Consider the following 71,335-nt stretch of genomic DNA (forward strand, 5'->3'; position numbering starts at 1 on the left):
AACACTGAACAATGCACCATATTTTTATTTTTTTACAGCTAGGTTGTACCGTGGAGCCCCTTGAAATAAGTTTTCTTGAAGCTATCGTAGATCATCATCAAACTCCGTAAAGTCTAAGGGATGTTTTGATGAACGAGTAAGCTAATGCACCGGTGAAAATGTAACTATCAACCCTGTCCAATATCCCACCTGCACCATGGACAGAGAGATTTATTAAGAGGAGCTGTGAATGATCTATGTATTGATTAGTATGTTAGTGTGGGAGATTTTTACCATGTCCAGGGATAAGTGAACCAGAGTCTTTGACCCCGGCATCACGTTTGATCATTGATTCAGTAAGATCACCAAAGACTGACCCAAAGAAGTTAATAAACCCAAAAGCAATAGAGCTGAGGATACAAATCAAAGAAAGTAATTTACAAAACGTGCAAATGATAAGAAAGAAACTGAGTTTAGATAGAGAGATAAAACTAAGTAACCTGAACAGAGACTGAGGCCAAGACAGAGACTTAGAGAGTAGAAGGGTAATGACTATACAACCAACAAGTCCAGCAAAAGTCCCTTCCCATGTCTTTTTGGGACTAATACTAGTCAGAGGTGTCCTACCAAACGCCTGCAACTTCTCTATTGTTAAACTCAGCTTGAGGGCGGTTATCACTAGTTAAAAAAAAAAAAAGCTTTATTGTTAACCTTGCCACCGAGAAAAGCAAATGTGTCTGTGGCAATTACACCACTGAATGAGATCAACGTTGCCACAAGTCCAACTGTCCACTGAGGTGGACCACCAAGAAAAATTGGCCAAGTCCTTGCAATACCTAATAAAAGGAGGAGAAAGTCTCAAGAGATTTTATGTTTTTGAGATATAAAAGGAGGTGAGAGAGAGCTTGCCAGTGTTGAGCGCAGGAGCAGCTAAACCACAACGAAGCTTAACCCAAAAACAAGGGAGATAGCCACAGTAAAACAAGCCAAACATTGTACTACTAAGCTGAGAAAAACGCGGGTTTCCTCTCTGTACTAACAAAGCCATTGCAACAACAAAGGCTGCGCATGTCACCCATATATCAATGTTACCAAAGTACCTGAACAAGATTAACTCCATAAACTCAGTCTCAAGGAGGCATTCAACAACAACAACAAGAAAAAAGTCTTGGATTGGAATTGGAGATAATGAACTTACAGTGTAAGGATGGGCATAAGAGCGCATATAACAGAGCAAAAACGAGATACATATCTAGGAGGAGGAGTCATTCCTTTAGCTATGCCTCTACTTCTAACGAGCTCGAAATATTCACGAGAACCAATGAAAACAGAAGCTGCTAAGGCTAATGTGAAAACCCATCCTCCAGCTAACACAACACCTCCAACAGGTAACCCAATGGCGACGCCAAAGATGACTCTTTTCTTAAGCTGGCTTGCTTTCTTCTGCTTATCTTCTTCCACATTCTGCAAATCGTGGATTTGAAATCAGACAAAGTGAGACTACTACCCTTAATTTAACAATTAAGCTAAAAACTGAATCTTTACTAGTATATGAAGTTATTATTACCTTTGAATTGCCATCACCAAGATGGTCTGATTCAGCTCGACTAACGGCCGTGAGGAAACGGCGTTTAACAGGAATCCGACCAAGGAGGGAACGAAGCAAAGGGTTGGTTTTGGCATCACGGACCAGACGTAGGCTCGTATACTCGGCGAAAGGTGGGAGATTTAGGGTTTTCCTAATGGATACACGGCATGGGCATATAGAGAGAGAAGTCGATAAAACCGGTGGTACCGGTTTGTTGTACCTACAGACTTCAACAAAAGACGCCATTGCCTTTCTGAATTTGTGACGCGAGAAAATTAAGACACCGAACAAGGGAAGTGTTCTGTTTGAAACTCATCACATCATCATGTCGGAATCTCTGTGTATGTCTGTGATTAGCTGAATTACTCGGCGAGTTTTGTATTTTAGCAGAAGTGCGAGATAGAATTAGCGGTTGGCCTAAACCCTCTGGCTCAGCTAGAGTTTTATCATCCTCAAACTATTGTTCAGTGATAATGTTTTATTTTATTTCTAACAAGTACAGAAAACGGAGACGAGAAGAAGTTAAGAGGAGGAGAGAACACACAGAAACAAAATTATGTCTTTTGGATTACAAATGTTGGAAAAAAAAGTCTTATGAAAACCGTAACACAATCAATACTCTAAGGCAACTAGGTTTGAGATTCAACCAAAGGTGAAATGAAAGAGGATAAAGACAAAGACTGAATGTCATTCTGACACAGTTTTGAATTTTCTTTTCCATGTCTTTTGGTTTTTGGTTTTTTTTTGCGGAAGCCACTTTTGATGTGGGTGTGGTAGTATAGTTTTACCAACGTGATCATGTCCTCTTCATAATGTATCCCAAGATTAGGCCTATTAGTCCTACCAAAAGAACGTACATGAACGGGATTCCACCACCACTCTGGCTTCTATTGCTTCCACGCTTCAACTGCTCCTGCAAATCATTAAACAAACAAAAGAAAATGGCTTCATCATTAAGACCAGGGAAGCTAGCTATGAAAGTGCTTGACCAATTTGCAGGTAGTGGTTGGTATACAACACGGACCAGGTGAAAGTTCCTTACCAATTCTTGTTGAAGTCTATTGTTCAGTTGAACCGCAGAGTTCTTTTCCTCGGTGAGCCTTGTGATGAGCGCTCTCGCCTGAAATCATACAGTTCGATAGGGATTCAATGTTTACATGTATCAGGAATCACCATACTTAGTAGCTAGTAAGTTTGTTGCAGATGCATAAACCGATTTGTGGAAAGCTAAAACCACAGCAAAAGAAACCATACTCCTCTAGACCATAGTATTAACGTACTTAACTCTACACAGCTAAAACAATTGATGAAAACTACAAACAAGGTAAAAATTCTTAAAGGTGATAAACTCAAAGGTTAAGGCTCTTGGTCTAATAAGCTCCACTTCAGAACTAAAGTGCACAGTTAGCGAGCCACAAAGTTTGCTAATAAGCGAAATGAGCTGGATAGGAAAGAAAAAAAAACAGCTCCAAAAACATAAAAGATAATCCCGTAAACATATAATACTGATACACTATTATCTTGAAAGCATTACATAAAAGATCAGAAAGTTGATTAAAAGTACCTCAGATGGGTTATCCTGAGGTTCAAGCCTGTCCACGCTAAATCTTGGAGCCTAAATAACAAACAAGACGATTATTACAAAAGGAAACTCCTAGCCATAGTACTAAAAAGAGATTCTATTTCCTTGGCTATTTGAAGCTGAGGTCTAAACTTACAGCAGTAAAGTCAGAAGCGTTGTTGTTGTTCCCATTGTCAGAGACAGAAGCTCTTGGGGAAGAGCCCTCTTCTGATCCTTCATGAACCGGTGAAGGTGGTTGCGGTGGATCAACATAGACAACTCTCAGTTTCGTCTCCTCAACTCGATTCCCCGCCTCTTTGCTAAACTGCAGAAACCGATAAGTCTCAGCAAGTAAGGAGATAAAGCAAGGTTTTATTAGAAACGAACATCAAAAATACCATCTCGGGAGTAACATCCTTGGGAGTGACACCGGGAGTAGCCACAACACATTGAAGCAAGAACTTGTCCTTGCACTGCATATCAGCAGGAGCTTCCTTCTGCGCTTGCATCGTCACTAAGTTTTCCAAAAAGACAACAACAAATCTCAGCTTTTGGAATTTGCAATTTAATTGGAGAAAAAAAAAAACAAACCAAGAACTTCAGAAGAGGATCTGGGAAGAACAACGCCAGTGTTAGGCCTCACACAGTACTTCTTTGGATTCGTCGTTTTAACCTAAAGCAAATCAAACATCGAAGAATCTCAACGATAATCTTCAAAAAAATTTGAGAAGGATTATTATTCTTAATGAATTATTATCCACCTTGAAGGCTACATAACTGTCGGTCTTGTTAGTCAAATAGAGAGAGCAAGAGATCTGTTTCTTCAATTCAACTAACACACATAAAATCACAAATCAAACGATTATTCGTTAGGCAGAGATCTAGAGTGCGGGAATCATTTGGGATATTATGTATAAGCTTACAAGGGAATTGAAGGTCGATAGGATCGATTTCGAGAAGCGCGTTACTCATTCTGATAAGATCGCCGGAGGTTCAATCGTTTTCCGGTAGAGAGTGGTGGTCGTCGTCGTCGAGAGAGAGAGAGAGAGAGTTTTGGCGTCAATTTTGAAGGCTGGAGACGATATATGCCCTTCTTCTGATTCAAAGTGCGTCGTTAATCTTGGGGGTATAATTGTCATTCGATCCAATGCGTTTTTTTTTTAAAAGGGTTGACCAGGGAAAGCGAGGTGGCAAACCACGACCCCCTTTTGATCCCTTCTCTAATCTCTTTTTAATTAGTGTGTACCTAATTGATTGTCTATAAGGTTTTTTTTTTCTGGGTCAAATAAGTCATCTCACAAGTAATTAATTACGGAAGAACGAGCAAAATTAATTGAATAAACTCAACTGAGAAAAATGTTTATTGGGAATAAAAAGATGATATTTTTCGAACTGTTGAGTTTGCATCTTTTTTCTATTCCAAATAAACATTTGACTTTTATCATTTTTTATATTACAAACTAGAGTCGGCCGCCCTACACACGGAATATAATATGTTTGATGTAGATATAATATATGTAATTGTACTCTTTTATTGAAGTTACTAAATTTTGTTTATAATAGTTTATTTAGACAATGTGGAAAGAATAGTCTAATTAGCTTAACCATATTATCTAAATAAACGTCTACAATTTTCTAAAGAAATGTTTTTGATTATTTTTGGAATATGTTTTTAATATCATTTCTTTACATATAGTATATATTCTAAAATTGACTATAATGAAATTAATAAACAATCACAAAATAATACGGAATTTACGAAATTCAACTTGGAATTCACAAATGTTTCTGTTTCGAATGGTATGTTTAATGGGTTCATGCCATACAACTCTTCTGAAGAAGTTTTGCTGCTGTTCAAGAGTATGAGAAGCATGGACGTGGTGCCAACTGCTTTACTTTCCCGGTGTTTTTTTGTTGTTGTTCAACCTCTCTAGATGGTCTTATAAGCTTGTGTGATGGTAAAGATTTAAGACAGTTGGCAGCTTTCTGAAGGGTTGCATTCTATAAAATAGCTTAACAAACATAACCATTCCCACTAGCGTTGGAGAAAAACAATTTGTGCAGGCAGCCGTTGAATCCACTTCCCACTAGCGTTGTGTTCCTTGTGTTCTAGTTTCTCGGGTCTCTCCTTTGTACCTGTCTCGGCTCAACCTTCCATCAGGTTATCACAAGTTTGTATCGATACTTGATGTCCTGTTCGCTCCAAAGCAGAACGGTTTCAAGTTCGATTGATTTTGCTTCCATGTTTTTTACCTTTTTTGCCATGGAAGTGAGTTTTAGAGTTCTTATAGTTTGTCATCACATCTTGTAAGACTCATCAGTTCATTGCAGAAATGATATTTACCATTTAGCAAAAAAACATAACCATTCCTTTCGTTTTTCACTAATAACAAATCGTAGAATATTTTTCTACCGAAAACTCAATTTATTTGTAACTATAATCAAATCTACAATTAATAATTTAATTTTCAGATATTGGTGTTTCTCTTGAACCATTCTAAATCTTTTCTATCAATAACTCAGTTTCCTTGTAAAGTTGATCTTTTTAAGAATGCGTAATTTTTTTAGCTTTTTTAAATAATCGAACTTAAACACATCACTGGCAGATCTTTTTAAGAATGCGTTAGCAAATCTCTTCTATCAATAACTCAGTGTACATTATTTGATTGCCAAAGAGTTTTAGTGTTGAGAGAAAAGAAAAACACAAAATCAAAACCCAAATGAGCCACCAAAACAACAATGAGATTTACTTCTTCCTTCATCTCTTCCTGGGGTCTCCGTCCCTCGTCTCGCTCCATTATCTTCCTCCTTCCTTGGAAATAAAGTCTTCAAACCAACAACAGTCACTCAGCGGCAATTGTTCCTGCAACTAAAAGCAGCTGCGTGGTGGGAGACAGCCAACAACATTGCGTCCTAAACACCACATCTGCGTTTGAACTCTGAAGCTGTCTCCAGCTTCTACGCTGCCATTCACGTCCACAGATTGGCCTCCGTGTCAGACCTCATCGCTCAAAACTGCATCTACAAGGATCTCGTCCTCTCATCATTCTAGTTTAACCTCAATGAACTGATAATGAACTGTCTAGCGAATGAAAGCTTAAACCTGGTAAAAATCTCATTTGTTTCTTCTCCCTCAGCATACAGACTACTATCTTCCATCTCCAATCTCCGAAACCCATATCTCCTTTCCACCAAAGACTACCTTTCCAACTCCTTTTAACCCTTTTCACTTCTTCGATGATCAAACAAACTCAAGCCTCCGTACACTCCAAACAACCAGAATCCTACAAAGGCACTTGCTCAGACGATACCTCTTGCCGTTCTATGCTCACTGATGGAGGCCCTGTTCGTTTCGTGATCTGGACGCTGTGAGGGATTAAACTCACACCTAGATTTAGATCAGGTTTTATGTTTAGGAAAGGTTAGGGAAAGATTATCGCGGGCTGAATCCCGTAAGAACTTGATGAATGAACTTCGATTTGTATTGATATAATAGAAAATGGGATGGTTACAAGAAGATGTATCTCACGAGGAATATAAAGATTACACGAGTATTATCCTAAGAATGTTTTGGTGAATGTTGAGTGAAAATATGAGTTGGATCGGATCTCTCTTCTTTCTTGACTTGCTTTCTCTTTAAATAGCCTTAGGTCCCGTCGGTTGCTACCAACAGGTTCCCGAGATCCTCTCCGTGATTTGAGGGATTTGTAACAGCTTCCCTTTGACCGGGTCCTGCGCCTATTTACTTGTCCACGAGCTACCTCTTTGACCGGGTCCTGCGCCTGTTTACTTGTCAACGAGCTGCCTCTTTTCCTTGACCTCTCTGATGAACATCTCCAGCTCACAGCCTCCGGATCTGACTTAGCTGTTTTTGAAGATTGAATTCATGATGGGCCTTTCACGGCCTGTTATCATTTCTTATTGTCTATCACTAGCTAGGGGGTCATATTTGGGCCCAACAGTTGCCCCCAGCTTTCGAGATAAGATTTCTTATCTCGGAAGCTAGACCTAGCCGGCGAGCATCAATCTTTTTGTTGAGATCTCGAGCAACAGTTATCTTTATTGAAGATTTCTTTTGCTTAATCTGATGGCTACGATTACGTATGAAAAGGCGCAAGTATCCGACTTCTCGGCCAGCAAGCTTCCCATTCCTCAATTCTCAGAGAGTTCAGGTACTTTCGAGATTAACATGTTTAATCTATCCTTTTACGGAGAGTATGGTTCTAACTTAGGTTTGGTGGGTCCTGATTCAGCTCCAGTCGAGACGTCCCAGATGGGCGATGACAAGGAGGCAGATGAGGGAGATCCAGCCAAAGAAAGTGATCCAGTCAAGGGAGACAAGGATGTCGGGATGAGCTCCCGTGATAATGATGGCTAAGAGCTGCGGCTCTTTTTGAATTGTAATGTTGCTTTTCATGACTTTTGCCTAATGGGCTTTGTTTACGTTTCAGACTTATAGCCTGAGGAGGCTTTTAAACCTTAGGGTCTTCTGAACCCTCGTTAGCCTAAGAGGCTTTTAAACCCTTTTATTCAAATTTCGGTTTTGTTTTTCGTATTAAGTCATTTGACTTGGTTTGATCGTTTCTTGGATGAGATTGACTTTTGTCAAGTGGAAGTTTTGGTTTGGACATGTATCGTGATTATTAAATACAATGTCCAATGACTTATCAGGTCTCGAAGATTTCGAGTACATTCGATTACGAGGATCCTTAGAAGGAATTCCTGAAACATTGAGATTAGCTCAGGGTTTTTAGGAACCTGAGCTACTCTGAAGACCTTAGGAGGGGGTTCATGGGAACCTGAACTTGTTTGTGGGATTTTAAGACCCGTTGAGACTTGCTTAGGATTTTAAGACCTTTGTGATTTGATGAGGATTTTAAGACCTCGGAGATTTGATAAGGATTTTAAGACCTTGGAGAATTGACAAGGATTTTAAGACCTTGGAGATTTGGTAAGGATTTTAAGACCTTAGAGATTTGGTAAGGATTTTAAGACCTTGGAGAATTGACAAGGATTTTAAGACCTTGGAGATTTGGTAAGGATTTTAAGACGTTGGAGATTTGGTAAGGATTTTAAGACCTTGGGTCCAGGTTCGTCGAGACCTGATATTGCTTGAAGGATTTTAAGACCTTCGAGGTTACTAAGGATTTTAAGACCTTAGGTCCAGGTTCGTGGAGACCTGAGTTTGTTGGAAGGATTTTAAGACCTTCGAGATTAATGAGGATTTTAGGTTCAGGTTGACGGAGACCTGAATTTGTTCGAAGGGTTTTAAGACCTTAGGTTCAGGTTCACGGAGACCTGAATTTGTTCGAAGGGTTTTAAGACCTTAGGTTCAGGTTCACGGAGACCTGAATATATTCGAAGGGTTTTAAGACCTTAGGTTCAGGTTCACGGAGACCTGAATTTATTCGAAGGGTTTTAAGACCTTAGGTTCAGGTTCATTGAGACCTGAATTTGTTCGAAGGGTTTTAAGACCTTAGGTTCAGGTTCACGGAGACCTGAATTTGTTCGAAGGGTTTTAAGACCTTAGGTTCAGGTTCACGGAGACCTGAATATATTCGAAGGGTTTTAAGACCTTAGGTTCAGGTTCACGGAGACCTGAATTTATTCGAAGGGTTTTAAGACCTTAGGTTCAGGTTCATTGAGACCTGAATTTGTTCGAAGGGTTTTAAGACCTTAGGTTCAGGTTCACGGAGACCTGAATTTGTTCGAAGGGTTTTAAGACCTTAGGTTCAGGTTCATTGAGACCTGAATTTGTTCGAAGGGTTTTAAGACCTTAGGTTCAGGTTCACGGAGACCTGAATTTATTCGAAGGGTTTTAAGACCTTAGGTTCAGGTTCACGGAGACCTGAATTTATTCGAAGGGTTTTAAGACCTTAGGTTCAGGTTCATTGAGACCTGAATTTGTTAAAAAGTCAAGGTATCGAAGATAATTGCTTTATTGATAATAGGATACATGGTATCACAATAATCATACAATCGATGTTTGGGCTATATGTTCTCAAACATATGCCCCCTTTCGCCATGGTGGAAAGAGTGTTAAAATGAGATTGGGGTTACACTCATGACACAACTACCTACGTACCCAGTCAAGGGGTCAAGCCTAACGTAATTCGAGGAATTTAAGTACCTAATGATAGTATTTCTTCAGATTTGTGGCATTCCACGATCTGATTTCAGGTACCTCGGTTCGTACCTTCAGGAGCTTTTAGACGCCAGGTCGTACCACGTAGACAATCCGGTAAGGACCTTCCCAATTGGTCCTTAGTTTCCCAGCATCTGGTTCTTTGGTTCCTTCGAAAACTTTCCTAAGTACTAGGTCACATACAACGAATTGTTGGGGCCTGACTTTGGAATTGTAATGTCGGGCCATTGCTTGCTGATAGTTTTGAATCCGAAGCAAAACTTGGTCTTGTCGTTCCTCGATTAAATCGAAGCTGTCTGATAAGAGCTGGTCGTTAGCTTCGGGATCAGACGTACAGAGCTTTCGACGGAGGCTCCCAGTGGAGGTTTCCGCCGGAACGACAGCTTCCTTTTCGTAGGATAAAGAGAAAGGGGTTTCCTCAGTAGCCTTTCTAGGGGTGGTTCGTCATGCCCAAAGTACTTCAGGTATCTTTTCAGACCAGGTTTTCTTTTTGGTTCCGAGGCATTTCTTGAGGTTTGCTAATATTGACTTATTAGCAGCCTCTGCCTGACCGTTGCCTTGAGGTCGTCGAGGTGTTTGAGAAGGTAGGGCGGATATTCCACTTGTCGCAAAATGCTTTGAAGTCGCGAGAAATGAAATGTCCTCCATTGTCGGTTACGATCTCATACGGGACGCCGTGGCGGTAGACAATGTCTTTCCACACAAATCCTTCGACTTCGAATCTAGTTATCTGTTGGAAAGTTTCAGCTTCTATCCACTTCGTGAAGTAGTCTGTCTAGACCAAGAGGAAGCGTAGCTTCTGCCTTCCTCTTCCTGACGTTATGAGTGGTTCTACGATGTCCATGGACCACCTCATGAACGGGTACTGAGCGGGTATTGAGGATAATTTTTCCGCAGGCTGATGTATAATCGGTGCATGCCTTTGGCATTTATCACATGAAGAGGAGTAAACCTCGCAGTCAGCTATAATGGTGGGCCAGAAATAACCCTGTCTTTTGATTCGGATAGCTAGAGCTCTGCCCCCAGAGTGGTTTCCTCTGGAGCATGCATGCATTTCTTTCATAAGATTGATAGCATCGAGGCCATGGACGCATTTTAGGTAAGGTCCGGACATGCTTCGTTTGAGGAGGACAGATTCCGTTACGCAATATCTCGCGCTTAATGCTTTGAGCTTTCGAGCCTCCCATTTATTGGGTGGAGTCTTTCCCTCCAGGATGTATTGTGTGATTGGAATTCTCCAATCCTCTCTTCCTACAACTTTGTTATGAAGAGACGAGGGAGGTTCCTGTTCGGGACCTGGTGTCGTGGTGCCCCCGGAGGTGTTGGTAGGATTGGGCTCCAGGGAGTCTGAATTCCGAGGAATACCTCCAGATGAATTTTGGAGAGCTGTACGGCTTCTGGTTTTAACTCTGCAGATGACTGGGTCTGAGTTGGTGCCCCCGGGGGTATTCTCGAGATCAGGCTCTAAGGAGTCTGAGTTTCGAAGAATATTTTCCGTGACTTGGATTATGTTCCCGGAGGTATGCTTTTTTGCGCTGCATATTCTGGTTTTTGGAAACCAAAATGTTGTGAAAACCTGGGTAGCTACCGCTTCAGGGCAGGTACCTTCGGGTTGCGCTTTTAGTTTGCTCTCTTTTTCAGCTTTAGTAGCTATGTCGATGCTTGGTTTCTCGATTCCTTCTACGGGTATGATTCGTTTTACGAGGGGGTCTGATGTGGAAGCTAAAGCAGCCAATGCATCTGCTGAGGAGTTCTCACCTCGTGGGATTCTTGTTAGCTCGAATTTGTCGAACTGCTTAGTGAGGTTCTGGACGGTTTCGAGATATGCCCCCATTCTTTCGTCCCTCGTTTCGTATTCTCCGTGAAACTGGCTAGCTACTAGCTGTGAATCACTATAAGCGTTTAGCTCTCGGATTCCGAGGCTTAGGGCGAGCTTCAACCCTGCGATTAGTGCTTCGTATTCAGCTTCGTTGTTTGAGGCGCTGAATCCGAGCCTATATGACTGCTCGATGGTTTCTCCTGCTGAAGAAGTTAGCCTTAGACCGATACCGGAGCCCTGCTTCGATGAGGCTCCGTCGACGTATAGGCTCCACTTCGGAGATTCCATTTCGGAGTCTAACTGCTCGGATGTCAATTCGATGATAAAGTCAGCGAGGACCTGAGCTTTCGCTGCTGCTCGAGGTCTATACTCAATATCATATTCGCTGAGTTCTATGGCCCATTTAGCCAATCGCCCTGACTGGCTGGGGCTGTGCAAGATCATTCGTAATGGTTGTGAGGTCATTACAATGATCGAATGCGATTGGAAGTAAGGTCGCAATTTTCCGGCAGCTGTTACGACTGCTAGAGCTAGTTTTTCCATCGCAGGGTACCTGGTTTCGGCATCTATCAAACTTTTACTGGTGTAATAGACAGGTCTTTGTTCGTTTCGTTCCTCTCGTACTAGAACGCCGCTGACTGCAGCAGTTGATACAGCGAGATATAGGTACAATGGCTCTCCTACTACTGGTTTAGATAGGATCGGAGGTTCGGAGAGGTAAGCTTTCAATTGCTTGAAGGCTTCCTCACATTTCTCGTCCCACAAGAACTTCTTATTATTTCTTAGAAGCTTGTAAAATGGGAGACATTTATCGGTAGACTTGGATATGAATCGATTCAACGCCGCGATTCGTCCAGTCAGTCTCTGCACCTCCCTGGTCGTCTTAGGTGACGGCATTTCTAGGAAGGTTGCTATCTGCTGCGGGTTGGCTTCAATGCCTCTTTCGGTTACGAGATAGCCTAGGAACTCGCCTGAGGGTACCCCGAAAGTACATTTAGTGGGATTGAGCTTCATATCGTACTTGTTCAGGATATCGAAGCATTCCCTTAAATGGGAGATATGATCTTCCCCGGCTGAGGATTTGACTAGCATGTCGTCGATATAGACCTCCATGGTTTTTCCAAGTTGTCCAGCAAACATCTTATTTACTAGCCTTTGATAGGTAGCTCCTGCGTTCTTTAATCCGAATGGCATAACCTTATAACAATAGGTTCCTCGTTCGGTTATGAATGCAGTTTTCTCCTGGTCCTCAGGATCCATCATGATTTGGTTATATCCTGAGAAGGCATCCATGAAGGATAGGAGTCGATGGCCAGCTGTTGCTTCAACTAGGCGGTCGATGTGAGGTAACGGGAAGATGTCTTTAGGGCAAGCTTTGTTTAGGTCTGTGAAATCTACACAGATTCTCCACTTCCCGTTTTTCTTCTTTACCACTACTGGGTTAGCTAACCAGTCGGGGTAATGTACCTCCCGAATGGACCCAGCTTTCGTAAGTCGGTCAACTTCGTCGTTAACAGCTTGAGCCTTTTCGAGACCTAGCTTACGACGCTTCTGTTTGATCGGTTTGAAAGTAGGGTCAACTTTTAGCTTATGGGTGGTGACGTTCGGATCTATTCCTTTCATGTCGTTGGTGGACCACGCAAAGGTTTTGACATTGCTTTTCAAAAAATCGATGAGCTCCTTTTTTGTCTCAAGAGGTAGCTCGGACCCGATGCTCACCTGTCTTTCAGGATTTGAGTCGTCGATGCAAACTTTTTCGGTTAGGTTCCTGGGGGGACCTCGAATATTTTGTTGCATTTCGCGACCTTCCTGGATCTGTAATTGCTATTGGGGGGATTTTTGGTGGATTTCGAATCCTCCCAAATAGCAGATCCTGGATATCTTCTGGCTACCGTGTATGGTAGCTATCCCTTCGGGTGTTGGAAATTTTACGCACTGATGGTACGTTGAGGCTACTGCCTTCATTTTGTGGATCCAAGGTCTTCCCAAAATCGCGTGGAACGGGGAAGGTCTATCGATGACTACTAAGTTGGTCATTTTCATTATTCCGCCAGCTATGACTGGGAGCTTGATTGTTCCCAATGAGGTAGCTGTTTCTCCGGAGAAGCCTACGAGATTAGCTTTTTGGCCAATAATTTCATAGTCGTCTATTTCCATCCCTTTTAGGGTGTTATAGAAAATGAGGTCGACAGAGCTTCCTGTGTCTATCATGAGATTGGGAACCTCGTATCCTGCGATGTTCAGGGTGACTATCAACGCATCATCGTGAGGTCTGTCAAGGTTTGAGGTCTCGCTCTCCCAGAAAGAAATCTTAGTGTTGGATTCAGGATTAGGAGGCTTAGGTCCAGTGTTAGACACAGCCTTCCGCACGTGATTCTTAATGGAATTGACGGAGTCTTGACATATGTCTGATCCTCCAAGGATACAGTCCACCCTCGAGTCGGGGTTCGATTGATGGGAGGGTTTGCTCAAGAGAGCTTCGACTTGTAAACTTTTTCCTTGGGGGAATTTCCCAAGAATCATGTCGACTCTTTTTTTGGGAGCTGGAGGTGGCGAATCGGTTTCCTTCTCAGGTGATCTCTCGCGTTTCGGGGAAATGTCCCTGGAACCTCTTTTCTGATAAGGTGGCGGCTTTTTAAGGTCCACGCCCTTTATTTCTCCGGCTGCGAATTTAGCTGCCAGCTGGCGTTGGAGGTCCCAACATTCTTCGGTTGAGTGTCCTTCGCGATCATGATAAGAGCAATGTTTGCCTTTATCGAAGCCTTTTGACCAGGGAGTTTTATTTGCAGCTGCAACAGGTTTCTCTTCCTTGTCTTCCTCGATTGCGTAGGAATGTTCTCCCTGAGTTTGATTACTTCGAGGGTTACCCTTTTTATGAGGTCCCTTAGTCTCGGAGGAGTCACTTTTCGAATGATTCTGTGGTTTCTTGTGGAGTTTATCCAGTGCAGCTGTCTCCTCCTCCAAAGCAATATATTTGGTGGCTCTATGAAGAGCGTCATCGATAGTTGGAGGAGCGTTGAGTGTTAACTCTGACCAGAATTTCGATCTATAGAACAGACCTCTCCTAAGGGCCTCGATGGCGACTAGGTCGTTAGGATTCGATAGCTTAGTTCTTATTGCCCTGAATTTCTCAATGTAGACTCGTAATGAATCTCCCATTCCTTGACTGACTTTCCAAAGGTCGGCCTCGGAGGCTTGCTTCCGGATATGGGTTGAGTATTGCTTCATAAAGGCGTTGGTTAATTGATCAAAGTTGTCTATCGAGGCTGGCTCGAGGCCGGAGAACCACTCCAGGGCTGTTCCGACCAAATTTTCGGCGAATGTTCTACAGTAACCTGCTTCACATTCTTCCTGAGTGAAATGGGCTTTAACAATTGCCAATCGAAAAGCTCTCAAGTAGGCCTTCGGGTCGGAGGTCCCATCATACTCAGGAATTCTGATTTTTCGGGTATCTCTTATGTGAGAGCTGGCAATTCTGTCCGTGAACGGAGTTCCACGGGTTTCTTCGATTAAGCTATCGATTTCGGGAGCTGAACTCGTAGCTTTATGGACTTGAGCTCCCAATTTCTGGAGAGCTGCGTGAGTTCTCTCCATATATCTACGGATAGCTTCAGGTCCTTCAAATGGAAGGATATTTGGATCGTTCGCAGGTACCCGATGAGTAGGTTCCTGACGGAATCGAGTTGGCGCATCTTCCCATGCGGTTAGTGGGCTAAGTCGCTCGACATTTCTTGGGTTATCGGAGTTTATCCTTTGATAACCGTCCTCATTCGGGACCGAGCTTCTAGTTTGATAAACCGAAGCTGACGCTCTGCCTCCAGATGGGAAGGATATTCCTGCTCTGGACCTAGGATCAGGTGGCGGAGGAGGTAACTGATTACTTCTGTCAGAGACCTGACCGGGTGTGGAGCTGGTTGTCGCTACGTTACTTCCCATAGCACTGGCGTTAGGTGGATTGAATACGGGAACTGTTCCAGTATGAGGTGTCTGGAAAGCAGATCCGCGTCCTTCAGGGGCAGTGCTATCAGGGGAAAAGTTTAAACGTGCTCGGGGAAATGAGGGATCGGTTAATCGATCATGGAAGATGGCCCCCGGAGCTTGACGTTGCGGTGGTTGGGTTGTTGCGTTTAGAGATCTAGTTATCTCTTCGAATCGTTGTTGACGTACAGCCAGCTGATGCATCGTGCGCTCACTTTCCTGAGCTCGGTCTACTAATTGTAACATCATCTGGCGGATCTCAGAGAGCTGAGCCTCCGTTTGATTCGGAATGGCTTGCTGCTGAGGATTCTCGGTAACCGGGAGCTCGGAGGTGTTTCCACCTAATGACCTCGGGTTAGTAACTCCGGTTGTAGTTTGGCTCGTTCGAGCATCAACCGGAAGCTGTTGCCCAGATCGGTGGTCGCCACGTTGAGGCTCTGTGATTACGAGACTAGAGCCTCCGTCATTCGGTGAGCCATCGCTCTGAATCGGAAGGTTAAGGTCAGACGGGGTTGTTGTCTGATCAGTAGGGTTCATCCTCGAGTTAGAGTAAGGGATTCGGTTGTTTCTTCCCCACAGACGGCGCCAATTGTGAGGGATTAAACTCACACCTAGATTTAGATCAGGTTTTATGTTTAGGAAAGGTTAGGGAAAGATTATCGCGGGCTGAATCCCGTAAGAACTTGATGAATGAACTTCGATTTGTATTGATATAATAGAAAATGGGATGGTTACAAGAAGATGTATCTCACGAGGAATATAAAGATTACACGAGTATTATCCTAAGAATGTTTTGGTGAATGTTGAGTGAAAATATGAGTTGGATCGGATCTCTCTTCTTTCTTGACTTGCTTTCTCTTTAAATAGCCTTAGGTCCCGTCGGTTGCTACCAACAGGTTCCCGAGATCCTCTCCGTGATTTGAGGGATTTGTAACAGCTTCCCTTTGACCGGGTCCTGCGCCTATTTACTTGTCCACGAGCTACCTCTTTGACCGGGTCCTGCGCCTGTTTACTTGTCAACGAGCTGCCTCTTTTCCTTGACCTCTCTGATGAACATCTCCAGCTCACAGCCTCCGGATCTGACTTAGCTGTTTTTGAAGATTGAATTCATGATGGGCCTTTCACGGCCTGTTATCATTTCTTATTGTCTATCACTAGCTAGGGGGTCATATTTGGGCCCAACAGACGCGGCATCCAGATGCAGACGCGGACCGATGTTCGTTTGATGCGAAATAGGAGGTTAAGTTGGACGCAGCATCCAGATGTATTTTCATAACTCATCCAGATTTTTCAGGATTTCTAGATGCAGTTTTCAAACGTTTCCAGAAACAGTAAACTCATCCAAAAGTGTTAAAAGTCAATAATACCCTTAATTTATCCTATGAATTATAAAGTTTTACCTGATTTCTAAACCTAATTTTTTTTCTCCCCGTCAAAGCAAATCTCTCTCTCTCTCAGATAACCGAATTTTCTCCCAAAACTGAAAAACCAAAACCCGAGTTTTCCCACCAAAATCGAAAACCGAGTTTTTCCGCCAAAATAGGAAAAATGAATTTTCCGACCAAAACCCGGAAACGAGTTTTCCCGCCAAAACCCGAAAACCGAGTTTTTCGACCAAAACCGGAAAACCGAGTTTTCGGCCAAAACCGAAAAATCGAGTTTTTCCGCCAAAATCGGAAAATCGATTTTTCCACCCAAATCGGAAAATCGAGTTTTTTTCGTCAAAATCGGAAAACCGAGTTTTCGGTCAAAACCGAAAAACCGAGTTTTCCCGCCAAAATCCGAAAAACAAATTTCCCGCCAAAACCCGAAAACCAAAATTTCCCACAAAAATCGGAAAATCGAGTTTTTCGGCCAAAACCGGAAAATCGAGTTTTTCGGCCAAAATCCGAAAATCGAGTTTTTCCGCCAAAACCCGAAAACCGAGTTTCCGGCCAAAACCCGAAAATCGAGTTTTCCCGCCAAAACCAAAAAATTGAGTTTTCCCGCCAAAACTGAAAAACCGAGTTTTTCCGCCAAAACCGAAAAATCGGATTTTCCGGCCAAAACCCGAAAATCGAGTTTTTCCTCCCAAAATCCGAGAATCAAATTTTCTGAGACTTAGTTAAATATTTTGTGTAAATGTCATTTGAGTTTGATGTTATCATTGTTGTAAAACATGAAAATAGACTTTGGTGTTTATTATTGTTACTTTATAATGTTATAAATCATGAAAAATTGAATTTGATATTTATTTTTATTTATGTCTATTTTATATGCAGTTAAACAAAACTTTTTACAGGTTAATATATGAAAATTTAATTTTCTTTTTTTTTTTAAAAAATGAAAAATTGAATTTAATGTTCATTTTTATTTATCTCGATTTTATTTGTAGTTAAATATATTTTTTCTACAAGTTAGTTTCACTTTTAGATATAGTTATATACTAGGATAAGATCCGTGTCTTACACGGAGTGAGATGATATTATATAATTACTTTTTTATATTACATATAGTCAGTAACTTGGTAATTATAAATATTGCATAATATTATTATATTGTATATTTTTTTGGTACTAATATATAATATATTATAATGATTAGTTTTGGTGCTAAAAAATTTATACCCGGTGATTTTGTAGTGTTAATATACAATATTATATATCATATTGTATATTTGTGTATTTGTATAAATTGGGTTACACACTAGTTTGTAATTGCCAAATATTATATGTATTATGTAACGTAAAACCAACTGAATTTACGATTCATTTTGAAAATTTTAAAATAATTAAACCATGTGACAATATTAAACATGTCATTTGAAAATAATGACAGTGTGTTTGATTATTCATGTGATTTAACCATTGCTAAAAGTTATGAGTATTCAGTCCGGATATCATTAAATTACTAAACTTAACATTTTAAATTTGAAAATTTTAATAAAATAAATTATATATTCTTAATTATTTTATACAATTAATATATAATGATACTACAATATTTTAATTGATCGGTTTTTTGGATTGAGCAGTTTATATACCAAAACATATCCATATACCGCAGTTTTTGAAAAATAACATTCATTCGGTATATTCGGTATTACCAAATCTACTTATTGACCCTAAACTATTAAAAATACAGTTAAAGACCTTAATAGATGGACAGCTGTTTTGTGGAACAAATCAATCGAACATTGCTAAAAATCTACTGAGAAAAGGGGATTAGATTTCCTTCGACGAAATCAAAGCAACTGCTTTACACACCACCATGTTATAGATTCATATACACATGATTCTTCTTCAAACTCTGTACTTTCATCTTCATTTTTGTTTTTGTCGCGTTTCAATACATCATATATTGAAATATAGTCACTGAACTTCATATAAAGTGGCTGGATATAAGTGTTACAGCTGGGTGCATGTTCTTTTTTTCTCCTTCTTCCTTATTTCATTTCGAGAAAAGGTAAAATAACTTTTGTATTTCAAATCACAAAAAGTAATTTGGGATTCAATACTTGCTTATCTTTTTAAAATAATTGTTACCCCATTTCCTTCTATCTTCGTTTTTATCGAGGTCGTTAACAGATATTTTACAATCACCGATGATTTCAATCTGCCAGTCTCTAATATAGAACAATAACAGATTTCTTTTATGTGAAATGAATCAGAGATTCAGAGGAGAAAAAATATTAGTACGACATGCACAGAAGAACTAATAGTTTCACCAAACAATACTCGCTATCAGTGAAGGTAACAAACAATATTTAAACAATTGTTCTTCAAGTATACATAATAATATACAAAAATAATTTATGACAAAAGACAAACCAGTGATTATAATACTTTTTATACTTAAAAGGGATCATATAAGTTACTCTAGCCATCATTATTTTCTGTTTTTCATTATAGTTGTGAGCAAAATATTTACTAAAGATGTTTTCCACAGTAGATGTATTCTATTGGGACATGACTTTAGAATAGAGAGCTTCTCTTAGTGGCCATGCCATCTTCTATTTCAAATATATAGACGGCTGCTGATCCTTCATACTTCCTAAGTAGATGCATGTGTAATAGTTTTGGTACTGATTCAAAGATATCTACTATAGTTTGTCCCACCAAGTTCTTTCTCACGGTTGCATGAATCTTGTTATGCTGTGTCACACATAACAAATGTAATTATAAGAAACCATGACATGTATAGCAATACATAAGATAAAAGTTTAGGAAACATAAGACAACATAAAACTTACTATACTATCGACCAATACCATCTAAATAATGAAAGGGTCTTCAAATAACTTGGTTGAGAAAGAATGTGAACTTGACACATAAGCAAAATGGTATGGTTGTAAATAATTTACAAATTAAAGGTTAGTCTCCTAAAATGTTTCTCAATTAATAAGAAAGGGATATGTTTAGACCAAAAGAAAAGATAAGGAGTTTTTGGTCATTTGACATAAAACTCATCCAGATTCAAAAATACAGAATACAAAACGAACAAAACTGCATCTAGATACAGTTTCCAGACGAATGATCTAAAATTTACAGAATCACTAACGAACGACATCTGATTGCTGCATCCAATTACTGCGTACAGATACCGCATCTGGAGTTCTCATCCAGTTCACGAAACGAATAGGGCCGGACTCTGTTCACCGATGCCATTGGTGTTTCTGAAGAGAAAGAAGAAAACAGAAAAACTTAGCAGATAACAGCATAGTGTGAACCTTAAATATCCAAAATCCAACATATGAAACAAACTAATCAACAACACAATAAGAATACAACTACCAACCACGCATGTAACTGAATCCACCTTTTAAAGATTTATCGTACGCTAAAACAATAAGTAAAAACAACATGAAAATCTACTTAAAAAGGAAACGAATTACACAAGAGTACAGCATTCTCAGAGAAAAAAAAGGAAACAAAGAGAAGATGCTTTCAGTGAGAAGAATCTAACATATATTTATACTGAACTTACACCGACTCACAGATCCAAAAGCTCTTTGAAGACAGATCGTGGGAAGAGGAATCAATGGGAGTAAAGAGAAAGATATTAATGAGACCGTTTCAGGCCGTGGGAAGTGTAAACGTCACCGCCTCGCCTCCTAACGGAGGGGAGCGACCAACCTCATTTCTTCGCTTCAGACGTTCTAGGGTTAGAGATGTCATCAATATATCTGGGCCGGATAACACGCACAACCGCACAAAGCCCAATCGGCAGCATGCAAGCGAAGCCCATGAAGTTACCGTATTAATGAAACGCCGCGTTTCTGGAGAGACATGACACGTGTTGGCTTGAGGATGAATGACTTAGTGACATGGCACAACAGGAGAGAAGGAACATTTATTTATATATATACTAGGGTCGGCCCGCCCTACGGGCGGGATGTTATTTCAAAAATAGTTAAAATAGTTAGAGTAAATATTTAATATAATTTTTATTAACTTAAAATTTAAATATTAGTTTAGCTCTGAATTTTTCTTTTTTTGTTAAGTCTAAATATGACTTTGTTGTGGTTTTATAATTCAGAACATGTATCAATATTATTTAGAAATCAATGATATAGAGATCTTCAATCAAATTAATAGCTCTACATAGTTAATTTTGAGGTTATTATAAAATAAATTTAAGTTTAAATATACGCACGAAACTTTAATGTTAAATATATGCAGGACAATCTAAGTTTGAACATATGCATGACAATTTGAAAGTGTAATAGCTATTTTTTTATTTGATTGAAAAGGATTAAGTTTAGTTACATATAAGATTAATTTAAAAATCTGGATTTCATTCTTTATTTAGCTTATTTTACATCATCATTTGGAATTAGATGAACTCTTCTTCTTTGTTAGCCACAACAATTTTTCGTATCCTCTTGTTTTAATATCATACTCCCTCCGTTGTATAATAGAAAATGTTTTGAAGAAATTTTGATGTTTCAAAACATAAGATATTTTGATAGTTTTAAGATACTTTAATTTTATTGAAAAGTGGTTAACCAATAATATTTAACTACTTTATTTATGATTGGTCAAATTATTTTCAGTTTATATTATTAATAATATTATCTTCCAAAACATCTTATATTACGGAACATATGAAGTATTTTGTTTACATCATATTAGTAACCTATTAGCCTTATTTGGTTACAAAATCTGTTGTGGCATGGATAGATGTTCCTAAGCATGGAACAAACTATTTATTGTGAAGATAAGTACAGATATCGAATATTATTCTTTTAAATGTTATTATACCTTTAGTTTGTTAATCTTAACTTCAGAAACTTACTTCTTTATTGTTGGTGTTGTATACAGATCTTCCAATCAATTTTTTTTTTGTTTGAGAAAGGGTATTCGGACCATCCAATGAGTTAATCTATTTCATTCTTCACAACATGTGCCTCTGTTACTGAAGGATAACATGTCCAAATTAAATTGTTTTGAAAACTGATTATTATATCTGCGTGGAGGTGAGTGTACTGGTCACTTTCCAACGAACGCCAACACACCGAACCACGTTTTAGTTTTTAACTCACTATAATTTTGCATAATTTAGGTACTTCTTGTCAAAGGCATACCTAAATTTAGTATCGTAAACTAAATTTAATTAACATCATATATAAATATATATTTATTGTTTTATTGCTAGTGTAGTGTAATTCAATTTTATTTTAATTTGTACACATAAATTCTACAGTAATTTGACTTGAATTTTAATACCAAACCAAGCACAATCCAATATAACATCAATTAATCAGAGCAGTTACACAAAAGCTTCAAGCTCCATACCTGAAGTACATAGTTGTTTGCATAACTTAGGAGCTAAAGATAGTTAAAAGAGCAGAGACGAACTAACGAAGCACACATCTTTATGTGTAAACGAAACGACTTTAATACCTTTATTATACTCATACCTCCTCTGATCATTGACTACTAAACTCACTCCATCCTTTTCCGTTTATTTTTCATCTTTGAGAACATCTGCTCAACATCTTCAGACGTTATCGCCCTTGAAGTACCAACAGACTCCTACAAAAACAACAAAAGGATCATCACATTGTCTTTTTTCTGAAAGCTGTGGATCAAAGAGGATTCATGGGGAATCAAAGTTCTTTTAAATGTATACAAGCAAACTCAACTTTTAAGTCATTGAGGCGGTGTAAAAACTCAACTTTAGTTACATGGTCGAGATTGTTCAAACGATCAAGTGCTTTGCCTTCTTGTTTCTCCAGTTTTTCTGTTCTTTTCGCCTTTGCATTATTCTCGTATTCAGCAATAGTGTCCTCCGCATCAAGTAAAAAGCTAACCTTTCTCTCGCTGTAAATTGAGAAAACCAAAAACCATTAAATCCCGAGAATAACCAAAAAAATACAAACCATAAACCTTAAGGCACGCTTTCTCTTGTTTCTCCAGTTTTTCTGTTCTTTTCGCCTTTGCATTATTCTCGTATTCAGCAATAGTGTCCTCCGTATCAAGTAAAAAGCTAACCTTTCTCTCGCTGTAAATTGAGAAAACCAAAAACCATTAAATCCCGAGAATAACCAAAAAAATACAAACCATAAACCTTAAGGCACGCTTTCTCTTTCCTGGACAAAAGTAACTCATATATACATAGATTCCTGCTTGGAGAGTTAATGATTCAGTACTCCACCAGGAAAAACATTTATTATTACACATATACATTCTCCACCAGGAGAGTTAATCGCTTCTAGTGATTTTGCTCACCTGAAAAGTAATAACCCAACGGAACATCGATAGAAGAACAAACTAATAAAGTAACATAGAAACGGTGTAGTATTGATACCATGACGATTCAGATGGACTTGGGTTGCTGTGGCGATCTGAGACTCTGAGAGGGAGAACAGAGTGATCGATTTCGTAATAAGATCCGACTCTTAGGTGTGCCACTGTAACCAAGCAGAGAAATAAATTAGAGAAAGCTAGAAGAAGAATATGCAAACTTGGGTTTTTCAGTTCTTACCATTGACAGTCTGTGGCGGCGGTGGCGAAGAGTATTTGCCGGCGGAAGAAGATCCTCTGAACGGATACCTATTCTCGAACATCGTTACCTGCACAAAGAAAATCAGTTGTTGCTTTATTTGAAAAAGAAAAGCTCAGCTATGTGTGAATTTAAGAGGAGGATCAACGATGATGATGATTTGTATTTTGATCCTTATAACAAAGAGGAGAGAGAAGAGAAGGATAACAATCATGATCTTGTTTGCTTTTACTCCCGATGATCCTCCTCTTAATTTACCCTTCCACCTTCAAATTCTCTGTAAAAACAATTTTTTTTTTTGAACACAAAAATTTAAGAAGCGAAAAACTTAGAATCTCTAAAACTCTGAGAACTAAGAATCGAGTCAGAGATTATGAAACGGTATGCAGGATTAAATCAACTTTCTCTGATTTTTAGGAAGAAGATGAAAGAACGCTTTCGAAACTCTAGATCGATGGGCCTCACGCGAAGAGCTTCTGGTTTCTGAAAGCAAAGCCCAATTCAGACCCAAAATCAGATGGTTTCACGTTTAATGAAACGCAGCGTATCCTATGTAGCAGCAGGATAATTGATCAATTTCCAAGCTGGAATCCTAGGTGGCATCATGGGAGGGATTTAAACACTTCTTTATATATAAAGATAGATCTCTGATTCAGCTGATTAAGATCTATTGACAAAGTAAATAATATTTTAAGGTCTACTATTCAATAAAAAAAAGAAGATAATGCTATTGTCCGCATGATCTAATCTGAAAGTAAAAGAGCTGCTCAAACCCACTCGAAACCATGTAAATAAAGATATCCAATAATTATATAAAAGTTTTCGGACATCAATATTTTTTAGTGTAATGATTTATGAATATAAATATTTTTGTGTGCTTTAGGCGTCCAAATAGGACCAGACCTGCTCAAACACACATTCATTTAAGATAAAGATCCCTCGTGCAAAGCCACATTTTCCGCCCGAGTATTTACCCTCATCTCCACAAGTTCCGTAGTTAGGTACCACCGTTGACTTCCTCTGTCCCTTTTAACCATGTATTGCCACTTCCCCTCCTTTTACTGTCCTTCTCCTTAAGCCCCTCGCGGAAATATACCATCTCATACGTATCAGGATCCCACCACCACTCTGATTTCTATTGCTTCCGCGCTTCAACTGCTCCTGCAGAGCAATCATCATAATATCATATACATGTTTTTGATATTAAAGATTTTGGCAAAAGTGACACTCTGTAGTTCAAAAATACAAGGATCATGAAGTGAAAGTTTTTGGTAAAGTTTCACGAACAGGTGATCGTAGTAGTGGTGGATCGACATAAACAACTCTCAGTTTGGTCTCCTCAACTCGATGCCCTGCCTCCTGGCTAAACTGCAGCCACGTTCAGACACCGTGTTAAGTCTCAGAAAATATGAAAGAATCACCCATTTAATTAGAGACAAAAAAACATCAATACCATCTCAGTAGTAATTTCTGTGGCGATAGAGCCGGGACTAGCCACAAAACACTGAAACAAGAACTTGTCCTTGCACTGCATATCAGCCGGAACTTCCTTTTGCGCTTGCATGATCACTAGTTCCCGAAAGACAATAAAAATCAAACACAAAAGGAAACGATATATGACGAAGGGAAGAGTGAGAGACTAACCTACAACTTCGATAGAGGATCCAGGAAGAACAACGCCAATATTAGGCCTCACACAATATCTTTTTGGATTCGTCGTTTTAACCTAATGATTGAGCATCGAGAAACATAAGATACACACAGAAGAATCTACAAAAATTAACAAGGATTCTAATGTATTATCTATCACCTTGAAGGCCACGTAACTGTCGGTCTTGTTAGTCAAATACTGAGAGCAAGAGATCTGTTTGTTCAATTCAACTACACACAAAATCACACATCAACAAAAAAGGCAGATCTAGAAGAAGGAATGCATGCTTAAGTAATTGATATATATATGCTTACAATGGAATTGAAGGTCGATAGGATCAATGTCGAGAAGCGCGTTACTCATTCTGATTAATTGGTTCAATCAATAACCGGGATTTCGTTTTCTGGTAGGAGAGATAGAGCGGTGCTAGTCGTCGTCGATGATGGACAGAGACAAAGAGTTCTACCGCCTGTTGTTTTGAAGACTGGAGACGATCTTAGAGCACGTCCAACGGTAGTTTTTAACAATGTTTCTTAGAAAAGAAAATATTATAATATTTAGTTTTTAGGTTTTTGTGCCCGCCAAAGTCTGTCGAACATCGTAAATAAGGATTGATCCTTCCGTGAATTCGTTACTGTTCATGGGCCCCGCTTCATGTAGCAGCCCACGATTTGTCAGTTTTTTTTTTTTTAATTCGAACGAAAAAAAGAAAAAATAGTAAAATATTCCAAATTTTCTCTTTGGTTAGCGGACCTGATGTACTCTGCGTTATGGGTGCTCTTATGCCCTTTCTTCCGACCAATACGTCACTAACCTCGGGGTATAATTGTTATTTCATAGCAATGACCATTGACCAAGCTTGTTTTCAAAACAATGTTTGTCCAGCGAAGGCGGGAAACAATTATCTACTTTAAGTACCTAGTTTTTTTTAATATATAAATATAGCAGAAAAATTATAACTCCAATTATAACAGAACAAGCTTGCTTACTCTTTCTTTTTTTTTTTTTAATAACATCTTGCTCTGTAGGCTTGTGTATGGATTAGGTAAAATGAATTCATTGCTGGCTCTTTGAGACTTGAGAATTACAAAAAACAAAACATTTTTGATGTAAATGTTATAAATTTAATACTAAATCTGTTCTCTTAAAACAGAAGTACGTAACATTTCTTATGTGTAAATTGTAAGTTGAACTGCCACTTAAAAATTGTACTTTATCTTATTTATTCACATTAGCCTTTCAAAAAAATGTTACGTTTCATTAGAAATAAAATATCTACCTAGCAATTGACTTCACTAATCGTTATCGTTAGGACCGGGCATTTTATCCGATAAATTTGATTCGATTCATTATTTGTTGCTATTCGATCCGAAAATTCTGGATATCCGTAAACTTTCAAAGCAAAACAAATACCTAAAATTTAATATCCGTTAAAATCGAAATAAATCATAAATATTAAAATTCTGGAAAGCGAATATTCGATCCGATCCGTCAATATATAAATACATATATATTTTGATTATATTTTAAGTTTTAAATATATAAAATTGTATAAGTATTATTTTAACATATGATTTGACAGATTCTATTCGCATTATTACTCATATAAAAATATTACATAAAAGGAAGAGAAAATATTTATGACAATTATAATTTTTTTCTTAAGTTTTAAATATATAAAATTGTATAAGTATTATTCTAACATATGATTTGACAGATTCTATTCACATTATTACTCATATTATAGTATTACATAAAAGAAAGAGAATATTTATGACAATTATAATTTTTTTCTTAAGTTTTGTGTTATTATAATTATTAAATAAGTTTAAAAAATTTACAAAATATGCAGATTTACTATTTCTTTTAACTTTATCTTTTATATCATGCAAAAAAAAAATATTTTACAAAACAAATTTATATCAAATTTTTGAGATTATTTGTATTAATCAAAACAAATGAGATATTGATATCCGTAAGTATCCGCAAATATCTATTTATTTTCCGGATATTCGTTTTCCGAATATCCGTATTTTTCGAAGTAAAGAAAATCGAAAAATTAGATATCCATAATATTCGAAGCAAATCACAAATACCTTCAAAAATCCGGTTATCCGATCTTTACCCATACCTAGTTATCGTATACACACGCTAACAAAGTCATATCAAGAAAATCGATTTATATTAATAGTGGTTATATATTATACTTAATTAGTTATATGTAGTTTTCGTAAGATACCTTTGAGTCTTTGACATATGGAAATATTCCTCTGAGTCAATTATTTGAAAATCGGTAGATGTCATTGGTCTGGTTTGACCAGCATACCAATCAGGATATAATTATAGAGGAAAAATCATTTTCAGCTGAGTTACTCCAAAATACAGGATAAAAGCAAGAGAAAATCAATTTAACTGAAGGAAACTAAATAATTTTCTAATGGATATGTAGAGTAACATATTCCTCTTGTTTCTATAAGACATAATTTTACTCTCGTTATCTCTATTTTTTTCTGAATTTTGTTAATTCAAATTCCTCCAATTTCACAAATCACAATATAATTAAATAGAAACAAACTGATATAGAATGAAACATTAATAGTGACGGTTATACATGTATATACTTTCTTTGCTTCAATTTTTATAACGCTGGTTTTATAAGTACCGTTAAGCAAAAGAGTTCCAGAGAAACAACAAATCTAACTCAAAAGGAATAAAATGAAAACAACAGCAACATCAATAAGAGAGGAAAAGGACGATGAAAAGGGTAGAAAAAGAGGAGCGAAGCATTACTCCCAACCCACATCCTGTACACAACCGTAGCACCCACCAAGCTTAACGAATACAAGCTCTTTGTGCTTCCGATTCCAGCCTACTCCGCAACCAACGAGGACCACCCAATGCTACATATGATTGAATACGATGATCCCTAGTGACACTTACTGCAATCTCTTCTGCCACTATATTCCTTACACTTTCAACATGTTCCAAGGAACATGGATAAAGCGATGGAAGTGATAGAGTGATCTTTTGTATGAAGGACCCAAACCAAGGAAATTGAGCTGGGTATAAGAGAGCCTCCCTAGCCATACTACAGTTTGACTCCACAATAATATTAGACTGATGTGTAGATATCAAACTTTCCATTACCCAACTCAAGCCTTGTAACTCGGCTTGAAACTCAAGCCTTGTAACTCCGCTTCAAGCCGTGAACTGACATTGCTGAAAGATCTTCTGCTATGAAGTAAAGCTTTGCCAACATTGTTTCTGATTATCCAAGAAGCTCCACTGAGACGATCAACCCGGTTCCAGCTTATACCAACGTTACATTTCAATGATCCCACCGAAGGCGGAGACCACACGACCGAGCAACTTGGCTCCTCCACCGTTGCTGTCGGAGCTTGTTGATCCTTGAAGTTAACGTCAAACCATTCATCAGCCTCTTCTATCGCTTTTGTTGCAACAGTAGATGGACTTGTTTGAACATTTTCAAAGACCAAGGCATTCCTCGCTTTCCAGATCTCCCAAAGTACCCAAGGAAAGGCTCTGTTCTGCGTATGCTTAGGACGTCTACCATTAGCAAAGATGAGATGATATACATTAAGGAAAACAGAGGTTCTCGAGAAACCATTTTGAGGTAACTGAATGCCTGATCGCTCCCAAACCTCCTTTGCATAAGAACACGAGAAGAGGAGATGACCGATAGATTCAGAGCCTGTATTGCATAATTTGCATCTAGCATCTAAATGGAGGCCTCGAGTATTCAGTCTCTCTTTCACCGGTAAAGCTCCTGCCAACACTCTCCACAAGAAATGTTTAAGCTTCTGCGGTGCTCTGATTTTCCAGATAGCTTTCCACAGTCTCTTTTCGATGGGAGGAAGACCGACGTGGGGAGATTGTTGACGCTCCTTCAGCAGCTCTAGCAGTCTCCTACCAGACTGAGATGAGTAGCAACCATTAGATGTAAATCCCCATTTAAACGAGTCTCTTCTACTAACGTGAGGCTTTAGTTTCAGGATCAACTCTGCATCCTCATCAGTGAATGTCTGTCTCACCAGGGTAACGTTCCATCTGCTCGATCCTTCTATGAGTAGATCAGAGATCCTCAACGTAAGGTCAATGACACTATCTTGTCGATACATTGGGATTTTGGGAACTTCATCTATGATCCACTTCTCACTCCATACGTTTGTATCTTTTCCATCACCAACATCACGGACTAAACCTTCTTTTAGAAGATCTCTGCCAAATAGGAGACTACGCCAAGCAAAGGATGGGCGAGATCCCACACAACACTCAAGGAAGGAGATACGACGAAAATATCTGCTCTTAAGCACACGAGCCACCAGAGAGTCAGGGCGCGACCAGATCCTCCAAGCTTGCTTGCCAAGCAACGCCTGGTTGAATTGTTCAATGTCGTGGAACCCCAGACCACCTTCTTCTTTACTCCGACACATCTTTTGCCACGACACCCAAGCAATCTTCTTCTTTTTCACACCACTACTCCACCAGAACTCAGTCATCACACTAGTAAGCTTCTTGCACAAGTCTTTTGGTAACCGGAAAACTGACATCGCATAAATAGGCAATGCGAAACAGACCGATTTTAACAAGATTTCCTTGCCACCTTGAGACAGAGCTTGTGCATACCATCCATGGAGTCTCGACTGAAGCTTCTCGGAAATAAAGTTCAGCAGCTCACGTTTTGAGCCTTTAAAGCATTCAGGTAGACCTAGATAAGATCCTTCCCCACCTTCCTTGTCGATGCCTAAGACCCCTTTCACCATCAACTTCTTATCTTCTGGAACTTTTGAACCAAAAATAATAGAAGACTTCTGATGATTAATGCACTGACCAGATGCATCCCCATACAGTTTTAAACATCTCATGAGCTCCACACTCTCCTCTTCGTTAGCTCGACACAAAAGCAACGAGTCGTCTGCAAAAAGTAAATGGTGCACCGCAGGTCCACCCGGTCCCAAACAGATACCATTTATTTTACCTCTTGCCTCCGACTGATTCAAGCATCCCACCAGAGCCTCAGCACACATGATAAAAAGAAAAGGGGATAGGGGATCCCCTTGACGTAGCCCACGCTCAGGTCGGATAAATCCATGAGGGCTGCCATTGAGAAGGACAGAATACGTTACTGTAGACACACAGGCCATGATCCAGCAGATCCATTGTCTATCGAAACCCATTTTCTCCATTAAGTTCTCCAAAAAACACCACTCCACTCGATCATAAGCTTTGGACATATCCGTTTTCACCGCCATATACTCATGTGCAATAGAGTCATTTGTACGTAAACCATGTACAAGTTCATGAGCGATGATAACATTGTCCGTAATCAATCTGCCACTCACAAATGCTCCTTGCGTATCAGATATAATGCTCTCTAGGACACCCTTCAGTCTCTCAGATAAAATCTTGGAGATTATCTTGTATTGGACAGAACAGAGGCTGATGGGGCGCATGTCTTTCATTGTCGTGGGGCTGGGAATCTTTGGCAAGAGACTAATTTGCGTGTGATTCCAACCTGACGGTAATATCGCTGTCTGAAAGAATTTATGAATTTCTGCAGACAACTCAGGCCCCACAATATGCCAGAACTTCTGATAAAACAAGCCAGTCAAACCATCCTCACCTGGAGCGCTTGAACCCTTTATGCTGAAGGCAGCCAGACGAATTTCGTCATCATATACTGATCTAGTTAACAGTCTATTCATGTCTGCAGAGACACGGGCTGTCAAGCCATCAAAAAGGGTTTCCATATCATAAGGGTTGGGACTCATAAAGAGCTCCCTGAAGTACTCAACAGCTATATGACCCTTGGCTCCTTCTGAGAAATGTTCTGTTCCAAGATCATCTAATAGCATAAGGACTCTGTTTCACAGTCTCTTCCCCTTCACGCAGTTATGAAAATAAGTGGTATTCTGATCACCATCTCGAAGCCATTCTTCACGACTACGCTGCCTCCAGTATATTTCCTCCTGCCGATAAGCAGCCGACAATTCTCTCTTTAGAAACCTCATCCTCTCTGCATTAGGAGACTGTAGGGCTATCTCCGCTTGCAGTGAGCTCTTGAGGATCATAATACGATCTTGAGAATTCGAACCAGACGACTTCTTCCATCGTGCTAATTCTCGACGACAGCTAGCAATACGCTCCATAAGGTCAACACCACCCTCATTACCTCCACCTGACCAACCTCTACGAACAACATCTTCAACACCATCTTTACCAAGCATTCTCCTATCAAAAAAGAATCTGCCTCTTCTTACGTTCTCAGGTTCATACGAGAAACAAATTCTTAAAGGCCGATGATCAGAAGATAACATATCCATATATTCTACTTGCGCACGAGGGAAAAGATTAAACCACTCGTCGTTACCGAAGCTTCTATCGAGTCTGCACTGAACCCAAACTCTATCTCTCCATCCAGCCCATGACAAACTGTTCCCAAAACTCCGCAGCTCGCGTATTTTGCAGGCAGTAGCCATGTGCCTGAAATCCCAGAAAGAAGCATCATTCCTCACTGCGCCTCCTAGTTTTTCATCGTTGCTCATCAACTCATTGAAATCTCCCGCCAAAACCCATGCTTCATCACGATTAACAGCCAGCGCCGTCAAACGATCCCACACTGATCTCCTTCTAGCAACCACTGGGTCCCCATAAACACAGGTCATAAAGAAAGACAACGAACCCATGTCCACTTTACAATCAATAATCCTCTTATCACTTGACAAAACTTCCACTTTGAAATTTTTCTTCCACATCACCGCTAAGCCTCCACTCAAACCCTCAGGCTCTACAGTAATAAACTCATCATATCCCAAATCATTCTTCAAACCTTCCATGTAACCAAACTTTTTCTTAGTCTCCATTAAAAATAAAAAATCAGGAAAATACTTGCGACGTATTTCCTGCAACTCTTGAACTGTCTCGGTGCTTCCAGCTCCTCGACAGTTCCAACTCAGTATGCTCATTGGGATAGCAGCGGCTTCAAATCGGAAGCCACCGTACTTGGGGTTGGTTTTGAAGATTTTGACGAATGCTCTTCTACATTCATAACTGCCTTCCTCTTAGAACAAGTTTCCGCATTTAACTCCTCCCTTACTACTGCAAGTGCACCTTTCTGCTCCTCCCTCTCACGCTGCTCTTTAAGCGCTAGACGTTTCAAAACGTTGAGGGCGTTTCCTACTACTCTTAACACCACTCCTAGGCCCGGCAGATTTGACCTCATGCGAAGTACCAATACTGAAACCCGTAGGACTAGGAAGAGATGAAGAGGAGGCGCCTTCAAGTTCAGAAGCAGAGCTCACCTCCTTCCTATTGTCGCACCTTTGCAGACCAACAGGAGCATTACTCCTTTCTTCAGAGACATTCTGCTTTTTCGAAAGCCTCTGAGGTTCCTCAAAAGTAAAGACATGTCCCTTGCCCTTCAATAAATCATGAGTGATTGTAGGAGAGGCCACGACTGCATCACTAGGTATGGACTGCTGAACACGAGCTATTCTGGCAAGTCGTTCCGTTTCATCACTATGTGATATGTAAAGAAGTGCTGCATTACGTTCCTCAGTTGGAAGTTCCGGAAAAAGAGGTGTGAACCCTAGAGGAACTTTAAGACCCGACGATACAGAATGAGCGCCCGAAGAGGATTGAGGCTGGTCAGGGCGTTGAGGAGCACTCTGTTTTTTCACAATCGGAGTCTTGTTGCGGTTGTGGAGAACAGGGCAATCTGGCCTTTCGTGCGTTAAACGGTAACAATGGTGGCATCGCTTCATTAACTTTTCATATTCAAACTCAATAAGGACAGAACCACCGCGAGGTAGGTTAAGCATCTTCGAAGGCAGCGCCGGCCTAGAAATGTCCAGTCTAAACTTGAGCTCGTATGTAGAGTTCTTTCTGAGAAACCTTCGGATCATAGGCTATTTCCAGCACATGACCAATCTTGCTGGCCAGAAAGTTCATCGTATCAATGTTGTAATGATTCACCGGAATGTGAAAGATGCGAACCCATACATCAACAGAGGACAAGAAATTTGCAGGAGGAGATGGTATCCAACGGTCAAGAAGCATTGTCCACTGGTAATAAGTCCAAGGATGGTCATTCAACACTGTGATCATGTCTTCTTCGCGTTGAAATATGAACTGAAACTTCTCAGCGGATAGTGCGATACCCCGCACTCTGCCATAAACTCTCCAAACTCTCGGCATGTCTTCTATCATCTTGTCCATTTGCTGACGAGCTGGATTTAAGAGTCTTCCCAAGATGCTCAGAGAATTCCCATCAAAGACGTTGGAGCATGGATCGTCTGGCAGATCAATGGGATCGTCATCATGAAGGGACATAGCTTGAATAGCTGAATGGAGATTTTCAGCCATGTGAAGCGTCGGAGGAGTAGAACAGAGATGTTGCCGACGAAGACTCGGAGGCTGTGACGGTAAGAGATCAATGTCTAAGCCTTGCGAAATCCCATTAATCACGCAGTATTCTGATATCTGTTTAAGGGAATTCATATTACTTGGAGGAAAAGGCGCAATACAAAAGGAAAATATGATAAATGAGAATGATGAGAATAAAGAAAAAAGGAAAGAGAGGATCGCAGTTAAAGCTGCCTTAGTGAATGAAAATTCCTAAAAAGGAAAAGGAAGATTTGACAGAAACTAAGAACCTTAAATTATGCAAATCAAAGAAAAAGCACTAGGTAAAGAAAGGAAACCAAGAGAATAACCAAGCCAACCGGCAGACACTAAAGAAAAGGAAAGTCTAGCACCAGAAAAGATTTCCGACTGAGAGACCAAAAAAGTCGAATTATGGATATAAAGAGGAATATTCACTGAGATTATTGGTTTTCTTTGCTTCAATATAAATGGTATTTAAGATTTTTGTATATGGACTAAAAAAGTAAAACTTTATACAATTTATTTTGATTACATAAAAATATCATTAAATAATATTAATTCACCAATAAAAATATAGTATTTTTTTAGTTGTTCACAAAGTCAAATAATACTAAATTCTATATAAAATAGTGAAAAATCAATTATTTTGCAACAAATAGTTTTTTAAACACCATTTAAAGTGACACAAAGAAAATTTATACTTGACATAGTATATTTTTTGTAAGTGAGTACCGGCGATGGTTAACCACCCAACGGTTGAAGTTTAAAGGTCTGGCTGGTTTAACCGCAGAGGTTAAGGTTGCGGAAGTTTGCGGTTGCAAGCGTTATATAGCGTTTTGTATGACTGCATAACGTTTGAAAATTGCTGCGTTTGAAGGATATTTGTGACTGGTTGATAATGAGATATTTCAGCGGTTTAATAACAAATTACCAATATAAATATATTATAACATTATAAAAATATAAAAAAATATAATGTTGTGATAAAATATAATTATTATTAATATAATATGATTAATAATAATATTATGTTTAGTTATTTATTTTTTTAATTAGTTGAAAGTTATAATTTTAATAATTTTTTTGAAAATTTATATTTTAAATTTTTAAAGAATTTTTTTTATATATATGTGTATATTTTATATATATATGTATATTACTTTTTAAAAATTCTAATCAATAGCTAGTTTAAATTTATTATAAAATAAATTATGATACTGTCCGTGAATTTAAATTAATATATAAAAATATATATTTTATATAGAATATTTCTATTTTAAATTTTAAATATTAAAATATTTAGAAAAAAAATTTTTTTATCCACCCGCAGTCGTAAACGCTAACTGGATTCAACTTTTAATTTTAAAAGGTTCGAAGCGGTTTGAAACGATTTGTAGTGGTTTGTATGGTTGATTTGAAACGCTGTCAACCGTTACCAACCGCAAAAGTTGCGTTTGCGGGTGGTAGCGGAAAACCAGTCAACCCCTAATTATACTAAACCAAAACCGTTGGTAAACTTATGTCATTATTCTTTTTTTTTGTCAACTACTTATGTCATTATTCAAAGAAGGAATTTTTTGGTACAAATCTATATACTTTAATATTTTTAAATGTCTCTTTTATACAGTTACAAAAACACACAAAACATCAAGCGCGGATAAAACTACAATTTTTTTTTCTGAGAAATTACAAGAATGTTTAGTATCAGACAAGACCAAAAACTAAATAACGAAAAAAAAAAAAGAAAAATCAAGTTTTAGAACAATAGAAAACAATACAAACATGTTAAACAACAAGTGAACAAGGGCTAGCTACATGACCAGGAGGGAGCATTGCCAAATAAAAATGATGCTTTTAATAAAACATAAGAGTATAAGACTACGCTCAGTAGAATCATGAAGTTTGCCTGAATCGCTACTGCAATAGATTAAAATCATTCTGCGCAGGTTTGCCAAATCCCAACCGACGAGCAACCACTAACGACCACAGATAGTATGAGACAAGTACCCAAAGCTAGTGACATGAAATTGCACCAGAGAACTCTATTTTGTGCCATCCAGATAGTCACAACAATGTCAATAAAGCCACAATTATCTAGTTCGACTTTGAAAAAGTAATGTGAACCGGATCAGAAAGACGAGCTGCAATGAGAGCCACATCTTGACATTGCTCTTCCAAACTCTGCAAAATGAACAACATATTTACCCACCACTGGAGACCAAGAGGCCCGTGATGGGATGACCAATCAAGACGCGAGTCTCCTAAGATTTTGCAGAACTCTGAAGATCCTACAGAGATCCGAGGTCAAGTTTTGAATTTTGAATTTTTAAATCTTAATAATCAATGTAAAATTTTACCAACTTCCACAGTTTTACTAAGTTCTAAACTTTTATCAAGTTTTACAGTTCTACAAAATTTAATTTACGATTTACAAGTTCTACAAGTTTACCAAATACTTAAGCGATTGTACAACTTGGTAAAACTAGATACAAATTTTTACTAAATTGTACTATAGTCGAGGTACAACTTGGTAAAACTATGTACACAGTTTTACTAAGTGGTATCATTGTGAATGTAAAATTTGATAGAACTCTTTATCTAGTTTAACCAAGTTTAACAATTTTACAAATACAGCTGGAAGAAAAAGAAGAAGAAAAGGTGTAAGTTTAAATTTATGATATAGGGTTTTTGGTCTTTTTGATTGATTTTCATATTATAAATAAATAAATAAATGAAAAAGAGTAAACGGAACACAATTTTGTGGAGAGAATATTTCAACATTTGATTCTTGAAAGATTTACAACTTTCATGTGGGTCAAACCATTGAACCAGTTAAACATTGTATAATTATAATAATATGCTTATATACTAAATAAAATTTTAGAATTGACATGGGTCATACGATCCACATGCTTCTTCAGTGGCTCTATCAAGGACCTTACTTCTCAATCATTGGGAGCTTTCTTCAAGCAAGTGGATCGGCCTATGCGTGACATGCTCCTCTCTCTATCTCATGCCCCGAATGCTACTCACTTTTTTCTCGGGTTGTATTTTTTACTTCATTATTGTTAACATTTCCTCTATTGTAATGTTTCCCTTCTTACTTTAGTTCTGTAATAAGTTGCACTTTCCAAAATCACAAAATGTTATGAATTTTAACATTTGCACCCCAAAAAGAAAAATTGATACTGTTGTACATTTATTAGGTAAACCCATAAAGATTGGTTGCTCAGTTCACGGCTAGAGGTATTCTTATCCTATCAGGATAGTCAATCAAGCGAGACGATTTAACTGTTTTATACTTCATTTTGTTTTCCTCTCTATGTTGTTATTGGTTGTAGAAACTGTATAACTATGATTGAAGTTTGTAATCAATTTATAATAATTAAAAATTTTATAGAAGACATTTTCCGTATGGTCTAGTGACAAAGTAAGGCTGCTCAAACCCACTTGAAACCTTGTAGAGAAAGTTATAAAAGATAATAACGCAAATATTATAATGATCAAACGTATTATAATATATTAGGCATCAATCATATTACGATACAGTCAGAGGTCTCATCATGGCAACACTAAGAAAACACATTTAAAATGGAAAAAAAAATAACAGAAAACCGTTACAATTGTTTATTAAGATAACGATCTCTCGTGCAAAGCTTTCGTCTCCAGAAGTTCTGTAGTCAAACAGTAACGTTGACTTCCTTTGTTCACGTTAAATCTGTATTGCCACTTCCCCTTCTTTCACTGTCTTTCTTCTTAAGCCTCTTGCGGAAATATACCATTTGATATGTAACATGAGTCCACAACCACTCTGACTTTTATCGATTCCACAACCACTCTGACTTTTATTGCTTCCCTGCTTCAACTGGTCCTATAATCATATACGTTTTTGATAATCAGAGAGGTTCATGTTTGGCAAAAAGTGAACACAAGTTAAACAAAGCTTGTCGGACATATACAGAGTTGGCAGGGAATAGTAGTTCCAAAATATACACGTATCAGGTGAAAAGTCGTTACCAATTCTTGTTGAAGTTTTTGTTCAGCTGAACCGCAGACTTCTTTTCCTCAGTGAGCCTTGTGATGAGTGCACTCGCCTGAAATCACAAAAGTCGATAGGCATCAACTTCTAAAAAATGGAAAGTTTTGCCAAATAGTAGCTAGTAGGTTTGTTGCAATTTCATAAACTAATTAGTCGAAGCCATTCTTATAGATCACAGTATTGATTACACGGCCGGCGCTAGACATAAGAGCATTGGCCTATATCACTCGAATATTTTGAAGAAAAATTATATACATACAGACCCTAAAATTTATTTTAAAAAGGTTTTTTATATTGAAACTTTATATCCCTAAAATTTCAGGCCCTGATTGATGACGTATCAAACTCTACACACTCTGAAACATTGGTCAAAGCTACAAACAAGGTTAAAATTCTTAACGGTGATAAACACAAAGGTCTAGTAAGCTATAAGCATAAGAATTAAAGTGTACAATAAGCGAGCCCATTAAGTTGGTAATAAATGGAATGATCTGGATAAGTAAAAAAAAAACAGCTCCAAAAAGACCTGACAAGCCTGAGGTGTATACTTACAGAAGCGTTCCCATTGTCAGAGACGGAAGCTCTTGGTAAAGAACCTTCTTTTAATGGTGGTCGAGGTGGATCAACATAGACAACTTTCAGTTTAATGTCCTCGACTTGATTCCCTGACTCTTTGCTAAACTGCAGCGTTCATAAGATAAAGAAAACAAAGAGTTAAGTCTCAGGAAATATGAGAGAAGCAATGCTTTAAAGTCCCATTTAGAAGAAGAAAAAAACATCAATACCATCTCACGAGTAACTTCTTTGGCATTGGTTCCGGGACTAGCCACAAAACACTGAACCAAGAACTTGTCCTTGCACTTCATATCAGCCGGAACTTCCTTTTGCGCTTGCATGGTCACTAGTTTCCAAAAGACAACAAATCAAACCCATAATCTCATATCTGGTAAAATCTGAAGGGAAAAGTGAGAGAACAAACCTACAACTTCGATAGAGGATCCAGGAAGAACAACGCCAGTATTAGGCCTCACACAATATTTTTCTGGATTCGTCGTTTTAACCTAATGATTGAGCATCGAGAAACATAAGATACACACAGAAGAATCTACAAAAATTAACAAGGATTCTAATGTATTATCACCTTGAAGGCTACATAATTGTCGGTCTTGTTAGCCAAATAGAGAGAGCAAGAGATCTTTTTCTTCAATTCAACTACACACAAAGTCAACGATCATAAGCAGATCTAGAAGAAGAAAGACATGCTAAAATCATTGAGATATCGGATATATATATATATATATACATATATATATTATATATATATATATATATATATATATGCTTACAATGGAATTGAAGGTCGAGAGGATAGATGTCGAGAAGCTTGTTACTCATTGTGATTAGATCGCAGGAGTATTAGCTGGTTCAATTAATAACCGGAAGCTCGTCCAAAAAATATTCAAGTTGAGAGATCAAATTTCAAAGCTACAACTTAAACTTTGATAACTCTTTTAGATCTCTTAGAAATAAGACTCTATTTATAGTGAAAGACAATTCTGTTAACATGGGATATGGAAAACACAAAACTAGTCTAATAGAAAACTTCTTTTTTTCTATTCTAGATTTCTTTTTTTGTGTTATCTTAATATAATTGAACACTTATCATATGTTAAGTTTCCACAAGTTTGAAATTATCCAACAAGAGATACAAAGAGAGAAGAGGGTCTTGCCGCCAATTTTGAACTTTAGAGACGATTAATACCATTTCTTCTGACTCAAGATACGTCACTAAATCATGTTTTTTTTTAAACATGTTTGACCAGGGCAAACGATGAGAGAAACCATTAGGAGAATTTTTTTTTTGTTCATTAGGAGAAATTACATAAACTATCATATTATTAACACCCTATACTTTTATGTTTCCTTAACTACATTTAGTTTTAATTTTCAATAATTGGAAAACACTTATATCTATACGATTAACTAATCTAGACTTAAAATTTAGATGTGAAGGATGTGATTTTCGACGGTGGAGTTTAAAATTTTTAAAGATAATATATAAAATTTAAAATAATTATTTTTGAAATAATTTCATGTTATTATTTTTTTGGCGGGCAATGCCCAGATTTCCGAGACGGTTATTAGGCGATAGTCGGGTTCTTCTCGAGGCATCCGGATACCAGGGTCATCAAATTGTTTTTTTCAAAAAGTCAAATTTAAAAATGTATAATTCAAAAAACTATAAAAGCATTATGTTTTTAATTATTTAAATAATTATGTTATTTATAAATTTATAAAGGAGGATATAATAAACTTTTGCCTCTTTAATGATTTGGAGGGTTAGTGGGAGATGAATTTAAGTATAGTTGATTGATTTTAAAAATCGATAGATTTGTTAAATTTATAAAGAATATGAGTTTTTCATATTTAAAAAGTCTTGAAAACTATTCTACTATAATGATCTTGAGAATCTTGAGTATAAATGCAATATTTTGAAAGTTTTGATTTATGAGTTAAAATGTTAATAATTCAAATTCCAATAACACTAAATTTTGATAGAGTTATAGAATCACTAAAACTTAGGATCTAAATGGTGACAAAAAAAAAGAGTATGAATAGTCTATTCCTTATCATTCCTTTCAATTTACTCCATTATAAAGAATATTTGTTACTTATACTTCCTTAACATTCTTTCGTATTTAAAGAATAATAGACTACATTTATTCTTTATTAAATTAGAAGAGGAACAAATTTTCTTTTTGTTTTATTCATTTTCTTCTTATTCCTATTATTCCTTAAATGGTTAAAAGTTAGACCCTTAAACTATTTAAATAACAAATGGATTATATATGTCATTAAAAAAATATCAAACCAATAACACATGAATTTTATAAAAATTATAAAAATGTTAATATCCACTAGCCAATAAATATAAACATTTAGAATTCTAACATCATTATAAATGTATCTTTCACTAACATCGTCAAAATCTCATATTTTAGGTACTTGTGAAAATTTCCATCTAATAGAAGTAAACATGAATAGTGGTACAAAAAAAACAAAACTTCCCCAATCATTATGTCCTTTGGTCTCCTTCTTTTTTCTTAAGCTAATGAAAAAATATACATTTTTAATTATCTAATTTTTTATGTAAGGAGCAGATCTCTTTTTAATTACTAAGAGCATCTCAAGTTATATCTTTATATATAAAAAAATGTTGCATCCTTCACAGCCCTCCACATCAGATCCAGGCTGGAAAGTCGGGTACTACAGTGTCGACACGTGTCCCGGATCAAGAAACGGTCCGTTTCATTAAACGTGTATCATAGTGGGCTCTGATATGTATCTTCGTGGGCCTCGCGCGAAGATATCGCTCTGCCTCTAACCCTAATACGCTTCATCGAGAAAACGGAGGTCGTCTCATTCCGGTGACCTCTGCGACTTGAAACGGTCTGAGTAATGGCTCCGTTTAGATGTGTCTTCAAAGCGTTGTTTAGATCTGAGAGGCGATGTGATTTCAGTATAAATATATGTGAGATCCCTCACCTTGAACTCATCTCTTATTCAAGGATGCTCCCATGAATGTTCGTCTCCTACTTCGTGGTGGGTGACTCCACGAACAGAATCTCTCCTTCCTCTGATTACGCCTCCATCTCCTCCGGTCACCAGGTTCCCCCTTTTTTATCACCCTTTGATCTGAGGGAATTTGTTTCTCTTTTGATTTGATCAGTTGTCTATGATTTGAAGAATCCGGTTTTGCTTTCTAACACTACTTCATTGCATAAAGTCTTTGTTTTTTTTTTCTCGAGTTAGATCTTTCCTGACTCATCAGATTAATATTATTTCTCAAATTTTAAGGCCAATTACCTTAACTTTTGTTGTTTCTTAAAATCACGGGTTCAGTTGCAAAATTACTTCCTTTTTTACAAAAACAATTCTCTTTTCCGTGAGTTCGGCCACTATAAAGTGTTTGCATTATACTGCTAAGAAGATTCAGAGCCCTTGCTTAGACCACCTGTGAATCAAATCAAATATGTAACCAAAGCTCTCTGTAGTTTTAGTTCAATGTCATTAGAAATTATCATATTTCTCTGTTTTGCGGGAACCAATGTGTGTTTTTTTAATGATTTTGTAGTCTCTTCAGAAGAGTCGAAAGAGCGGAGATGCCAAACGAGCCATCGTTGATCCACCTCATATGCTTAGGATTCGCGCTCGCGGTGCTTGGACTCAACAAGTTTAGAATATCAGATAGGTTGAACATTGATAGATACACTCAAGGCTTCTTGGAGAATCACAAAGGCCTCACCGAGGACTACTGGCCACTCTACGCTGTTGCGGGTGGCATTTGTGTCTTTATCGGTTGGGTCTGGTCGTTGCTTCTCGGCTCTTACGCCAATGAGATGATGAAAGTGTCGGTTCACATCTTGACCACCTACTTAGCCGTGGTTAGCGTGCTGTGTTTCTGGTGCAGGCAGTTCTTTTGGGGCGGCGAGTTCGCTGTTGGAGCTCTGTTGCAGTTTTTGTATTGTAGATAGGTGCGTGGGAGAGTTGTAATATGTCTGAACCGTTATGGTTATTTAGTAATGTTTATTGTTTCAAGTGTGTATGCTTCCCTTTAGTCAGGTATATATTCTATTGATTGGTGTTGGAACTGTTTTTTTGGACAAATGGCTATGGCCAATATTCCGGCAGTTTTTCCGAGCAACTTGATTGTCGGAATAACCGGATTGTAGAATCGTTGGATTCTTTGTTATGAGCACTATAATATAGTGTAGTCATATGTAAAAAACGAAGTTCGTTTGAATGAGAAATGAAAGTCTAAAATAGATTATATGTAAAATATCTATATTAGAACTATGAGGTAAAAAACCTCTTGTGTTTAAAATGGAGAAATTGTAACAAAGTTATAGAAAAACTTTGTAGACACTTATGTCTTATAAAAAAGAGATACTTGGGCTGGATCAAGTTTTGTTATTATGCAAATAAGACTAATCTTGTTTAGCCCATATCTATTTGCTAATTATTTACATAAATAATTGAAGCATACTATCTCTTGTGCGAGAGAATTATTCTCACGTTTCTTGATATGATTATCTTTTTTGACTAAATATTTGACCAATGTCAAAGTTGATTTTCTGTATTTACTTTTGTAACATATGAAAATCAATTAGTCATAATGAAAGAATCAGAAACGTCATCTCCATTTAGTGCTGTGTGTAGTCACACGTTATTTTGTGAGGCTATATAAGGAGCCATACTCTTCTCATTCTAGATACACATCCAAAACAGCAAAGCCACTTTCCCCTTCTTATTTTGTTTTTGTGTCGAGAGTATAACATAGATATAGGTTCGACAGGCTCTGGTTCTCAAGTGTTGTGAGGCTAGAGATATAGGCAGTTGTATCCTGGGATCCTTAAACGTATCAAACCGGCACACTACGGGCGTTGAAAGGGTTAAGGAAAGAGATTTCAATCTCGACTCTGCTTCAGTCCAGTTCTTATCAAACTACGGTATTATATTGTTGTAATTTTATTTTTACTTCTGTAATTTTATTTGCTTTACATATCAAATCGCCATTTTGTAAATTTGGTGCCTACAATTGGTTCTAAGGCAAGAGAAATGAGATTGTTGAATCAGGTATATATATTCTATTGATTGATTCTAAGCTTCCTATCCAAGTAATCGGTCTGAGGTGGATCATGTTGTTTCCAGCTGCTTCGTCTTTGTAATCTCTTAGCGCAAGAAGCTTGAAACCCCTTAAGTGACATCACATGCCCTTTAACAATGTACTTGCCACCTTTTGTCATGTTGATGTATGGAACACAATTCCATTTAGGCACATTCGTTACTAATTTTTTAACAAAACACAAGGAGATAGAGAAAGAGGTCTTTCAGCTAAGGAAACGGGTAATCATCTTCTTGAAATGATGTATGGAACACAAGAAGCTTGAAACCCCTTAAGTGACATCACATGCCCTTTAACAATGTACTTGCCACCTTTTGTCATGTTGATGTATGGAACACAATTCCATTTAGGCACTAATTTTTTAACAAAACACAAGGAGATAGAGAAAGAGGTCTTTCAGCTAAGGAAACGGGTAATCATCTTCTTGAAATGAAATTTTGTTTCTCTGATTTACCTCTCAGGGGATGAAATTGATCGGAATTCTTTAGTTTGTAGAAAAAAACTTGTCTGCAATATGTGTTTATACATAAATCTGAATAGGATGGTACAAAATTTAAATAAAATATATAGTTAGATATAAGTAAGACTGGCTTGAGATTTGTCGGTTTAAAACAAGTACAATTAAAAACCGAATGATCCACATTTATATTTTTGGATAGTTTGAAGGTCGGATTGTATATATATATAACACATAAAACTTAGGGGCTAAGATGAATGTTTAATTTGGCTATCCCGAAAAATCTGCCATGTACAATACGTGAAGAAACTTTTAGATTAAAGAATCCGAATTAATTATATATCAATTACTTAGCTAAATAATGTTAAGTCAAGTATATTTTTTCTTAAATAATAATATAAATAATAAAATTCAATGAAAATAGAGAAGTTTTAATTGAAAATAAATTAAAATTGTAAATATTATATTAAAAATTAATGCAATTTTTTGTTTTTTTATAAAAGAATTAATATTAGAAAAAAACAAATAATTTTGGCAATAAAACAAATCTGTATCAAGACTGAAACATCTCTTACATACTGGAAACCAACTATGGTAAAAAGTAACTATCTTGGTAAATATCTTTATGCCATAATTTTGTTATGCACAAGAGAACATGAGGAATGCATGAAATTTATTGATCGTTGACATGTCTGGAGCTGACAAATGATGGAGTATATTAAACATCTTTATATTAGAAAATAAGTGTTTTAGAAGTAATATGATCTTTATAATGTCACCAGGAATGCGCAATATCAATAATCTGAAAATCAATGCATTCATTGTTATTACTATAAATAAATGGTGAAGTTCTTGGAGTTAATTTAATGATGACTAGTAAGTGTCTACACTCATCAAGCGTTATTCAGTTTTCATATTTTTCATTTTCAGTGTTTTTTAAATTTTGATTAGGTCCATTTTATCTTTTTCGCATTCAATATAACATTCTACTTTTAATAAGAAATGCAACTTCAAATATCACTACTTCCACTCCAATAACATATCGAAAGACTATGATTTCAACATAAAAAATTACTTATAACCCAGTTCATCCGAACCCAGAATATTAAAAACCACCCAAATATGGGATCAATTTTTTGTTAAAGGTAACAACATGAAAACCATTTGAAGTCTTCAGAGCATATTAGCACCACAACTCCTTTTTTATCATCGACTTAAACACTCATATTGATCCGAACCCCGAATATTAAAAAACCACCCAAATATGGGATCAATTTTTTGTTAAAGAAAACAACATGAAAATCATTTGAAGCCTTCAGAGCATATTAGCGCCACAACTCCTTTTTTATCATCGACTTAAACCCTTATGTTGACTCTGTAAACCACACCGGTAGCTATAAATCCATGTGAACGACAAAAGATGATTGTTACCTGACACTTCGTGCTAGACTATCCGCCTACCAGTTCTGCGTTCGTGGTACATAAATGATATACGAGCTGAGATTTTTTTTGTAGAATCTTGATATCTTCTAAATAACTTGCTAAGTAAGTCATTATTCTGGTTCCGAAACCATCTTCACCAATTGAGAACAATCTGTTTCAAACGTCACAACTCTTCAATATAAAAACAACTATTTAGTTTTAAATATATCTTATTACATATAATCTCTCCGTACTTATTACTTTCTAGAATACAAAAATCATTATCGTACACTTCTCTTGCAAATGCAAACCTACAACACAAACCCCAAATCATACAAAAAATAATAATATATATCACAAGAAAAGAATATCCCGCCCGTAGGGCGGGCCGAGCCTAGTAGTAAATAATTAAAGACTGAATGAATCCCTTTGTAATCATTCAACTATATTTTTATCCAAGCTTCCAGAACGTGAACTTATATATTTTATATTTTTTAATACATATTAAGATGTATAATTAATATAAGGGTCCGAGTTTAATAAAATCACAAGATAAATCATATTTGTTCTAAAATAGTACTTTTATTTTAATAAATAGACTAGAATTTAATCCGCTCGTATATTATTTTCAATTTTTATGTGTCATATTAAGAAAATGTCATGTTTTTAATTGTGTGTACATTGCTCATGGTTATTCAGACAAATAAAATGAAGTATAGATAATTCGTGTGTCATTTGATAATTTATTAGAAAATGATCTTAACTTTTTAGTCTATATATATATATATATATATATATAATATATATATATATATGTTTATTAGGCATAACAAAAAAGTATTTTTATGTATTTTTAAGAATAATAAAAAATTTCAACGTTCTAAATTTAAACGTGAGAGCAAACAAATTATTTTGCAAATAATAATACAAATAATTTTGAATCTTTAACTTTTTCAGAAATCATCACAATAGGTGATTTTGATTGTCCAAAATATTATCATAAGAAAAATGATTCATTGTATCTTATGTGACATATATATTAAAAGAGTCGGTTTAATATTATTAAACCAAATATAATATAAACATATATGTAATATTTTAATATTACTAAATTATAATGGATAAATTTGACTATGATATTGTCTTTAGAATATTTAATTATTTTAAAGATAATGATAAATTATCAGTTAGATCACTAAAATTATTTATCAGCATAAAATATGACTAAATCTAAAATTATGGAGAACATAACAAATAAGAAAATTCACTTCTCAAATAATAGATAGATATAGATAAATAGATTGTTTTATATCTTAGTATTTTAACTTTTAGGATACAATTATTTTAAGATAAAATTATCTTATTTAAAAAGAATTAATATTATTTACGTAAATTCGTTTTTAACAATATAATAAATTCACAAATAGTAGTATAGATATAGATAAGTTGCTTTATATCTTGTTTTAAAACTTTTATAACGGAAATAATTATTTTAAGATAACAATATATAAGAATTATTATTTATTAAAAACTAATCTGATTAATTTAAATTTGTTTTAATTATATATAAAATTCATTAAAGGTGTTTTGTGCACACATGTGGGCTTAATCGTCTTACTAATATTTATTAGTTCACATTTTATTAATTCAAAAACCATCATGATAATTTATTATTTATATTTTCAAAAAAAATCAAACATCAAATTTTATATATATGTGACAAAACATTTACATACTTGTGGCATTTGAATTTCTCAACAGAAAATATTTTTATTCTGAGGCTAATTATCACGAACGCTACTAATTAATCTCTAAAATGAAGTTAATTCCATTGATGTGCATCGTCTTTTTTTTTTTTTTTGAAAAAGGGCTTTCATATTAAAATATAAACGGTTACAGGCTAAGACCGAAGGTCTTACAATTTGAAAAAGTTTACACGAGACACGTCTCATGAGCAATTTTTCCCCAAACCAATGCAACAAAGGAATGGGTAGAGAAGATAGACCAGTAATGGTATGAAAACATAACCTAGTGAGAGGAACCTCGGCAACGGCGACCTCGCTTACCTCTCCCTCGGACCGTCTTCCATTCCATATTATGGTATTTGATAGGAGCCTTTGATTCCTGCCACCTCTTGTTAAGCTGAACTGTGAAGAAGGCTCAATTTCAACTTCATCAACATCATCTCCAAGCACTGCAAAATGAGAAGGACTCTCAAATGCACAGTGAAAAGGTGATGCGGTAAAGGCACCAACACCGGATGATCCCAGGGCCACGTTGTTGGTAATGTTTGATGGAGAGTACTCCATAATCTGTGCGTCAATAGGAGTAGATTGTAAATCTACTAATGTGGAAGGAGTGGTAATTGCGTTTAGCATATTAGCGGGCTTCTCATGTTGTAAATGAGAAGAAGGTGATAGAGATCCAGATAATGTGTTGCCTGTTCCTTGGTCAAAGTCTGAACGATAAGAGTGATGCGCAGAAGCGCCATGATCAGCTACTAGTAGTTGATGACCGGGCTCGACAATATCATTATCCTCTGAACCCTGAGTACCTTGAGTCACATGAGCATCAAGTTCTGCAGTAGAGATATGGAGATTAGCATTAACCTTTGGAGTTGTTGGGTTGGCATTTGGTGATGATTTTGCGGTCATTGAATCCCTTTGTTGGAGAATAACATCAATATCCACCACAGGTATGTCAGAGCGATCATCTTTTGTTTCTTGCTGCTGCAAATTTTCCGGCTTAGAGGTCAGAAGGCACCGCTTTTCTTTGTGGCCAAGATTTCCACATCTTTCACACTTAGATGGTATCCATGTGTATTCAAACTCAACAAGAAATATACTACCTTGTTTATCATCAAGTGCAATAATTTTGGGGAAATCTTTATCAAGCTCCATCTCAACTAATACTTTTGCTTCACCCATTGTGGTTGGATCGAGTCGAGGTTTGTGGGTAAGGATGGGTTCACCAAGGCCTGATGCCACATGACTTATCCCCAAACGAGAGTAACAACAATCTGGAATGTTCTTTAGGTTGACCCAGAGTGGAAGTGTGGAGATTTCCGTCATTTTAAAAGAGTCTTCTGGAGTCCATGGCAAGACGAAAAGCAAGCAGTCATCGATATGCCATATCCCTCGCTGAATTACCCAATGACGAATAGGCTCATGAGGAATATAAAACATGTAGGTCGACTCACCAATCTTCTTGCAGCTTATTTTACAGCTTCTTCCCCAAATGCGATTAGCCACTGCATGGACAAGACCACCAGGTGGTAGAGTACACCTATGGAACTTGCCTATGATATACTCATCCTTATTTTCAGGACCAAGCTTTAACACTTTCGAAGGAATAGAAATCTGTGGCGTACCATCAAGTCTGTATGTCGGAGTGGCCGCACGATATAGATTCCTCGATTGAGGGCTCAATCTCGCAGCCCACGGAAATCTGATTTTACCATCAGCTTTTAACTCCGGAGGTGGAAGCTTCTCAATAGGAAGCTGGAGAGTACGAGATTGGCGGCTGCACTTTGGTTTTTTATTTAAGATCTCATCATTCAGGGACGACCATAGAGAAGCTAACTGATTCCCAACAATTTCAGGGTCATAATCACGAGGGGTGCTAGGTTCAGGGGGGTAGCAGGAGGTTGAAAGAGTAGTGGTTTTGCCCAAGCTCCCAAGGTGGGGACAAATTTAGCTGGTGCTTGCATTCCATTTTCCGGAGACACAGATTGATTGTGAGGAACATTACAGTCATCTTGATGAGAAGAGACTTGAATGATATCACTGTCTGAGGCAATGGAGCTTTCAGGCTCTGAGATCATGTTTATCAAGGCTGGTGAAACCGTTGATGAAGTCGTGGAAGAAGCAAGACTCGTATCCAACAACGCAAACGAAGACGTTGTAGCCTGTGTGTTGACGACTTCAAGGGCTTTAGTGCTTGCGACCGTCAAGGCCAACGAAGTTGTTGACGACGAAGCAGAGGTTATGGTCGTTGACAAGGCCGACGACAGAGCCAGAGAAGTAGATTCGACGGCAAGAGCGCATGAGATACTTTTGTTTTCCGACGACAATGGCGGAGGAGCTTCGATTTCAGATTCCGTGGAAACTTATGGAGAGAATATGGAGGAGAGGAGTGGAGAGGACGACGCTTGTGACCTATCTGCGACGATCCCCACCAGATTCGCCGAATTTCTGTCGGAGGTGATTGTTTAGGGTTTCGCTTTCTTGGTCGCAAAGAGGGGCGCGTACAGGCGCGTACGTTTTCTTATGTGCATCGTCTTTGTCATGATGTTAACATCATTCCCTGCTACCATCAAGGGTGCTGGTTGCACTGACGCTATTCACACCTGCCTGCGCCTAGAGCCTAAAAATAACCAGTGGAAGACAATATGTTGTCCAATTTTTAAGGGACCTATACCACCAGAGTATTTAGCGTGTTTATGTAGTGTAAGGAAAAATCCAATAGACAATAATCTTATGAACCGAGTTTTAAGAGCTTGTGAATTAGGAAATAAAGACGTCAAGTGTTAACGATTCGAGCATAAAATAGTCAAACCATGAATGATCGTCAAACCGAACTTGAGATAATAAGGTGTAGTAATTATCTGGGTATTTCTAAATTTCTTTTAATCATTTTATTTAAGTTCTTGTTCAATAAGAAGATAAAATTTATATTTTTTTATGTTCATGCTCTTATGAATTACGATTCCATGTTCTTTTTTTTTGTTTCTATGTATCTATTTCATGTAGAAGTAAAAATCAAAAAAAAGTTATAGTCTACTCTAAAACCAAGATTTGTAATAAGAATTTTCATTCTATTTACTTAGACTCTTCTTCCTCTTAATTATCAACTTTCATGTTCCAGAACTTTGAAAACAGACCTCAACAAGTTCATACAAACAGGTATATCGTCTACACTTATAATATCCCTCTAATTCTCTAATTTAATGTAACTAGTTTTTGAGTGTTCAAAAAAATCTAATTAGTTTTTGATATTTTCATTTCATCTAGACGCTGTTCACCAAACTTTTACAATCACAAAATGAACGATATATACAAATTATTTTTATAATATGATCCGCACAAAACAGAGTCTGCGACGGAGCCACTACACTGAAAGGAAAACGACTGATATTATGATCTAGAACCTAAGCCTCACCAATTTCTGCGAGACTAACTCACATTCATGGACCGCGAAGTATTACGGGACATAACCGGGACATATCCACTAAATTATAATGGATAAATTTGACTATGATATTGTCTTTAGAATATTTAATTATTTTAAAGATAATGATAAATTATCAGTTAGATCACTAAAATTATTTATCAGCATAAAATATGACTAAATCTAAAATTATGGAGAACATAACAAATAAGAAAATTCACTTCTCAAATAATAGATAGATATAGATAAATAGATTGTTTTATATCTTAGTATTTTAACTTTTAGGATACAATTATTTTAAGATAAAATTATCTTATTTTAAAAAGAATTAATATTATTTATGTAAATTCGTTTTTAACAATATAATAAATTCACAAATAGTAGTATAGATATAGATAAGTTGCTTTATATCTTGTTTTAAAACTTTTATAACGGAAATAATTATTTTAAGATAACAATATATAAGAATTATTATTTATTAAAAACTAATCTGATTAATTTAAATTTGTTTTAATTATATATAAAATTTATTAAGGGTGTTTTGTGCACACATGTGGGCTTAATCGTCTTACTAATATTTATTGGTTCACATTTTATTAATTCAAAAACCATCATGATAATTTATTATTTATATTTTCAAAAAACAAATCAAACATCAAATTTTATATATATGTGACAAAACATTTCATTAAAATATATATGTTTATAGTTGTATTAATATTTTAAAAGAAGACATTCACATATTAGCAATATTTTAGAAAATATATTTATATAAAATGCTTTTAGTTGGTTAATATTTAATTATAAATATTTTATATGTTATTTTATATCTTTTATAATTGAAAAATAAAATTTAAGATAACAACATAATATATAAGAATTATCCTATTTTAAAAATTATAAGATTATTAATAAAAATGGTTTTTAATTATAAAATTAATTATATATAAAATTCATTAAAGTGAATATTTACTTTCACCACTTAATTATTATAAACTAGGTGATTGTCCCATGCTCATGCACGGATATAAATATTTATAAAGTAAATATACTATAATAATTAATTGTTATTTATTTTAATTTTATATAAATTTATAATTGTATGCATAGTTTTTATATTAATAATATTATATTACTTTAATTAGACATTTGATTTATATATATGTTATAGTTTGCCAGTTTTGTTGTTTTTACAGTCGATTTAGGGCCTGACTGGTTTAACCGCAACGGTTACGATTGCAGTTGTGGGAATTTGCGGGTGCGGGTGATTGCGGTTTTAAGCGTTTTCTGGAGATATGTACGACTGGTACAACGGTTAGAAATTGTTGCATTTGCGAGACTTTTATGACTGGTAAACTACCAAACAAAAAAATCTGTTAAATAATAATTTAACAATATTTACATTTTATATAATTATAAAAATATTAAAATTATAATAATATAATAAATATAATATTTATATTTATAAAATCATATTATTAAATTTTTAAAATTTATAGAAAATATTTTGGTTTAAATTTTTATAATACAAATTGAAATATAATATATATACATTTTACAATTTCTATTGTTTCAATTTTTAAATTTTTATTGGATATTTTTAGTATTATTTTTATTTATTCTGTTTTTAAAGAACAAAATTTTACCTTCCCGCAACCGCCCGCCACCGCAAACTCTAGCTGGAACCAGCTTTTGATTTTAAGAGGTTTGGAGCGGTTTGAAACGATTTGTAGCGTTTTCTTTGATTGTTTCGAACTGCCAACAACCGCTATGAACCGCAAAAGCTGCGTTTGCATTTAGGTTGCTCGGTTGGTTGGTTATCTTTTATATGCAAATATATTTTAAGATGACTATTTATAAATTAAGATATATTGTGCTTAGAATGAAATAAAAGATAAACTAAAATGTCGGATTCTAATTTCAATAAATTAATACAACGATGATATTGTGAAGTCTAATGCCTACATATATACATTTTACAAAAAAAAAATGTAACAATTAGTTAATATTTTATTTTCATTTGTTAATATATTTTGAATCATTCTATAATTTATATTTATAAAATTAATTATCACTATAAAATTATATATTCTTATTGTAGTTTAATCTATGATATTAGATATAAGGTGGATTAGGCGAGTTATTCATGTTGTGAATATATTAAGTTGCATGTATTATTACAAATTCAAACTGAAATATATTTAATTTTACTATAGTTAAGTCATATCAAATTATTTTTATTTATCATTTAATGTGCATGTACTTTCATATATTTATCATGATCACTATGAAGTTAGATACATAAGTAACTTGTATATTTTTGGAAACTCATGAACACATATCAATATCTACAGTAATTAAAATATTTTATAAATTCTAAATAATTTTATGCCTTTAATTTATTGAATGGTAAACTGAAACTTATTTTAAATAGTCTTAAAATTCTGAATTCATATTGCTTTCATATTTTGATTATGATTATGTTAAGTTCCACAAACATAAATATTTAAAGAAAATTTAATAATTATTTAATATTAAGAAAACATATAATTTTAATAATCATAAATATAATATATCTACCTTGTTAAAATATATCGTGTTATTTTAATTTAAAATATTTTGTAATTATTTGATTAAAAGATGTTTACTGTTAAAATCTATTTTTCATTATCTAATATCTCTTAAAAATAAACAGTATTTGTTTATGTTACTTAGTTATTTTATGTAATCATCTAAGAAAATAGATAGATATATAAAAATATTTTTATTATTTTGAAATTGTATTTTTTAAAATTATGTTTTAAAATAGATAATATTTATTTTACTAATATCAAGATTATCTATGTGAAATTTTCTTTTATGAAATCAAATTATATACAAATATATATTTTCATCTATGAAAATATAGATATAAATAAAGTATTTTATTACTTCAAAAGTATATTTTATGTTGTTTTTAAAATGGAATATTACTATTTTGTGAATTTCATTTTTAATGAAATCATATTATATATGCATATATTTTCCTTTTAATTTTTTAAAAACTTTATAAATGTTTCTTTTTTATTATATATCTTATTTAGAAAATTTTAAAAGGAAACTAAATAAAAAATCAATAAAAATATTTAACTGATATTATATAGGCATATATTTTCGTTTTAAAATTTTCTTTTAAACTTTATAAATGTTTCCTTTTTATTATACATGTTATTTGGAAAATTTTAAAAAGGAAACTAAATAAAAAATCAATAAAAATATTTAACACTAAAAATTTTAATTCATTAAGGATATCCGTGTAATTAACTATCGTGAAAGTTAACGTGAATGCGAAAAGTACAAAATTGACTTCTCAAATAATATTATAGAGATTTTATTATAAATTTGATTTAACTGAACATTAAAATTAAGATAAAAACAATTTTATTTATTTTGAATTATATTTAAGAATGTGCATGTATATATTTAAAATTATAATCTTAGGTAGATTTTTCTATCTATTTATTTTAATTAAATATTTTTAAATAAATATGTAAAATTTCATAATTGTCAAAAATTAAAATTAAACAATATTATAAAATCTGTAGATATATATATATATATATATATATATATATATATATATATATAAGAAACTAATGATTTTACGATTTTATTTGATTTTATGATTTAATTTTTATAATTTTCTAAAATATGTATATATTTTTGAAATATTTATAATTTAAATGATATTTCAAAATTTGAAATAGCATAACTGAATATATTTATTTTAATAATGATTTATAAGTTATTAACATATTTTTAAAAAATCCAAAAATATAAATTGACAATAAATGTAATATATGAATTATTACCATATTTTAAAAAGTTTACCAAAAATATAAATTAACATTAAATATAATTGTCCATGTCATATTAATCTATAAGACATGTCATCAATTTTAGTATACATGTCATATTATTTTGTGAGAATGATTGTAGAGAAGACATATGGCAAAATCACTTCTCAAATATATTCTAGGGGATGTAAAATTTCATAATTTTCAAAAATTAAAATTTGAAAATATTTATAAAATCTGTAGATATATATAAGAAACTAATGATTTTACGATTTAATTTAATTTTATGATTTAATTTTTATAATTTTATAAAAAATATGTATATATTTTTGAAATATTTTTAATTTAAATGATATTTCGAAATTTGAAATACCATAATTGAATATATTTATTTTAATGATGATTTATGAATTATTACCATATTTTTAAAACTCCAAAAATATAAATCAAAAATAAATGTAATATATAAGTTATTACCGTATTTTAAAAAGTTTACTAAAAATATAAATTAACATTAAATATATTTATCCATGTCATATTAATCTATAAGAAATGTCATCAATTTTATTAGCCATGTCATATTATTTTTGTGAGAATGATTGTAGAGAAGAAATGTGGAAAAATCACTTCTCAAACATAGTCTAGGGGATTGTCTTCTATCTTATTTTTAACTTTTATAACTGAAAAATATTTTAAGATAACAACACAATACAAAGAATTATCTTGTTTAAAAAAATATTATTAATAAAAATTAGTTTTATTATATAATTAATTATATATGAAATTCACTAAGGGTATCATCAACTTTGACCACTCTAACTTTTAACTTTTGTATCTTATTTTTAACTTTTATAACTGAAAAATATTTTAAGATAACAACAAAATACATAGAATTATCTTATTTTTCTTAAAACAATATTATTATTAATAAAAATTCGTTTTTGATTATATAATTAATTATATATAAAATCTATTAAAGGTATCATCGACTTTGACCACTCTAACGTTTAACATGGGGGCTAAAAATCATTTCGCAAATAGTAACATAGATTAAATAATTCATTAATTAATAATATAATATTAATTAAATTTATTACAAAAAAGCTCTATGCTATTTTTATAGATTTATAATTATAGTCAGTATTATATTAAAATAAAAGAATTATAAAAATAAAATATTACAAAATTATATTAAATTAGTAAACTAACCTATTTAATTTTTAGAATGCTTCATTTAAATAAATTATCATTTACCATTAAACGGGTTAAAAATTGTTAACTACGTAATATTTTTATACCAAAACAAAGTTATTAACGTATGTTGAAATTTTATTTCTACAGCTATATATTTTTCAAGATCAAATGTTGAAGAAGATTCCTAATTTGACTATTTCAAATTATATATTAATTGTACCAGACTCAAAAATGTAATAACAATTAATAAAAAGATAAAATACATAAAAATTCATTATATATTAATAAAGTAATAAGAAATCTAAACAATAAGATTTAATAATTATAAAATACATAATATTAAAATATAATTATATATTCAAAAACTTTATGATAATAATAATAAAGTTTATAAAGAAAAAGTATCCGCACAAATGCACAGATTAACTAGGCGGGCATAATAACCGATATCCGAATCCAAACCCAAATCCGATTCGAAGTAAGTGGTTCGGTTCGGGTTCGGATAGTGCCAAATACTGATCGGTTTTTCATTTTTATCATGTTCGGATAACCGAACCCGATCAGTTATTACCTGATACCCGAACTCACCCAAACATAACCCAAAGTTTATAGACCTAATCTAGACCTTACCTTTTATGATTATTTTCTTTCCCAAAATCAAGCCGTGCAATCTCCAGAAACGTTTAGTGTTCCCGAAAATATAGATTCCCGGATCCTTCATCATAATTCTTTAAACAACTAAGATTAAATCTTTTAATTAACAAACTGGAAAACCTAAAAACTCTTCCCTCTTCCTCTTCTTAGGACTGACTGGTTTTTCCCGCTACCACCCGCAAACGCAGTTTTTGCGGTTCATAGCGGTTGTAGACGTTTCGAAACAATCACAGAAAACACTACAAATCGCTTCAAACCGCTCCGAACCTCTTAAAATCAAAAGATGGTCCCAGCTAGCGTTTGCGGTTGCGGGAGGATAATTTTTTTTTTTTAAACAAAAACAGAATAATTAAAAATAATACTAAAAATATCCAATAAAATTTTTAAATTGAAATAATAGAAATTGTAAAATGTATTCATATTATATTTCAATTTATATTAAATTTAAAACTAAATCTTTTTCAATAATTTTTTAAATTTAATAATATGATTTTATAAATATAAATTTTATATTTATCATATTATTATGATTTTTAATATTTTTATAATTAGATAAAATGTAAATATTGTTAAATTATTATTTAAGAGATGTTGCATTTGGTAGTTTACCAGTCATAAGAATCCCGCAAACGCAACAATTTCTAACATCTGTACCAGTCGTACAAATCTCTAGAAAACGCTTAAAATCGCAACCACCCGCATCTGCAAACTCCCGCAACCGCAACCGCAACCGCTGCGGTTTACTCGGCGACTTCGAGAAAACCATCAGAGGTAATATTGTCGATTACTTTTGTTTGATTGATTTTGTTTCTATGATAATTATAAGTTTGTACGAAGCTTAGAAGTTAGTTGATTTTCTTTGTAAACTTGATTTATTGTTTGTGTTCAGTTTGATGTTTTGAAGATCACTACAAGTTTTTATAAAATCAGACTGAGATACGGGAATATATACAAACTCTTACGGCATGTCCCTTTTAAGTATATAACTAGATCATGACCCGCGCGACCGCGCGGATTTTATTTTTGTTTTAACACATAACATATATTCTATAGTAGTTAATACAATTTGAAATTTTTTCTTTTTATATACAGTAGTTTTATATAATTTCGAGTTTCACATACGTATTGTTTAAGAACAATGTTAAAACTGTTTTTGTATTCAAAGTTTTTCATTGGTATATTAGAGATTTGTATGGTGCAAACACGATTAAAGTATCAGTATATTATAGATGCAATTGTAAAGCACTAATCTAATAGTAACCAATACGATTTGGACTAACATAATAGACGTAAAGGGAAGACACTAATCTAATATTAACCAATACGATTTAGACTAACACAACTGAAGTCTTCATTATAATTTTAATAAAATAGTTATAAATTATAAGATACATAAAACAAAAAAATTATGGAAAATTAAGAAACAGCAAGAAAGATTAAACATGCGGATATATAAATGTTTTATATTTGGTCAAATAATTTAAATGAAACTGTCGTCTATATGAGTCTGTAATGCTGCTGACAAAAAAAAAATTAAATGAAACTGTATTAACCCAAAAAAATTATAGTTTCAATTTGTTTTTATTAATAGAATAGTATTTTGAATGTGTATTAAAAATTCAATAAATAAAAATTGAAAATGTGTTTTTTGTTAATTTAAGTGCAATAAAAGAATACAATTTATTTTGTTTTATATTTATTGACAATCTAACTACTAATGCCCAGGAAAGTAAAAAATTCATTGTACATTTCCATGTCCATATATAGTTAATAAGTCCATTAGTAACAACATTGTCCAGGAAGGAAATAAATAAACATGTTTTTTCTTCTAAACGTGTCTAATCCTCTTCCAAGTCACCATTCAGGTTGAAAAAAATATGGATAACCCGATCAAATTTAATTCCTTCAGAGAATTCGAAGACTTCTTTCTTCATTATCGTTTACTTCAAACCCATCAATAGATATACTCTTCAAAGGTTAGAATCTGTATTATATTTAGGAGCTTTTTGTGAATGTTTTATGAATGTGCAATGATGAATACGAAGACAAGTATTTATGGACACATTTTAGTGGGAGGAAATGAATATTCCATAACCTATTAAGTTAGATATAATAAATACAAAATCTCATGACACCGAGATTTAGGTATAGTAGAGTAAACTTGGAGAATGAGATTTTCCATATTTATGATTTTTCAAATCTGACAATTTGATTGTGAATATTTGATTGCCACTGAGACTTTAGGCATGATAGACTCATAATCGTTTTTTTGGTTTAAATTGATGTTTCTGTTATTGAGATAAGAATATATGTTAATTAGTTATTCTATTTAGTTTATATTCATAACTTGGTGAAGGGGTTTTCCCATAATCTATTATTTTTAAAGTATAAATTGATGTTTCTGTTATTGAAATAAGAATATACGTCAAGTTATTCTATTTAGTGTATATCTTTAGTATTGAGTTTCAAAAAATTTCCGACGTGGTTGAAACATGTTCTTAAATTATTTGGTTAATTGAATTAATTGGTTTGGGAGATAACCGGACCAAGATAGTCAAAATTGTATAATGACTGGCTAAGGACTCGTTTATTATTTATATTTTTAGTAACATGTGTAATATTTATTTTTATTTCTATTTATTTATATTTATATTTTTAAGAACTCAGATTCGTATAATATTTATACTGAGACATTTGTTGTATTCATTTGAGTATAATAAAAGAAAGAAATTGTTATATTTGTACTATGATAATGTTAGTATACTCTTAACGAAAGAATAGATATTTTGTTAATAGTTTACGTTGATATTAAACTACGGTGGAGAATATGTTGAATGAAAGAATATATACAGCAAATGTGATGTTAAATGATGATTATGGTGGAGTTAAATGATAGAAGTTTGGTATTAAACTCTTTAAGGAAATATTTAAATGAAAAGTTAGGCTAAGAATAATAATGTGATGTCCAACTTAAAAATCCACCTAGAAAAAGTTACAATGTTTCTGTTTTAATAAGATAGATATTCAGACATGGGTTTGTGATAGATCATATGAATTAGCTTACTACTTCCTCAACACAATCTACATACGTGTTTGGAACTTTCTACTCACGATCACATGGTGCTAACTATTTAATTTGTTTGTGTTTTAATAATAACAGATGGGTTCATCATCATCTCCCTTTCAAGATAACAGAGGCTTTCATGGAGATGAAGATGAAAATGAGTTCATGACTCAAGATACTGATCATACAAGGAAAATGAAGCAATCTGATTCAAATGAAAAAATATTTTATTCATAATATTTTAATTAATGCTTAAGATCAGATAATATACATATAATTTTGGATTATTACTCACTTGAGAAATATGTCAAGTTCTTGTTTAGTGCATTAACAAAAAATGTATCCAAAATTTCAATACAATAACCAATTAGTGTTTTTTAGATTTAAATTTTATCTGCAAATGTATTGATAATTTAATCTATTAAAAGTAAAAAAAACACTTAAGTTAAATGTATACTTTTAAATACACGAAATTTGATAAATGAATTTTTTTTTTAAATCTAAATATCCGAACCCGACTCGAAATAACCAAACTCGAGCCAAAAATACCCAAATCCGGCCCAAATATAGAAATACCCGGATAGGTTCTATATTCCTATACTGAAATACCCAAAAATCTGAAATTCGATCGGAACACGAATAGGTATCCGAACGCTCACCCCTTACCAGTAACTATTAAAAATATGGAAAATTAAAGAATTAATAAAATAAAAAGAATAAAGATGAATACTTACTACTTATGTTCTTTTACAAATCTGATAAGGAACAAATTTGATCTGTTATTTTTTAATGTAAATGAATGTTAATAAATCATAAATAACTTACATTTTTTTGTAAAATGTGTAAACTGCAAAAACGACAAGAAATCCACTATATTCATTCATTCACTTAGTCACCATTTAAGTGGTGACCAGTTTAAACTTTAAAGTGATAGGAACTACAGAAAAAAAAACCAAGGAAATAATATAGAATAAATTAGAAGAAAATTTGTAGGAAAGGAAAGAAACAAATTGTTATAATGATTGGTAACCAAAACAAGGAAAAGTTTCAAACAGTAAATAATTTAATAACTAATTTTAGAAAATTATAATGGATGTAAAATGTAAACGAGCTTTTGGTATAAGCTTCAGGTTTCCACAGCCATTTCCATCACCTACAATGCATGTACTACAAAACAAAAACTAGTGTTACTAAAAAATATGGTGTTTTATGAGAGAAAAATATATCCAAGAATTTTTATTTTATAAGATTTGAATGTATATATATATATAGAACACCATGACCGTCTTTTTGCACGTGCAACTTGAGAGGCCGAACATGATCCAAAATTTTAGAGGATCCATAATTTTTTTGTTTGTTTTAGTAATAACTATACATATAAAATCATATATTTTTTTAAAAAAAACAGATACTATTATTTAAATTTAGTTTTTCGTATCTGTTAACCAATAAATATAAATTAAATTTAGTTTTGTTAACACAATGAACAAAAAATGCAATAATTTAGGAAGTAATTAGCATTTATACCGATTATATATTTTGGAAATTAAAAAAAATTGATGTTGCTGTTTATTTTAATATTCAATGTAGGTTTAGAAATTTAATATTCTAATTTGATTATGTTTATAAAACTTTTATTAATTAGTGACTATAAATATGGAGAGAAATATATAAATTTTTCATTAATATTTCTAAAGAAAATAGTAAACACAGAAGAAAGACTAGTCTAAGCTTCTGTCGAGAAAAAAAGAAGAGTCTCCAGTTTCTGAAATCAAGATTTTATAATATTTTGTTTTACCACTATAAAATTCTACTGTTCTATTATTCTTTTATAGATTATTGCTTCTGTTATGGATATAAAAACGTACAAAAAACTGAAAATTTCATAGTCCCAAAGAAGTGTTTTCGTAAACTTTTAGTTAAAAAAACTAAAATATGTCTCTTCCACTCAAACCAAAAAAATTTGGTCAGGTGATTTTGCATTTAAAAGTTAGAAAATGGTGTTATTTAGATTAAAAAATTATATTGGTATAATAATATTTTATCAGAAAATGATTTCAATTTCTTGAAAAGGGCCTTGTTTTCCTTTTGAACAGGGTCTTTATAGAGTTTGAGACTGTCCTGGATAACACTTTGCTGCATTTTGTTTGTTGATTCTTCTAAGTGACAGTTTCAGTACCCACTGAACTAGTTCCAGTACCCACTGAACTAGTTCCAGCCATTCCAACATTCTGAAAAAGTCATGACATCAGCAGATCAACATGAGTGCATGGATTCAGGGGCAGATATACTTAGTTCTACCAGTCAATTTTTAATACCAATGCAAATTATATAGACACCGAACTTATGCCCCCACTCATAATTCTATTTATGCACCCACTTGTTTGTTTTTTAACGTTTGATTAATTATGTTGAGAAAAATTACATAGACGATTCTACAGTCGACAAATTCTACCACCATATGAGAATATACGTTTCACTGCATCACTCCCAGCCGTCCTATGAGATCCATGTTCGATGCGATGATACGCTCTGCATCATGATGAAAATCTCTTGTAACTTTTTTTCTCAATAATCTGCATAATCTGCATTTTCTGGGATTTAACCCCAAAATTCCTAGTATAGAAACATTAATAAACTCTTAGTTAAAGAATTGTACCAAGTGGGCTTCTACAATCAATTTGTTTATAGAAAAAATGATTCTAAATCCCCAAATTAATAGATTTTTACCCTGGTCCAACGTTTATTTGCTTATAAATAATGTTAATTTATTAGTGCTATTAAGTTTCCTTAGAGCATGCCCATCAGTAAATCTGTCCATCTCGATTCCCCATGTAATTTTTTGATTATTTTAATTTTTTTTGTTTGACTTTTTCAAAAAAATAAAATAATAATAATAATAATAGCCGAACCTATTACGGGCCGCCACGTGTCGTGAGCCCCGTGAAACAGTGATGAATCGGTATCACTCCAGCGAACCTCTACGTCCCGGGTTCACCTCCTCTTCTTTATTATTTATTTTTTCCTTGAAACATGTATGAACTCCCCTTATAAACCTTTAACGGGCATGCTCTTATTCCAATCTTTAAAATGTAACTTTCCAAAACCTAATTTTCAAGTTATATTTTAGCCAAAATACGTTTTCATTTTTCTGATTTGTTTGATATTATTATTTTTACTTTATTTATGTACTCTATGGATGTTGTATTTGTGTATGATTGGCTGGATTATAGCCATTATGGATTGCCGTATCTATCTATGCTAAACTCTCCAAATATCTGATCTTAGTCTCTTCACTCTCTAATTTTATAAATGCTTCATAGACATCTACTTCATTCTTCAACAGCTTATTTACTGCCCATCAAAAAACTCCAAGTTATTCAATTAGTAGTTTTTTTAAAACAGTCATCACATCACCATATGATACCTTTCGAACTTTTTGTGAGTGTAGGTCTTCCAAAATATCTTGACGAGTATTTATTACATGTTGAAATCCACTCTTAACCTGTGTTTAAAGCTACTTTTTCTTCTTGGAGGGCGACGGGTTGACGTGCTTCGAATTAACGGTTGAGACTTGGGATCCTTGATCGTTAGGCACATCTGTAGTTGGTTCAACACTTTGATCTTCTTGCATTTGGTCAAATACCGTGTTATCATTGCTAGCTAAAGAAGGCTGAACAAAATATGGAAAGAGACAAAAGAAGTTAGATTAAAATGTTAATTTTCTATAAATTTATTTGATACATTAACATATACTGTAGTTCCTCATGAGAAAGGGAACATGAAGAAATAATTAAATCTTACAAGTAATACAATTTTATTGGGTGTGAGCGAAACGATTTTCTTAAAGCGATTTATTTAAAAATCGGTTTAGGCGTCCGAAAAATCGGCCTAAACGCCCGCATAAACAATAATCTTCTATAAAATGCCTAATCACCGCCTAGTGATTTTTAGAACATTGGTTTTGCTAAATAACACGTGTAAAAATGGAAACTGTAAAAATAGACATGCAACGTCTTCCACGAACTTTCGTTACCATTAGTTAGAAAATCAATTAGAATCCCTATTTGAAATAAATTTTTATTGATAATTAAATCTCACCTGTATATCCAATAGCCATAATTAGTGCCATAGTCTAATCCATAACAATGGATGATGTATCATAAGGTAGATACGGACATTGACGTGTAGCTTTGTGTGGGTAAAAAAATTCTAAACTATATATGATTTGCCGGAAATAAGAAAATTCCAATACAATTAACGCGTTAATCTAGGGGAATCCATTGATCCCGATTGTACATATAAAATTTTTGTTCTTACTCACCTGGTCACCTTGGGTTGGGTATGTACATTCAGAAACGAAAAACACTTGTAATAACATATTAACATCTACTTCCTTTTGTTACCAGATGTCACATATTCGATGCTGTTATCTCAATTTTACTTGTGGTTACCACTTATTGCATTGCATGCGATCTTCATTTTTGTTAGCTCTATACATTTGACACCTTTCAATATGAGTTTCTTTTACATATCATAGCTTTTCATAGGGTGAGGTTGGAAGATATTTGCCTTCTTTAATATGAACGTCTTATATTTATCCCACTGGTTCTTTTCTGAAATTTAATACGAAGTTACGCTAAAATCAGATGTAATTAAGAGCATCTCCAAAAGACCCTGTATAACTTCAAATTTAAAGTTTTTTGTTCTCGTAAAGAAAACTTCAAAATTTCAAATTTGAAGTTTTTAATAGTAAAACTTCAAATATAGAGTGTCACTACTCAAAACTTTAAATTTGAAGTTTCACTTTTATTTGCATTTTGGTCCTTACAATTAAATACTACATTTTATGATTCTTAGATATTTTGTTGTTTATCATTTTAATCTTTAAAAAAAATTCATATCTCATAATATTCCATATTTTTTTTATAAATTTAAGTTTTACACATAAAACTAAATAAAAACCTTAAAATAAGAAGTTTTAAGGTTTAAATATATCTTTAGACTTCAAATATGAAGTTTAAAAACATCTTTAAACTTTAAATATGAAGTTTTGTAAGTTTCAAAATAATTTTTTTTCTTGTAGTTTAATATTTAGTTATATATTTATATTTATAATTTATATATTTACTGTAAGATTTTATTAATTAATATCAATGTGATATTTTTATATATGTGCTGGTTATTTATAAATTTTTATGAATTTATATTATTTATAACAAATATAGGGACCATAATGTAAAATATAAATAATTTTGAAATTAGATTTGAAGTTTTGCTTTTGGAGAAAAATACTTTGAAATTTCAAATTTAGAGTTTTGAAAACTCTAAAATAGAGAGTCCTTTTGGAGATGCTCTAAGAAAATCAAGATCATACTCTAAACCCATCAAATTAAATGCGCAAAATGAAAATTTCTCCATTTATACTAATTAAATAACTGTATGAAAACGTAATCTTATGAAAAGAAAAGCCAAGTAAAGTAAAGTAATCTACCACTACCTTTATAACTTATGCGTGTTCGCTCTTTTGATAGACAAGTATAAAGAAGAGTTTCGTATCAGTTAGTAGACATGATCTACTACTCTACTGGCAAATCCAATGCATAAAATCGACTTACATATCAGAAACACATAAATAAATGATAAGGATTTAGTAACGGACAAGACTTGGGTTTCACCCCCTATGGTGAACCTTCAAATTCACCACTTCTCTAATAACTAATCAAAGTGTCAACTAGATTAATGATTAAAAATATTAAATAATTTTTTCAAAAATCAAAATAATTAAAAAAAATAAATAGTGTCAATTTTAATAATGCTAATATCACTATCTAATCCATAAACTCAAACTCTATACCCTAAATCTAAATTTTAAACCCTAAATTCTAAATTATAAACCCAAACTCTATACCCTAAACCCAAATTCTATACCCTAAACCCAAACCATAAATCATAAACCCAAAAACCTGAACTCTAAACTCAAACCTATACCCTAAACCCAAATCCTAGACTCTAAACCCAAAACGTAAATACAAAATCCAAACCCTATACCCTAAATATTTGGATTAATATTGATGTTGTTCTTTTGAAATTTAAGGTTAAGAATTAAATTTTGGATTTAGAGTTCATGGTTTGGGTTACTGTCTAGGGTTTGGGTTTAGGGTCTACGGTTTGGGTTTAGGGTTTATGGTTTGGTTTTAGAGTATAGGATTTGGGTTTAGGGTCTATGGTTTAAGTTTAGGGTATAATTTTGGGTTTAAAGTTTAGATTTCTTGGTTTATGATTTATGGTTTGGGTTTAGGGTTTAAGATTTAGATTTAGGGTATAGAGTTTGAGTTTAGGGTATAGAGTTTGGGTTTATAATTTAAAATTTAGGGTTTAGAATTTGGATTTAGGGTATATAGTTTGAATTTAGGGATTAAATATTGACATTAACATTATTAAATATGATATTATTTATTTTTTTAATTATTTTATAATTAGTCTAGTTGACACTTTGATTGGTTAATAAGGAGGTGGTGAATTTGAAGGTTCACCATAGGGGGTGAACCCAAGTCTTGTCCTTTAGTAACGAACAATACTTACTTAGGTTCACCCCTGGGGTGAACTTATGAATTCACCTCTTTCCTTATTTCAATCATATTACCATAAATATTAATGTCACATAAATAAATAAATTATAAATTACAAATAAAATAAACTTTAAATCATAAACTCTAAATTCGAACCCTAAAACCAAATCTTATATCTTAAATTTTAAATCCTAAACCCTAAACCCAAACCTATACCCTAAACCCAAACTATATACCCTAAATCCTAAATCTAAATTTAAATCATAGACGTTAAACTCAAACCATAAACTCTAAACCCAAACTCCAAACTCTAAACCCTAAACCCAAACTCTAAACCCTAAATCCTAAACCTTCAACCCAAACTGTAAACCATAAATCCGAACTCTATACCCTAAAATGTATTTGAAAATACATTTGATGATCATTAACCCAAAGGTATTTGAAAATTTTGGGTTTATAGTTTACAGTTTGGGTTTAAGGTTTAGGATTTAGGGTTTAGAGTTTGGGTTTAGGGTTTGGGTTTAGGGTTTAGAGTTTGGATTTAGGGTTTATGGTTTGAGTTTAGGATCTAGAATTTAAATTTAGATTTAAGATTTATGGTATATAGTTTGGGTTTAGGGTATAGGTTTGAGTTTAGGGTTTAGAGTTTGGTTTAAAATTTAAGATCTAAAATTTGGGTTTAGGGTTCGAATTTAGAATTTATGATTTAAAGTTTATTCTTTTGTAATTTATAATTTATTTATTTATGTGACATTAATATTTATGGCAATATGATTGAAATAAGGAAAGAGGTGAATTCATAAATTCACCTCAGAGGTGAATCTAAGTATTGTTCCTTAGTAACAAACAAATAAAACTCTCGAAGAATTACTAACGTTTTTGGTATACTTAATCCCTTCCATTCCATTAACCGAAATCATTCAAAACCTATATTGGAATACTCTTGAAGACTTACCAAACAAAGAGAAAGCCCCGTGAATATTCTTTTTCCTTTAGAACATAAAAAATAGATTAGTGATGCTTTGTAAACACTAAACTCAAGTGATTAGCCAATAGCCACCAAACAAACACATGGATTAATGATTTTTTCTTTGTAAACACTAGTGAGTTGCCACCAAACTGTGTAATAATACTAGTTGAACCATCACAACCACTTTAAATCCCAGCTTTGTTGATATCTATTTGGTGGCGATTATGAACATAAGTTTTGATTCCAAACCATAAGTAAAGAATAAAGTATACATGAAGAATAATTCTAGTGTGGTGGTGGTAGTTCAAACCCCATAACGCCAAATTTGATTCTACAGTGAAAATGATATAGAAACAAAAGTTGATTTCTTCCTTTTTTTTAGATTTGACTTTTTTTTCCTAATAGTAGGCCAAAGAGATATAGATGAAGTGGGCACTCTCTAGCTCTTAAAATTGTACAGTAATACCTAAATCAAGAACTGATATGATTCAGTTACCTAAAAACAAGTGAATAACTTTATAAAATACTTCAGGATTCTTCCTCTATTCACTAATGACAATTCAATGCTCTTTGATTTAGGCCAACACGAAGTGAGGTCTAGTAGTGAAAGACTTGGCGTTAGAACATGTAAAAGTAGCCTCTTTTGCATTTTAATATCACCATAATAACAAAAACAAATAAAATTGTTTTTTAGAGTTTGATCAAACAAAAAAAGAAAGAATAATATTTTCTTTTAGAAAAAAAAATTGACAACTCGTATCACGCAAAGCTGTTACCTTTCGTTTTCACCATTCATTGAACACCACAGAGGTTTCATCATCTTCGTTTGGTGCAGGAAGATTAAGATCTATCATCCTCTGTTTCACTTCTACTTCTTCCTCTTCTTTAACGCTTGGAACACTTTGATTTACAGAAAATTCTCTTCTTGATCCGATGTTGTTGCTTCCGTGAGACCTCTTGTGACCTCCAAGTGCTTGTCCTGAAGTGAAAACCCTAAAACAGATCGGACATTGGTGAACTTTCTTCTCCGTGACTCCATTACTGTACTCTGTTTTCTCATGCTCTGTTTTGGTCGACGTCATTGTTGTGAAAGTCTTGTTCTTTTTGTGGCTTGCTCTGTGTCCTCCTAAGGCTTGATACGATTTGAACACTTTACCACAAGTCTCGCACTTGAATCTCCCTCTTCCTCCACTGTTCTTGCTCGATTTGTAGTCTTCACATTCATCATCATCTTCTTCTTCTACTACAATCGTCTTGTTCTTCTGTTGCTTCCACTTGTCTCTGGAGAGCATAATGAGACAAAAGGCGAGATCTTCCTCGGTCGTTGTGTCGGAAGCTGAGCTGTGATGTTCAGGCTCTGTCACCACCTCACCGGGTTGACTCGTTCTCACCTTCTTGAACTCGAAATCGAACGATCCGAGCTTCCTAGTTCGCTTAGAACGTTTCCGAGTTGGGTTCATTCTTGAGGACTCGGTTTCGCTTTCAAACTCACCGCAATTCACATCATCTTCTTCCTCATCAGAGGAAGCAGAAGCATCGGACTCTGTCTCTTCACTGAGTTGACTCGGCCGTGCGGTTAATTCATAAAGCTCACGTTTTGAAGGAAGAGTAAGGATGTGAGATCTCATGTGACCACCTAAAGCTCTTCCGTTGATGAAGCTCTTGAAGCAAAGCCTACACTTGTATCTCTCCATCTTCAATACAAAAAAGCTTTTTGGAGTTATCTCTCACAAAAGAAAGAGAGAAGAAGAAGTGGAGAAGCTACAAAAGGAGAGTAGGTAACAAAAGCATTCTTCTTCTACAGCCAACGAACTTAAGAAGAAGACGAAGAGAAGAATTAAAAAGGAGCAATCAAACAATAAAATTCATTAATTAATACAATCAAGAAAAACGGGAAAAAAAAGAAAGAGAGTGAAAGTTGTTATTTTGAATAATCTAATTAAAGCGTTTGCTATGGAAGGGTGAAGAACGGACAATGTAACATGCGAGCTTTGCCCGTTTCTGCAACAAAAAAGAAAAAACTAATCATTTCCCATAATACCCTTCTCATTAATCGGATTAAAAATAGCAAAAGTTCTATTTTAACACATTCAGACTCTAAATTCTCTATGTTCAGCGTTAATAATTAATTAACTTACCCAACTATTGAGGGCACTTTCGGTATTTTAGGAGGTGGTGTCTTTTTTTCCTTCTTGTTGTAACGAGCCAGGACCAGAACAAAGCGTTGTCCAAAAACGAGGGGAAGAATGTTTAACACTTTATGCCTGTCAGTTCTTCAGTTTGTGACCGCCACGTACTAATTTCAACGACGGTTACACGAGCTATCCTAACCCACCAGTAATTTTATCTCTCTAATGTAACAAAAAAATAGAAAGATAAAAATAATTAAATTTTCAGTTTAGCCAACTGTCAAGTGACCATATCTCTTAGCAACTTATAAGCAAGCATGATTCTAATACCCACTCAAACTTAGTATAATCTTAGTTTAATTCCACTAATCACTCGACTTAAGACGATTAGGAATGCCAATTTTTTTGAAAAGATTGGGTTTCTCCTTAGATTTTGGATCTTTAAAGCTAGAAAACAATGAGAAAAGGTCAAGTGTCCATAACTTTCGTTTCATCAATAACACTGCCACACGTTCTTGTTCAACAAATCAAATACTACCAACTAAAGTCCATTGAATATAAACTTAGACCAAAGATTAACAAAAAAAAAGAGAGTAGACAATATAAGATGTGAGCTAATTGTTTTTTTTCTTTGTCAAAGTGTATTATCTCTTAAGCTACGAACACATTTAACTTTGGACCCACTATAAGTTTATGCCTTTCGGGTTTAATACAAACCTAACCATCTTACTTTATTTTCTTGTAACACTGTACGAACCGTGATCAGACAACACACACAACCATCATGTGATCTTTTTTTTTTTGATTCACTGAACTTATCATTCGAAGACTAATTTCCCTCTATAAGGGTAATAAAAAAGTTGGAGTCGTACTTGTAAAGTGCATGATAGATCAGTAGATCACAAATCTCGAAACAAGTTAAAGCTAAACGTTGCATAATTTTAGGTTACAAAAACAATAAATGTACTCAAAGAACTTAGGAAGGTAATTTAACACACAAGGACTTTTATTTTTAACTGAAAGTTAGAGATCTTTTGAATCAAAGGCGTGGAAGCAATTCACATACGCAAAGTGTTAAAGTTGCGATTCTTCTTCAATGGCAGGACTTAGTGGTGGTGCCAAACCACTTACGCTACTCTCTCAAAGAAACAAAAAAAAAACTCACCACTCCTATTAATTTTCAGTTGACTTGTCACGTTAGAACTTGATATTAATATTTCATTATTAATAAAGTATAGTAAGCATATATATACGTGTTACTTGTTTCCAGCATGTAACATTGGGTTCATAGATAGTAATCAGTTTTACACATATTAATCAAACTGTTTGATGAGCGAATAGAAGTAGCAACACTCTTCATGAAGTCAACTGATGAAAGGTGTAAAATATACGGAAAACATAAATATATATCACTTGGGCTCATACTGATAAAAAATAATAATAAAATGTTTTTATTCAATAATAGTTCCATAGTTGACCGAGTGAAATAGGAGTTAATTCAGAGAGCTTGATATTGAGATTACCAAAAATCAATTTTGGTTTTATCACTTTATGCTTCTAGCATTCTTCCATTTCATGCTCGTAATTTCGTGTATGCTGTTGCTCTTCTCTCGCCGCATTCTTTCACTCTTAAACATAAGCATATATGCCCATTAACATAACTAAACCTATAAGAGAACTTGCAGAAGAAAAGCCCATTAAGATAATTAGGCCCATGAGAGCTGAAGAAGAAAATGACTTAAACCTAAAACCCTAAATCTTCTTCCTCTGCAAACTGCAAACAGAGGTTTTTCCTCAGACCAAACCCTCTTTGTCAGCTCCGATGACGAAGAAGAAGAGCGAAGCAGCTAACGAAGATCAAACGAAAGAACCCAGTAGAAAAATCGTCTCTTTAGTAAAATCCCAGAAAGAAGAACAAAAAGTATCAGCAAAGGAAGTGAAAAGCTCGAAAGAGGAAGAAGAAGAAGAAGAAGACCTCCTCTTAGACTCCGGCACTGATTCCGACTACGACGGAGATGTATTCTTCTTCCTTCTCCTTTTGCTTCCACAAATTTCTCGTGCATTTGGTTTAACTTCTTTCTCTGTGTGTTCAGAGCTTGTCAGGCTCTTTGAACTCAGATGACTTCGACGCCGGTATCTTCGACGACTCCGAGGAGGACGATGGTTCAAACAGAGATACACAGGATGGAGATGATGAAGGTGAGCTAGTAGATAGTGAGAATGGTGAGGAAGAAGATGGGAGTGATGATGATGATGATGAAGGCTCTGAGCAACGTGAAGTAGCCGAAGAGAGTGATTCATCAGAAGATGAGGTGGATGCTTCCTTCCTTCCCACTTATTTTCCCTCAGTTTTCATCGAGAGTATATCTTGATTCAAGTCAATGACACATTCCCTTGGGTAACAATAGCTCTAACTTGATAATACCTTCAGATACTCAAAAAGAAAAAAAGAACAGTTCACAATAGCTCTCTTCTTGCAGCTGCAACATGATCACTTATTCCAGCAAAACAGAACCTTGAATTTGCTTTCAAATATTGCCTTTGCTCAAAACTGTTTCCCACTTGACTTGATGACACTCATTGCCTTCTCCTTTTAGAACCTTTGCTGGTTCATGCTAGAGAAGAAACACATTTGTTGTTTCAGAATAACCCAGAATCTAAGCACATATGTGCTACTGAACAAACAACATCAAAACACTCCATGCTTTTGCTGACTGCAACCGGCTCCATGAGAAAACATCACACACTTTCGAGTCTCTCAGATTCACACCTTTGACACTGAGACTAAACTTGCAGTGAACTTAATCTTTTTTTAATCTGTTAGGTTGCTCCAAGGAACACAGTTGGGGATGTTCCATTGGAATGGTACAAAGACGAGAAGCATATCGGTTACGACATCACTGGTAAGAAGATTACCAAGAAGGATAAACAAGACAAGCTTGACTCTTTTCTTGCTACTATGGATGACTCCAAGAACTGGTCTGTTTCAATTCGTTTCTGTTACATTTTGGTATATTAATCGGTAGCATT

General features: G+C 34.5%; 8 protein-coding genes, 2 long non-coding RNA genes and 1 pseudogene across 11 annotated transcripts in view; 2 read left to right on the forward strand and 9 right to left on the reverse strand.

Annotated features, from left to right (window-relative positions):
- LOC130508985 (phosphatidate cytidylyltransferase 4, chloroplastic-like) overlaps positions 1 to 2,022 on the reverse strand; it is a 2,262-nt gene extending 240 nt beyond the window's left edge. The window contains exons 1-7 of the mRNA XM_057004492.1: positions 1,547 to 2,022; positions 1,178 to 1,443; positions 889 to 1,079; positions 691 to 815; positions 480 to 613; positions 274 to 389; positions 1 to 189 (exon numbers count right to left, since the gene is read on the reverse strand). The exon at positions 1 to 189 is cut by the window's left edge and continues 240 nt beyond it. Coding sequence (XP_056860472.1) covers positions 98 to 189; positions 274 to 389; positions 480 to 613; positions 691 to 815; positions 889 to 1,079; positions 1,178 to 1,443; positions 1,547 to 1,813 — 1,191 coding nt within the window. The 5' untranslated portion in view covers positions 1,814 to 2,022 and the 3' untranslated portion in view covers positions 1 to 97. The remainder of the gene's footprint in view (positions 190 to 273; positions 390 to 479; positions 614 to 690; positions 816 to 888; positions 1,080 to 1,177; positions 1,444 to 1,546) is intronic.
- A 74-nt stretch (positions 2,023 to 2,096) lies between these two features.
- On the reverse strand, positions 2,097 to 4,292 carry LOC108847741 (vesicle-associated protein 1-2). Its single transcript, XM_018621070.2, has 8 exons — positions 4,052 to 4,292; positions 3,890 to 3,960; positions 3,720 to 3,801; positions 3,527 to 3,642; positions 3,286 to 3,453; positions 3,132 to 3,182; positions 2,610 to 2,687; positions 2,097 to 2,480 (listed from the first exon to the last, which is right to left on the reverse strand). The coding sequence occupies exons 1-8, from the start codon at positions 4,098 to 4,100 to the stop codon at positions 2,364 to 2,366; spliced, it is 732 nt and encodes a 243-aa protein (XP_018476572.2). The 5' UTR covers positions 4,101 to 4,292; the 3' UTR covers positions 2,097 to 2,363.
- Positions 4,293 to 21,786: 17,494 nt separating this feature from the next.
- LOC130508988 (uncharacterized) lies at positions 21,787 to 22,115 on the reverse strand. The gene is made up of 2 exons (XR_008943138.1): positions 21,955 to 22,115; positions 21,787 to 21,846 (listed from the first exon to the last, which is right to left on the reverse strand). It is a non-coding gene; the product is annotated as an uncharacterized LOC130508988 (long non-coding RNA).
- Positions 22,116 to 22,462: 347 nt separating this feature from the next.
- Positions 22,463 to 23,505, reverse strand: LOC130508987 (uncharacterized). Of its 2 annotated transcripts, XR_008943137.1 has the most exons (4): positions 23,265 to 23,505; positions 23,039 to 23,126; positions 22,862 to 22,964; positions 22,463 to 22,782 (listed from the first exon to the last, which is right to left on the reverse strand). It is a non-coding gene; the product is annotated as an uncharacterized LOC130508987 (long non-coding RNA). The 2 variants fall into 2 exon arrangements; XR_008943136.1 differs by having other exon boundaries at positions 23,039 to 23,505.
- Positions 23,506 to 24,335: 830 nt separating this feature from the next.
- Positions 24,336 to 25,070, reverse strand: LOC130509982 (vesicle-associated protein 1-2-like; annotated as a pseudogene).
- A 6,797-nt stretch (positions 25,071 to 31,867) lies between these two features.
- Positions 31,868 to 32,548, reverse strand: LOC108845205 (uncharacterized). Its single transcript, XM_018618456.2, has one exon. It carries the CDS (start codon positions 32,546 to 32,548, stop codon positions 31,868 to 31,870), a length of 681 nt encoding a protein of 226 aa, XP_018473958.2.
- Positions 32,549 to 32,582: 34 nt separating this feature from the next.
- On the reverse strand, positions 32,583 to 33,227 carry LOC130509983 (uncharacterized). The gene has a single exon (XM_057006319.1). The coding sequence runs from the start codon at positions 33,225 to 33,227 to the stop codon at positions 32,583 to 32,585; it is 645 nt and encodes a 214-aa protein (XP_056862299.1).
- Positions 33,228 to 36,843: 3,616 nt separating this feature from the next.
- Positions 36,844 to 38,673, reverse strand: LOC108846446 (vesicle-associated protein 1-2-like). Its single transcript, XM_057004494.1, has 7 exons — positions 38,499 to 38,673; positions 38,294 to 38,364; positions 38,132 to 38,213; positions 37,938 to 38,053; positions 37,705 to 37,833; positions 37,131 to 37,207; positions 36,844 to 36,984 (listed from the first exon to the last, which is right to left on the reverse strand). The coding sequence occupies exons 1-7, from the start codon at positions 38,545 to 38,547 to the stop codon at positions 36,975 to 36,977; spliced, it is 534 nt and encodes a 177-aa protein (XP_056860474.1). The 5' UTR covers positions 38,548 to 38,673; the 3' UTR covers positions 36,844 to 36,974.
- A 1,825-nt stretch (positions 38,674 to 40,498) lies between these two features.
- LOC108846000 (uncharacterized) lies at positions 40,499 to 41,790 on the forward strand. The gene is made up of 2 exons (XM_057004496.1): positions 40,499 to 40,821; positions 41,288 to 41,790. Exon 2 carries the CDS (start codon positions 41,316 to 41,318, stop codon positions 41,685 to 41,687), a length of 372 nt encoding a protein of 123 aa, XP_056860476.1. The 5' UTR covers positions 40,499 to 40,821; positions 41,288 to 41,315; the 3' UTR covers positions 41,688 to 41,790.
- Positions 41,791 to 66,802: 25,012 nt separating this feature from the next.
- LOC108846092 (zinc finger protein ZAT4-like) lies at positions 66,803 to 68,148 on the reverse strand. The gene has a single exon (XM_018619301.2). It carries the CDS (start codon positions 67,868 to 67,870, stop codon positions 66,962 to 66,964), a length of 909 nt encoding a protein of 302 aa, XP_018474803.1. The 5' UTR covers positions 67,871 to 68,148; the 3' UTR covers positions 66,803 to 66,961.
- Positions 68,149 to 70,067: 1,919 nt separating this feature from the next.
- The window catches only part of LOC108845204 (ribosome biogenesis protein BOP1 homolog), a 4,578-nt gene continuing 3,310 nt past the window's right edge, over positions 70,068 to 71,335 (forward strand). Inside the window, exons 1-3 of the mRNA XM_057006320.1 lie at positions 70,068 to 70,322; positions 70,399 to 70,617; positions 71,130 to 71,284. Coding sequence (XP_056862300.1) covers positions 70,128 to 70,322; positions 70,399 to 70,617; positions 71,130 to 71,284 — 569 coding nt within the window. The 5' untranslated portion in view covers positions 70,068 to 70,127. The remainder of the gene's footprint in view (positions 70,323 to 70,398; positions 70,618 to 71,129; positions 71,285 to 71,335) is intronic.

The sequence above is a fragment of the Raphanus sativus genome, chromosome 3, assembly GCF_000801105.2.
Source record: "Raphanus sativus cultivar WK10039 chromosome 3, ASM80110v3, whole genome shotgun sequence".
Lineage (NCBI taxonomy): Eukaryota > Viridiplantae > Streptophyta > Magnoliopsida > Brassicales > Brassicaceae > Raphanus > Raphanus sativus.

Excerpts from the sequence above, each read along its gene's own strand:
- LOC108847741 (XM_018621070.2), bottom strand. The coding sequence starts at position 4,100 with ATGAGTAACGCGCTTCTCGAAATCGATCCTATCGACCTTCAATTCCCT. Across the intron at positions 3,802-3,889 it reads ACAGTTATGTAGCCTTCAAG|GTTAAAACGACGAATCCAAA; the intron begins GTGGATAATAAT and ends GATTTGCTTTAG. Across the intron at positions 3,454-3,526 it reads AGGATGTTACTCCCGAGATG|TTTAGCAAAGAGGCGGGGAA; the intron begins GTATTTTTGATG and ends CGGTTTCTGCAG.
- LOC108845205 (XM_018618456.2), bottom strand. The coding sequence starts at position 32,548 with ATGCTTAACCTACCTCGCGGTGGTTCTGTCCTTATTGAGTTTGAATAT.
- LOC130509983 (XM_057006319.1), bottom strand. The coding sequence starts at position 33,227 with ATGAATTCCCTTAAACAGATATCAGAATACTGCGTGATTAATGGGATT.
- LOC108846446 (XM_057004494.1), bottom strand. The coding sequence starts at position 38,547 with ATGAGTAACAAGCTTCTCGACATCTATCCTCTCGACCTTCAATTCCAT. Across the intron at positions 38,365-38,498 it reads TCTCGACCTTCAATTCCATT|TTGAATTGAAGAAAAAGATC; the intron begins GTAAGCATATAT and ends CTTTGTGTGTAG. Across the intron at positions 37,834-37,937 it reads AAGAAGTTACTCGTGAGATG|TTTAGCAAAGAGTCAGGGAA; the intron begins GTATTGATGTTT and ends TGAACGCTGCAG.
- LOC108846000 (XM_057004496.1), top strand. The coding sequence starts at position 41,316 with ATGCCAAACGAGCCATCGTTGATCCACCTCATATGCTTAGGATTCGCG.
- LOC108846092 (XM_018619301.2), bottom strand. The coding sequence starts at position 67,870 with ATGGAGAGATACAAGTGTAGGCTTTGCTTCAAGAGCTTCATCAACGGA.